General features: G+C 36.8%; 1 protein-coding gene and 1 long non-coding RNA gene across 2 annotated transcripts in view; both read left to right on the forward strand.

Annotated features, from left to right (window-relative positions):
• LOC109068823 (SH2 domain-containing adapter protein F-like) overlaps positions 1-7887 on the forward strand; it is a 108549-nt gene extending 100662 nt beyond the window's left edge. Inside the window, 4 exon segments of the mRNA XM_042743395.1 lie at positions 669-728; positions 731-797; positions 878-997; positions 5848-7887. Of these exon segments, the coding sequence (XP_042599329.1) occupies positions 669-728; positions 731-797; positions 878-997; positions 5848-6034 (434 nt within the window). The 3' untranslated portion in view covers positions 6035-7887.
• Positions 7888-14632: 6745 nt separating this feature from the next.
• Positions 14633-34860, forward strand: LOC122140367. The gene is made up of 3 exons (XR_006157014.1): positions 14633-14687; positions 20875-21011; positions 34825-34860. It is a non-coding gene; the product is annotated as an uncharacterized LOC122140367 (long non-coding RNA).
• The last annotated feature ends 25140 nt before the right edge of the window (positions 34861-60000 follow it).

A 60000-nucleotide genomic window follows, 5' to 3' on the forward strand; every position in this document is an offset into this window, starting at 1 on the left:
CTATTATAACTATAGTACTGTAAGTATATTTAACATGTAACAGTGTTACCTTATTTTTTGCATTTTATTTTTTATTAAATAATTTTAGTAAAATAAAATTAATATAAAAATTTATTTTGAATGATTTCATTTATTTAAAAATTTTTAAAATATATAAAAAACTGTTTAGAATAACATAATATAATAATAATGATAACTAATAATTTTGTGATAACTAGACATTGCTCAGCCTGATAAATGGCTACTTGTCAAAACAATGGACATAAAGCTTAAATCATTTCATTATGTGATAAAAAAAATAAAAAGAATCTTGCTAAATGATACGAGAGACTGAAGGTGCGTCCCAAATCGCATTCTTATGCACTACTCTGTGACGTTTTGTAGTATAAATAGTGCGAGTAGTGCGTTCCAAAAAGAAAAAGTCAACTTTAAATACACGGATGATGCACTTAAATAACCGAAAAAAGAAGAAGAAATGTTGCAGCTTTAATTACGTAGAGAAAGGGAAGGGGACGTCTTCACAAAATAACCTTGTATAATTCATACACTACATATTTGAGTGTGTAAGTACTGTAGGTAGTGTGTATAGGGCATCATTTGTCATCATTATATGCGTATGTGACTGTGCCACATCAGCAGTAGTGTACTTTGTGTTTCTGCTGTTACAGTGCAGTTTGACGGCGTGGAGAAGGATCTGAAGTGTCGTCCGCTGCAGCGGCACTCGAGCGGGAAATGAGCTCCAGCGAGCCGAGCGTGGGCGAGCGCATCGACCCGGCCGTGCCTCTGGAGAGCCAGTTGTGAGTCGCACACACGGCAGACGCTTGATGAAGGCTCTGCCGCTCTCCCTCGCTCACGCCTGTCGTTCTGTGCTCCACAGCTGGTATCACGGAGCCATCAGCCGCACGGACGCCGAGGCTCTGCTGCGCTTGTGTAAAGAGGCCAGTTACCTGGTGAGGAACAGCGAGACCTGTAAGAACGACTTCTCGCTCTCTCTCAAGTAAGAAGCTCACCGTCACACACACACAGAGTATTCTACAGCCACTTACAGCTAGGGCTGGGACAATCAACCGATGCATTCACTCAACTCACGATTCAGTTCGAGTCACGATTTGTGCTCAGTATGAAGGCTCAGAGAGGTTCAGCGTGAGGTCAGTCACTCCTGCTGAGGTGTGCTTTCTCTCACATGACCTCTGACCCCTTCGTCCCACACTAACCTTTTATCTTTTTACCTTAATGTGGGCTCATATGCGTCCTCACCATTTAGAGCGGTCTCCTCTCATCAGCTCAGACTGATGCAGGATGTGTGTGTGTGTGTGTGTGTGTGGTGTGTGTGTGTGTGTGTGTGTGTGTGTGTGTGTGTGTGTGTGTGTGTGTGTGTGTGTGTGTGTGAGTGAGAGAGAGAGATTCTGATATGAGACTTTCAGGAACTCACTCAAGCTAATAGTGTATTTGCACACGTGTGTGATTTGAGCTGTAAACTTGCCTTAATTGCCTTAAAACTGAATGCATTGAATAAATGAAAATAAATTAAATAAATACACTGATTATATAAATGAATACATTAAATGAATGAATGAATAAAGTGCATTGAATAAATGAATGCAATGAATAAATAAAATAAAAATAGTTAAATGAATAAATAAAATGAATACATTAAATAAATGAATAAATTAAATGAAAAAAAAATGTATAAAAATTCAAATGTATAAATGAAATCAATGCATTGGAATAAATTAATAAAAAAAAAAAAAAAAGAAATTTAGGAAATTAGTTGAGTGTAAATGGTGCACAACCCTGTTTTTCTTTACTGAGCTTAGATTAGAATGCACCTTTTTCATGCATAATGTGTTATTTGAGCTCTTAGGTTGTATGCAGTATGTGATCATTTCAGTGGTGGTCCCCCTAAACATGAGCACAGAAGTGAAGGGCAAGTTAAAATGATCTTCTGTGATGATCACCAGCTGTCATCTGCAGCACGTCTCTAATAGACGTTAAATCATGCTGTGGACTGAATTATTTATTGTGTGTCAGGTGAGGGGGTCACGAGTGTTGTGCTAAAGCAGAGCTGACAGCATGTAGAAAGCTTTGAGACTTCACACACAGTCCATCCGCAGAGACGTGTCTGAGTCTGCTGAAATATTAATGCTGCTATGAAACGTTCCTGTCCATAACACCACTCTTTCATTGCTGGTTCCTCTATGAATCAATAACATGTCACTAAGATAATGAGGTGATGCTCTAATTAACAAAAGCACACAGTGCATTTTAATTGATTAGTGCTTTTTGTGTTGAATGTAGAGCAGCCTGACACTCATTTGCCCTCCTTTTAACATTTATATTTTATACTTTAGTTTATTACAAATAAATAAAAAATCTTAATGTTATGTTTAAGTCTTATATATGATAAGTGGCATACTTTTTATACACAATATTGTCAATATGGCCGGTTTTGCTTGATTTTGTCAATCGTGTGTGTCACACTGGTGTTTCATTCCTGAATAATTAAGTGTGTTCAAACACACTGAGAAAGAAAGAAATAATAAAATGAATAAATAAGTGAATACATTAAATAATAAAATATAATGATAAAAAAATAAATAAGGAATAAATGAAAATAATATTTTAAATAATTAAATACAATTATTAAACAATTAAATAAACAAATGCATTAATGAATAAATGAAATTAATACTTAGAATAAATACAATTATGAAAACAAATAAATGAAATTAATGCATTGAATACAATAAATAAATACATTAAATAATGAATAAATGAAATTGATATTTTGAATAAATAAATAAAATTATGAAAAATAAATAAATGAAATTAATGCATTAAATACAATAATTAAATAATGAATAAATGAAATGAATACTCTGAATAAATACAATTATTAAAAAAATGAAATGAATGCATTGAATACAATAAATAATTTAATAAATGAATGAACAAATAAATACATATAGAAATTAATAAATAAATGATCTGAATAAGTGAGGCAGTAAGCCTAAGCACTCAGACAGTTGCTTAATCCAAAACTGCATACTAGTATACTACTTTCTTTACTAACATCTTTTTATGGCATAAATAGTAAGATTAATATTCTAGTACCTGATTCTGAAATCAGCAGGTCAGCTGATTGAACGAATCGGTTGAAACAGTGAATCAGTGACTCACTCCGTAAGACTACTGGTGGTTTTAGTTTCATATTTAAAGTATGTTTCATAGTTCTATATTTTCTGTTTAAAACATTCATCATAAATGTATTTATGCAATTGCAACTACAGTGAAAGAGCTCCATAAATTCATAAAATGCATAAAATAATGTGTTTTAATACATCCCACTTTAATAAATAAATGCCAATAAATTGTGTTAGTAATAATAATACTAATAATAAATGTCACTTCAGATGCAACTTCAGCAATGCAAAGATGGATTTTGTTGATATTGATTATTCTAATTGCATTAATTGAATAAATATATAAATTTCTAAGAATAAGAATAATTCTTTACTAAGGTTAGAAAATGTGTCCCTGGAAATCATTTTAAGGGGAAGATATCCCCCAGCCCAGTATCAGTGAGTGTAAGTGAAATGGATGAGTCCAGTCTCTTAAAGAGCTTAAAAGGCAAAGAGGCTTCAGCGCTGGCCTGCTTTATGGATGAAGGGAGTGAAATAAATCTGCTCTGAATGGAGGGAGAGTGAAGTTTATGAATTAGCAGCGTGTTAATGTGCATCCTCAGCAGGACCGCGAGCGCTGGGAGCAGACGGAGAACGGGTCTCTGCTCAAACACACTCTCTGGGCCTGTAATTTAAACACACATGATCAAACCCCGCTCTCTTATGCATTCACTGCTCTTCTCATCTACAATAAAAGCAGCAGCAGGTTATCAGCTTCCACAGAGTTACCGTCATAAAACATCAATCTCCTCAGGTTTAATTAACACCTGAGGCTTTCCCCGGCACGCTAATGAAGACTGTATTTTAAAGAAATGTTCTGGGTGAAGTGCAAGTAATGTTAGAAATATATGAATGTGTGTGTGTTATAAATGAATAATAAATAATACAATAAGTATGTAATAAATATATATATATATTTTTTTTTTTTCCTGTGGTTTGTTTTTTATTTTATTTATTTGATTTTATTATTTTTATTATTTTATACATTACATTATTATTATTATTATTTTAGATCTTATTTTATATAAACATTAATATCTGCTATTACAAAAGAGCTGCTCATTTCTGCTTTTAGAGATATACAGTATATTCACATGTACATGTACACTCTGTGAATCATATCAGTGAACACACATGACATTGTCATGAACCGCAGGGAACCTTTCAGATCTATGAAGTGAAATGAATCCTTGGATTAAAAGTGAAAATAATGATGAAGCATCTGTTGATGAGAGCACAAAGGCTTTGGTGTCTCTCTCTCTCTCTCTCTCTCTCTCTCTCTCGCTCGCTCGCTCGCTCGTTCGCTTGCTCGCTCTCTCTCTCTGTGTGTGTGTGTGTGTGTGTGTGTGTGTGTGAGAGAGAGTGTGTGTGTGTGTCTGGATTAGGAATAGCTGCAGTGTGTTTGTGTCGGTGCTGACGGCTCTCAGGGGTTCGTGCGGCTCAGAAGTTTTCTGGTCTCTCTAATGATGATGAAGAGTCGTTAATGGCAGGCAGCTAATCAGCCGGAGAGCAACGGGAGTCCTAAACTGAGATGGGTGGAGGAGTTGATTTATATTTAATGATAGCAAAGATGATGACTCTGAAGGATATTCTTACCAGAGAACTCATTTAGAGATTTATATATAGAGTTTATATTGATGTGTTTATATATATATATATATATATATATATATATATATATATCTATATATATATATATATTAATATATATATATATATATATATATATATATTTATTTATTTATTTATTTTTCTTATATACTGTATATAAAACAAATTTTCTGTTTTATTATTATTACTAAATTTTTTTGCATATTGCTTTCAATTTATTTTTATCTTTTATTTAGTTTCATTGATTTTTTTATTTATTTTTTTCAGTTACTGTTGTATTTTATTTTGTTTATTTTACTTTATTTTGTTTATTTTATTTTGTTTTATTTAACTTTTGATTTAACTTTTTTTTTGCTTTTTATTTATTTTTTATTATATTTCAATTGTATTTATGTATTATTATTATTATTTTATTTTTAATGTATTTTACTTTATATTTTATTTTATTTTTTATTTCATTGTCAGATGTTCTAGTGTCTGTATGCGCACAAAGCACAGTGCTAGAGAATTGCTGGTGGTTTGGATGGTGTCTTGTGTATTTTGGACTTGCGTTAAGCGGTCACTTGATAATCCAGATCAAAAGAGCTTCAAATGTCTATAATATCCTGGTCTCTACATTCGACTAACTTTATTTCTTAGGATTAGGCCTTTGTTTAAAGCCTCAACCATTAGTAAGAGTAATAATCAGCAGTACTAATAACAGCACAGTCTTTACCACCAAAGTAACACCTCAGAACATCAGCCTGAAGTGTGTGGCTTCCCTGCATCTTTGCTTTTTTTTTTTTTTTTTTTTTGTTAGGAGCAGTGGTGGAAGACGGTATTTATTTGGAAGTAATTATTTGTTTGTTAATTATAGCTGGTCTGTAGCCCTACATTTCACTGCCACGCGTGACGCGTTTGCCAATGAACTGCACCAGAGTGCTGCTGTCTGACAACTAATCACAGATTGTTTTCTTCCCCTCTTCCCATTAACCTCCCTCTCTCTGCTGCTCTACCTTTATTAAACGCTCCCCGCTCTCCATCTTCATCTACATGTTCTCTTCTCTCTCTGCAGGAGCAGTCAAGGTTTCATGCACATGAAGCTCTCCAGGACCAAAGACAATAAGTACGTCCTGGGTCAGAACAGCTGCCTGTTCGACAGCGTCCCCGAGATCATCCACTTCTACTCCAGCCGCAAACTACCAATCAAAGGGGCCGAGCACATGTCCTTGCTGTACCCCGTGGCCATCCGGACACTATAGAGGCAGAAACGCTGCAGAAGCAGGACGTTCATTCAGCGTTTACAAGACAACGACAAACTAAAGTGCTACTGAGATCCCGAAGGCAAACAGGGAGACTCCTGGACGCCTCATTCGTCTCGTCTCGAGGAACGCGGTTTCTCTGTCCTTCAAATGCCTTCTTCATGATTCCAGACCCGTTTTCTTTCCATAAGTGGATCTTTAGTCTTAGACCTGCACCCACACTTTATCTCCACTGTTACACACTGTACAGAAACCCGAAACGTCGCTCAAACTTTACTATTCGGATGTTTATAGCTGCGATTTCTGGACATGTGAATCATTAGACGTTCTCGGACATCAAAGCGCCACAGTAAATGGACAAAGACAATCGTACTGTAGCGGAACCTCATCATCTGGACTTTCTGTGATGGTATTGTCAATCAGCTGGGTTCGGTGAGATATTAGCTAATCATTAAACATGAACATTTTCAGATCGTACAGAAAAATAAACCCCAGAAGACTGAAATCGAGCGTTCGGCATTTTCCAGTTAAGACCCACAGATGTGAAGAGTGATCAATACGCAGACAGATTCATTAAGTCCCTTAAAATAGCAGTAATAGTGCAGAGCGAGAGGAGGAGAGATGGATGGTGCCATTTAAGTGCACTTGGAGAGGCGGCTATGCAGAACAGCGTGAAAAAGAACCTTTTAATTTAACGTTCAGAGAGAGTCACTTCAGACACCAGAGTTCAGGATGATCTTGACCAAGGAGAGTGAAATATTACTGTATTGTCTACCTCAGAAAATCAATTTCGTCCGTCCATCCGCCGGTCGATAAGGTACAGTGACGTTGCAGATATCGATCGTTTAACTCTTTCCGTCTCAAATTCCCAGCAAGTTTAGCCTTTTGGTTTGAGGATAGCTTCTTCTTCACCCGAACACAGTCAGACCTTCATTTCTGTGCTGTCGTGACTCTGTTTGGTTAATTAATGCCTTATACTGTAAATGCATGGATTAGAAAAAGAAAACAAATGGAGAACGCTGTTGTTCGATGAATGTTTAGTGGCTGTAATTTATTATAGAAAAAGAAAATAATGCTGTTGGCTGATTGTTTTTAGTCCAGCTAAGACAATGTTCTCAGCCTGTGTGTGTGTGTGTGTGTGTGTGTGTGTGTGTGTGTGTGTGTGTGTGTGTGTGTGTGTGTGTGTGTGTGTGTGTGTGAATAATCTGACCTTACCTTTCTTTGCGATTGTCCTTGTCTGAATACTCTGATTGGATGCTGCTTTCCATGGAAACCATTTAGAGCAGTTCAGCCAATCAGAGTTCAGATTTGTTCTGACCCTTCCTCTGACCTCTGGTTGTCCTTGTTTGCCTTCATCCAGTTTCTTTTTTGTTTTTCTCTCTCAGTGTGTTTGTTTAAAGCATGAAGTCCGACACACTTGTGGTACAGATATAAAGCCTGTGTGTTTGGTTTTCAACACTACAACCAAGTCTTTTATTTTGTTTTTATTTGTTATTTATCGTTGCCTCTCTGACATGCTTTTTATGATCTTTCAACCCTTAAAGGGACAGTTCCACCTCCAAAAAATGAAAATTGTCGTCATTTACTCACCTTAATCTCATTATTTTGCTGAATGTCTTCGGCTGTTCTTTTCCATACAGTAAGAGTTAATTGAGAAAGAGACTGGTCTATTTGGGAGGAAATATAAAATAAAAACAAATTGAATATGCTAAAAGATTTTAAGAGTACACTAACATACAGTACTGCTGAGTAGTTTGGGGACATAAACATTTTTTAATATTAATGTTAAAGTCTTTGATGCACACCAAGGCTGCATTTATTTGATTAAAAATACGAAAAAAAAAAAAAAAAAATCTGTAAAGTTGTGAAATATTTTCACAAATTAAAATTGCTATTTTCTGTGTGAATCTCTGTTAAAGTGTAATTTATTTCTGTGATGCGCAGCTGTATTTTCAGCATCTTTGCTCCAGTCTTCAGTGTCACATGATCTTCAGAAATCATTCTAATATGATGATTTGCTGCTCAAGAAACATTTCTGATTATTATCAATGTTGAAAACAGTCGTGCTGGTCTTCAGTTTTGGGAAACCGTGATACATTTAATTTTTCTGGATTCACAGATGAACAGAAAGTTCAAAAGAACAGCATTTATTTGAAACAGAAATCTACTGTTACATAATAAATATCTTTACTGTCACTTTTGATCAATATAATGCATCACAGATGACCTCAAAGCTAATAGACATGGACTAAACTCAAATCTCATTCATGCACATTTAAATATGCCATATCAAAATGGCACAATTGTGAGTTAATGACAACATCATTTCCTTTTTTTTTTTTTTGCCTAACTGTCCATTTAAAAGATTACAGAAGTTAATAAGGATGGATGTAAATCTGCAAGAAAATCCCAACTGTCATGCACTTTACACTCCAGCATTTATTCCCAGACTAATTCTCCATGACATTCACCTTGTTGTGTGTCCTTCATCCCTTTACACACCATCTCATTATGAATTGGCGTATGTATTTCCAGTTATTCTGTAGCTACTGAAGCAAACCTCTCAGTACCTGCGGATCCCAGGAGCGTCACATATGAGATGTGTTTGTGTTTCTGTCAGGAGAGAGAGAGCAGAAACACAGAGACCGTTCTAGATGTCATTCAGTAGAAACATGCTTTAATAAGAGAGCAGAGAGCACAGGTCAGCACACACTATAGAGGAGAAAAGAGAGAATCAGGAGACCGTTCTAGATGTCATTCAGTAAGAGGGATGAAGCTGCTCAGGAAGGAAACACCGTCTGAGACGACTACAGGACCCAGACGGTACAATAAAAAAAAAAAAAAAAAGATTCATTTAATTTAATTTACTTTTTTTTTTTTTTTTTTAAGGTAAGCAGTTGCAGTCATTTAATTTTAGCTACATTTAAATAATCAGATTTAGTTGACACTATATATATATATATATATATATATATATATATATATATATAATATATATATTCAGATTTAGTTGACATATATATATATATATATATATATATATTAGTGTTGCTGCAACCACTAACCTAAAACGACATTTTTTTTTTTTTTATCATGTTTCTCAGTGCTGATTTTAATGGGGTCCTATACAGGAATCAGTACAGTAAACTTTAAAAGTCTTTGGAGATCTAAGTCCTTACAAATGTATGATAATCCTTGCCTTATACAACAACATCTACCAAGTGCCATTCATTTTATGTCACAAGCAAAACAGTTTCCAAAAAAGATGGCTTTAGATTTGAAATGAGGTAAAACAGTAGATACGACAAAAATCTCAATCTCAGAAATCTTAAAAAGAAGACAAAAAGTATTAAGCTGCCTTCTGATTGTCAAAACATTAGTAAAAATTACTCTGGGGAATATAAAGCTTCTTATTTGTTGCCATCTGTCGTTCCATGAAGACGCTTTAATATCCATGAAACCTTTCCATCGCACTCGCAAAAAGGGATCTTAAGATGATTAAAATGTTCTTCAGACTACTCTAAGAAGAAAGAAAAAAAAAGGTTATTTTTAGGAACTGATCACTGAAAGTGGAAAATAAATGACCCTGTTTTGTGTTTCACTGAACGATGTACTGCACCTGTATAACTTCAGACATTCACCAAAATGATTTGAGAATTAATCTGTGAAAAGCTTGAAATCCATACCATTTTTAACCATGACTTAGGTGTTGAAATATGAAGTTTGGTTTTAGGACTTTTAAACAAAGACAGCTGGTCAATTAAACATTCAGATTTAAAGTAACATCTCTGTTCATTAAATGCCAAACAGATGAGATCAGGCATGTTAGTTGTTCAGAAAAGAATGAAACGTTGTGGAAGCGACAGATGAGTAAAATAAAAGAGTAAAACACCCGGGGAACCAGAGAAATGAAGACTGAATGATGAGGAATGAAGGAGAGCGAATCTCTGTTGGCTTTAGCTTTATTTCCACTCGTCTGTGTGGAGAAATGCATCTGCGTCCCATGCTGACAAGAAGACTCGTAAAGGAGTGTGTGTGTGTGGTGGTGGTGTGTGTGTGTGTGTGTGTGGTGTGTGTGTGTGTGTGTTGTGTGAAGATTTCATGTCTGAAATGGGTTTGTGTTTTGTTTTTTTTTTTTTTCTTCATGTATGCACTAACATTTTCTGTACAGTTCCTCGCTCGCCAAATGTATTATATACTGAATGTATTGGTGTTTGGGGACGTAGAGGCTTTGGAAGGATTGCTGACAAATAAATTATGGGTCTAACTTAGCCCAGCTGTGGCAGTTCTGTCCCAATTTGTGCTTATATCAAGCCTATATGTGTGTGTGTGTGGTGGTGTGTGTGTGGTGTGGTGTGTGTGTGTTGTGTCGTGTGTGTGTGTGTGTGTGTGTGTGTGTGTGTGTGTGTGAGTAGTGTGTGCATGTCTGTGCCTGTGTGAAGTGTGTGTGTGGGTGTGTGTGTGTGTGTGTGTTTCAGATATTATTGAAGAAAATAATGTGGGAAAATGGCAGAGTTACTTCTCGTGTGATGTGAATGACGGGTCATCGATGTTTGCAAAATCTTATCTAAACAGTGTGTGTGTGTTTGTGATGAAACACTTTTAATCACCGGATGGATTGTATTATTAAACACAGGAAGATTTCTCACTTTTCTAGTCGAGCCTGTGTGGGTAGAGCAGTGTGAAAACAACACCGGAACAAACCAGCAACGAGGAAAAAAAACAACTGAGTTTACTAGAAGACAAGCAACCCAAACTCTATCTATCTATATATATATCTGTTCTATCATATCTCAATATATCTATCTAGCTATCTATCTATCTATCTATCTATCTATCTATCTATCTATCTATCTATCATTCTATCCCCATACTCCCTTTATAATAGATAGTGCATCTGTTGTTTGTGTTGAACCTGTCAGGTCTTAATTATTACAGCCTCTCAAGTGCATACGAAAGAATGAGTGTCTCTGACTCGTGATGAATGCATAACAGATCCTGAAGTGTGTGAGTCCTCAAGACTCTTTCATTCAGACAATTAGAGAGGTCCACACAAGCATAACGATCACTCTACTGTAAAAAAAGAAGGTCATGAGTCTGGGTAAAGTGCTGACTGGCTGTATGGTGATGTCATGACAAACGGTCCTCCATAGCAACTCTCCTGAAGAAAACAATATATATGTTATGTTTATTTATTTACTGACCAGGAAGGGCGGGGCTGAATGTGGATTTAAAATTAATCTGAAACCCAACACAGAACTGCGTATCTGTTGACCTTTCCTGTTTACTGATGCATGTTTGTTATGGTGTCTTTATAAGCCATCGTAGAGCCGGTGAAAAACACACGGCATGAGGTGTGTGTGTTTGTTTGTGTCATGAGGGCAGCTGGGTTTAGACAGGTGGTCGTGTGTGGAAGGTGGCCCTCTGGTGTCACACACAGCACTATTCAAGTGAGGAGTGTAATTAGAGAAAACAGTTTTTTTGTCTCTCAGCTGATCCTTCACAAAACCCATGAAGCCACTGATCGGTGAGGTGAGGAGCAGCTGCTTCTGTTACAGTCGGAGTCCGGCTTGATGAGGATGAATTGTGTCAAATAAACCTACAGCGGCTTGATCTGACAAGGCTTGAACAGAGGCACACACATATTTAATAAAAAATAAAACAATCTTACCATAATATTGTAATACCAATAAAATATCCTTACTGTTATATTACTAATACATGAGGTCCTTACTGTGTCAATAATCATAATTATTATAATAATAATAGTTATAAACATTCATGCTTTTTGTTGTTTTAAAAAATGTTGAGAACTCAAAAGTGTGTTTTGTAGGAAAATGTAATTTATATTATAAGTATTGTATAATTATTATTATTTTTTTTACTGTAAGCTGGTAGGTCATGATATTTTTCACACTATGCTATGCAGCTCAACGCAGACTCTGGTCTCTTATATGATCTCGCAGCGCCATCTAGTGCTCATATACTTAGCTATTACCAGAGGGGCCATTCAAATACACCATGTGCCCTCAAATAGAGTTTATCCTGCACAAGATCAGCACATATACAATGCTATTCTATAATTAAATTTTATTTAGACAAAAAGTAAAAAAAAAAAAACGCGCTTGCAGAGCCACCTCCTCACCCTGGATGCCCATATCCTTCAACTACTGCATCTGTGTTTGCCATACACACACACACACGCACACACACACACACACACACACACACACGCACACATACATACACACACACAAAACACACACACACACACACACACACACACACACACACACACACACACACACACACACACACACACACACACACACACACACACACACACACACACACATTAAAGCATGCAGTACAAGAAGTGAAATAACACACACACACACACAAAGTTTGTTTGTGGTGTTCATTCACATTGTTTCTAGATTATTGTGTAGAGTAATCAGATGCATTTTAAATAATTGCTAAAAGCTTCATTGCCCCCCCCCCCCCCCCCCCCCCCCCCCCCCCCCCCCAAAAAAAAAAATCACAGTTTTTTGATCGTGAAAAACCAAACGAGCAGCTAACATTAATTGACTCATAATATCAGCAGCACATGTGAACGTGTGCATGAGTACTAGTCAGGTTAGTCACTGTCATACTAATTAGATTGTAAGAGCAGACTGATTGTTATAAAAGGAGGGAAGAAGTGCTGGTGCCCAGATGTGACGTCACACTGCTTCCCCTTATTCTCCGACAGAAAATAAAAGCTGACTTATATTATATTAATTATATAAATATATAAACTTATAAACAAACAAACAATAGAAACCGTCACAGAACTTGTAATGGTTTTACTGATTATAGTGGGAACTGTAATGGATCCTGTGGGTGTCTGCTGGTAATCTGTCTCCTTGTATTGGTGGCTTGTTAAAAACACTAAGTTCTAATGAAATATGACCCAAAACACACTACAAGAAACTTTTTTTTTTTTTTTTTATATAATGATTTTAATGGTTGATGGTTTGTAATGTTTAATGGTGTTTGTAGTGAAATTTCTATGATTTTTTTTTTTTTTTATATATAATGATTTTACATGATATATATATATATAATATATATAAATTAATATTAATATATTTATGCATTTAGCAGAAGCTTTTATCCAAGCGACTTCCAGTGCGTCAGGCTAAAATTTTTACCTATCATGTAATATATCATTATATTCCTAGTATTATATGAGAGAAGAAGACAGCCAGAAGATAGATAGATACCAATGTATATTGAAATACAAAAATGTAAAACAAAAAACTTTGTTGAGAATTAAAATAAAATCAAATACAAAAAAAAACAAGACCATAGTAATTTTACAAAATGATAGTTTAAAGCTTGAAATATACATGTGTTGTTATCATTTATTTAAATGTGTTTATTTTTTTTGTTTGTTTCGGTTCTTCAGAGGGAACTGCTAGTTTCATTTATTCAAAGTAAATAGCTGTTCTATTCACAACCAGTGGCGTAAGAGCTGATTTCCTATTTTAATATAAATTTATGTTGAAGGTTATATAGAATTGAAAACTGAAAGTTTCAGCCAGAGCAGTGTACACAGATCCCTGAATGCACATGCAGCTGTGGACTCTGGAAACCTTCCTTCATCGTGTAGGTCAAATAAAACTCAACTAACCCTTGTGCTTTTACAGTTTTACGGAAACCATGCAGATCTTCTACTAAGACAACTACTGTAGCTCTTTTACACAAGTCAGGTGTAGGTAAAGGGTTTCATGAACGGATAGTACATTATGGCGATCAATTAAAATCTCTCTCTCTCTCTCTCTCTCTCTCTCTCTGTTTTTCTCTATACAGCTATTGTTTTTCTTAAGCAGATCATGGTGATTCTGTTTTTGTTTAATTATTATATGTAACTTTAATGATGATGATGATAATAATAATCGTCATAGGATGTGTTTATTTTTTCTGTCTCATTGCAATTAAATCACTCTACAGGTAACCTAGTAAAAGGATGAAACAAGTAAACTGTTAACTATGAAATAGCAAACATAGTAAAACTATAATGTTTAAAAATAATAAAATAAAGTAACAAATGCAATTAAAAGTTGCCATTATTTACATAAGATTCCTTAACAACGACTTAACTGCGGAAAAGAAGTTCTTATAGCTGTTTATTAGTAGAAACCGAAAACACATGCAAACAGTTCTCAATGTCCCTTAAAAACGACCACAAAGACAGGTTTTGAGAAATTTGCCATTTGTGACATGTTAAATCCGCTAAAAGAAACTAAATTAAATTTCATAGTAAAACAAATGGGTATTCTGTGGGCTCTGAGTCCGGCGGCGTCGTGACGTTCATCAGACTGGAACTGAGCGCAAGGAATGCTGTAGGACGTGGTTTCTCTTTCCACCCGAGCGACCGCTTCTTCACTCAGATCTGAGAAGGAGAAGAGGTAGACGAAGAAGGAGCAAGAAAAAAAGAAGAAGAAGAAAGAGAAGAAGAAAAAGAAATAAAAAGAAGCAAGAAAGACGCAGGCTTTCCGAAGCACACCATGCGCCTACAACACACAGCACGTGTCTGAGGAAGGACGCCCGCGTGAGAACGGAGTCGGATCTTCTGCTTCGTGTTCCTATGACTTCAGCTGCTGGGATGGTAAGCCCAGTCAAATGCTATCTGACTAACGTGACACCATCAGCAGAGGATCCGTGTACGAGTTTGCACGCTGTTTAGGAGAAGCTGTGTGATTGCAAGATGAATCAGTGAAGTTCGAGTCTCTGCCGGACACACGAGCGCAATTAATAGTGGGATTAACTGGTTTCTGGGAGAAAACAGACTCATGCCTCTATTGAACCCAGGGTTTGAGTTTGGCCCCTTAAGGTCTCAAAGATCCTCTAGAATCCCCAGACAGATGCTACCCACACCTGCTGGACTCTGCTGGACTCTGAGGAATGGAGAGTCTGGAATGCACACTGAGGAGATTACCAGTGATGCAGCATATGCTGCTATGGATTCACTCACAAACTCTGAAACCTGTCTGCACTGTAAATAAACACATTTTAAACCTAAAAACACCGAGCTCACTTCCACCAGCTCAAGCTTTTCTTTTCTTTTCTTTCTTTTCTTTCCCTTCTTTCCTTCCTCCTCCTTCTTTTCTCCTTGCTGTTCCCCTCTCCCTCTGAAAAATATTCTATTCTTTAATATATAATGGTTATTTTGTTTTATAAATTATGTTATATGGTTATTTGTTTTAATTTCCAAATGGTTACATAGTTGTAAAATATTCCCTTTTTTCTTTCTTTTCTTTTTTAAAAGTTCATTTTTTGTTTATATGGAATTCCTATACCTTTGTAAACCTTCAGGGAAGCAGACCCATCTGTTTTCTCGGTATTCTACTCTTCTTCAATAAGAACTGGATCGTTATTTGTAAAACCCTTCTCTTGTCTGTGCCATTCCACTCAAATAGTTTATTTTTCCCAAAAATCTTTATGATTTATTTTTAATATACTAGTACTACTAACTACTACTAATAGTAGTAAGTAGTAGTAGTGGTAGTAGTAAATAATATCTATACGAATTATTATTGTTTATTATTATTTTTGTTGTTGTTGGATTGTGTGCTAGGTCTATATGTTATGTGTGTCTGATTGTTTGATTGCTGGCTGTGTGAGTGCAAGTTTTGACAAATTGACCAAAAAATGTGGCACATTCGATTCGATTCTAAAATTGTTATTCGATCTATTTATTCTAGTCTATTCTAGCTATTCTTTCTATTCTATTCTATTCTATTCTATTCTAACTCTACATTACTATACTCTATTATATTATTTGTTTTTTTTTTCATATTTTATATACTTAAGTTGAAAGCAAACAGATGATCCATCTAGTATAAGCTTCTCTGTAGTGTAGGCAGTCTTGTGGTACCGGCTTGCATTGAGTGCCGTGATTTTCCCCTCCTCAAGGTTTTTCAGACACCGCTGTGTTGTGTGTCTTACAGAGCTGCTGTTTAACAGTAATCACGTCGTAGTAGTAGGATATTAATACATTTTAGTACCTGCCGGCTAAACCAGTTGGGCCTGATTCAGTGAGGTGAGTAATAACACAGGTGTTTTGTTTTGAGGAAGAGAGGAGACCGGCGGGGGAAGATAAAGGTGCTTGTTTTTAAACTTGAGCCTCAGTGCTGAAACGTGTGAATAGCTGCTGCAGGAATTAATGGATTATAAACAGCAATTAAAGACTCAATGAGCCAAGGCCCCCGGGGAGAAGATTACTGTAGTTTTTCTGCAGAAAGTACTGTGGTGTATCAAGCCAAAGCAGCCCAGTGATTTATTTTGTTTGACTCCTAGTGTTTGAAATCATAGCTTATGCTTACATGCATATTCTGTTGGGTTTGACTCTCGTACTCAGCAGATTGAAGCTGAAATTGTGTGAAACCACAGAGACATTTTAGAGGAATTGTTCAGCCAAAAATACAAATTTGCTGAAAAATGCACTCATCCTCAGGTCATTCTGAGATCAGGATGAGTGTGTTGGTCGTTCATCAGGTTTCGTAGAAATTAGAATGTAGCAATGCATCAGTGTCTCATCAATAGGATGCTCGGCAGTGAAATGGGTGCCGGTCAGAATGAGAGTCCAAACAGCTGATAAAAAACATGAACAATAATCCACAAGTAATCCACAGCACTTCAGTCCATCAGTTAACAATCTGGAGAAGACAAAAGATGAAACCACATCCAGCATTAAGACGTTTTTAACTCAAATACAGAGTCTATAATCCATAATAACCACTTCCTCCAGTGAAAAAGTGTTCTTGGTGTGACTCAGGAGAGAGATTCTGCACGATCAAGCAGCGTTTAAACAGACTCTAACACAATATGTGTCGTGGATTTTGATGTGAGAGGACAAAACGGAGATGCCACTTTTTCACTGAGAAGTGTTATTATGGATTATAGACTCTATGTATTTGAGTTAAAAGCGTCTTAATGCTGGATGTGTTTCAATCTTTTGTCTTCTCCCAGATGGTTCACTGATGGAACTGGAGTGCTGTGGATTACTTGTGGATTATTGTGATGTTTTTATCATCTGTTTGGACGCTCATTCTGACCGGCACCCATTCACTGCAGCAGCATCCATTGCTGAGACACTGATGCAATGCCTACATTTCTCCAAACCATGATTGAAGAAACAACAATCATCCTGATCTCTGCATGAACATTTTTTATCTGTGGGTGAACTATCCCTTTAAAGTCTAGATGAAGTTTTTCGGCAGCACTGCGTTGAAAGTCACTTGACAAGTGATCGAGTCAACAAAAACAGTCTGAGGCTTTCAGAGAATCCGAACGGAAGGACTGAGTGACTATTAGATCTCGGATGCTTGAAGTTCATGCAGACAGTTCCTGTGATCTATAAAGTGTGCCGTTTAATCACGCTGTGCTTTTATGCATGTGGAAAGAATTACAAAGTTGTTCAAGCCTGACTAGTTGTTTTGAAACTTGTCTTAAAGGAAAGTTGATTTGGCTCTGAGTTTCTGAAGAGAGTAGCAGTGCTGTTGTCTGACCGCGGTGTTTTGTGCTGATCCTGTGCAGGGTTTGGCCTCAGAAAGCCGGTCTGATTATGACTAAAGCATAGTGCAGGGCCTGACGTCGTCTCATAGTACCTGAACGCTGAGCTGCTGGAAGAGTTTTAGTCAGAGCCTCACATGAGTCTGACCTGTTCACTGAGCAGCCACTCGCGGCTGCTTCCTGTTCTTTATGTGCTCTAGATATACATCTTTTGTAACATTGGAAATGTGTCTACTGGCACTTTTGACTCCAATTTAATGTATCCTTGATGAATAAAAGTATTAACTTACCTTCAAAAAACTTCTTAGTGACCCCAACCTTTTGAACTGTAATAAAGCAGGACAAGTTCACAGACGTCCCATTACAATAAGAAACATGTCGTCTCAGGAAAGAAAACAATACAAGACGTGGTCTTTCAGAGGCTTGACTTCACTTTTTCCAGAGAAAAGAAGGAAAGGAAGAGGAAGTGAGAAAAGGATGTAGAAATTGTGACCAGGCTTAACAGGATGCACACAAATGTAAAATTAGTAAAGTAACATCCTGGTCATCAACCAAGTGACCACATAAGCCCATGCATTACAGTAGAAAACTACGTGAATTCTATTGGCAGTTCAGTAAATGTGAAAATATTGGTCTACTTTTAGTCGGCTAAATGTAGCACGAAGCAGAACAGGACCGCAATTTATAGGATTTAACACGGCAATGATTTTTGCTGAACTGAATTCGCCTTTATTTTTATTCCAGGTGTGAACAGATCCAGGAGTCACTGTTGATATAATAACAACCAATAGCAATGTTTACCTAATTGTTAATATTAGCAACTAGAGATGTATTGCTGACTGGCAATTTTTAGTATGCACTTGAAGTTAAATGCATTTGTCACTAACTGAAAGTGAATTTAACTGTAGAATAGAGTTGAATAAATAACCAAAATAATAGAACAAAATCTTGTTTAAATCAATCATAGATTCTTGCCGCACATGTATTGGTGCATTAAATCCAGTGACAAATCACATAAGAAAACTTGTGTGAACTGTTCGGTAATGATGCTGGAAATTCAGCTTTGATCACAGAAAATCAATTACAGTTTAACAGATACTCACATAGAAACGATTTATTTTAAATTTTTAAATAATATTTCACAATATTAGTGGTTTTATTGTTTATTTGATCAATAAAAAAAAAAAAAAGATTGAACATAAAAAACCTTACAGATGTCAAACTTTAATAATAATAATAATAATAATAATAATAATAATAATAATAATAATAAATTGACCTCAGTGTGTACAGGCAGAAGTTTTTAACTCTGGTTCACTCAATGTCACTAAAGGTGTGCCACAGGGGTCAGTCCTTGGACCACTCAATAATATTGGTCATAATGTTCAAAATGTAAATTTTCATTATTACGCTGATGATACAGTTATATATAGTTTAGCAACCACACCCAGTCTGGCTCTCTCTCAATTACAGCTTGCATTTGATATTGTTCAGCATAACTTATTTGAATTGAAACTAGTTTTAGTTGATAAAACAAAATTCATGTTGTTTTCTAAATCAAAATTAATCCCCCATTAAATCTTCTGCCTGTTACTACGGCGTCCCAAGGTTCAGAAATTGAGTTTGTGTCTCAGTATAGGTAACTGGGGATTTAATTGATGACGCTCTCTCCTTCGGTCCTCATGTTCAGCAACTGGTGAAAAGATTGAAAGTGAAATTGGGTTTTTCCTTCAGAATCAAATCCTGTCTTTCCTTTGAGGCAAAAAAGAGGCTTGTTGCAGCCACTTTTTTATGTCTGTACGGACTACGGTGATGTTATATATACAGTATGCATGCATCTGGGGGGGGGGGGGGGGCACAGTGTTTACATTGCTTTAGACAATGTTTATCATGGTGCACTGAGATTTATAACAAACTTTAAAACCCTTACTCATCACTGTGTGTTGTATGCTCGGGTTGGCTGGTCTGCGTTGTCCATCCGAAGACAAAAACACTGGCATGTTTTTATTTATAAATCTATCCTGGGTTTACTTCCTTCCTATCTTTGTACATACATCTGTAAAAAGTATGCTTGTAGCTATAGCCTCCGGTCACAGGATATATTTTACTGTCTGTTCCAGTGGTGCGTACTGAATTAGGGAAAAAGACATTTAAATTTGCTGCTCCCTCTGCCTGAATTGTTTGCAAAGTACATTGAAAACTGATGGGGAAATGGTTTCGTTGGATCCACTTTCCTTAAAGTAAGTTTTAAATGATATTTGGGAGAATGAAACATCTGGTTGCAGATGTTTTAGCTAGTTATGTATTGATATTGAAATTTGCTGGATTTGCCTGGTGTGTGTGTATATGTGTATGTGTTGTTGGATGTTATTTGTTACACTCAAAACGTGCTGTGTCTGTCAGTCTTGGCCAGGACGCTCTTGTAAAAAGAGATTCTTATCTCAATGTGCTTCTATTAAATAAAGGTTATAATATAATAATAATAATAATAATCACCATCATCAATATAATTATTATTATTTTTTATCATCAGTGTAAAAATGTAAGATAAAATACAAACATAAATAAAATAAGAAATGTTGGAATGAAAAAATAAATTTGGAAATATATAATATGTAAATACATAAATATGGCAATATATACATTTTACTAAATAACTAAATATTATAAATAAATGAAATAATAAAGTTAAAATAATTTAAAACCAAAGTTTAAAAATAAATACAGAAAATGAATGATTAAAGGGAAAAGAAGGATACAAAAATAAATTTTTGGGGACTAAATTTAATTTAAAAAGCATTTGTTTTATTATTAAGTCAGATTTATGTTATTTTTTTAATGAACTTTACTCCTGTCATAGCACCTTTTGCCAGTAATGTTGAGAATGTATTAGTGTTGCACTAATATGAATTGAAATTGTACATTTAAACAAGTAGTGCGGCGTGAAATCAAGTTTGTATTCATACACTTTCATGAAGTTTGTGGCCTAAATCAGTATTTGATTCTTTAGAAGCTTGTTTTGAGATCACATATACAGTATTTGAACCACTTAGATTTGTCTGTGTGTTCACCCGCACTGGAAAGGTGAAGACCCGGCCATCAATCATGAAACACTGACCCTTTTAAGATGATGAATTTCGGAGCAGCCAAACCTGGTGTGTGTGTGTGTGTGTGTGTGTGTTTATATGGTTTAGATATAAGCTCTGTGTGTTTTCAGTCTTCCTCTCCATCAGTCACTCAGCTCCAGGTTAATCTGTCTCTCTCTCTGTTTTTCCCCGCAGTGCTGTGATTGAAGGATCTGCCCTGCTGTTACACACACTCACACACTCGTCGTGGGATCTCACACATACACACACACACACTCGTCTCAGCATGCTGGCTCTCCTGTTGTGTGCTCTGCTGGCTCTTCACGCTGACGGTGGGTGATCTCTGCTCCCTACATGCTACAAAGATCACAACCTGTTAACCTGAACCACACAACAAACAAACAAACAAAGATAGAAAAATTAATAAACAGGCCAGGGCTACAAAATCATGGGAAACTGCACACACACACACACACACACACACACACACACTCACACACACACACCACACACACACACACACACACACACACACACACACACACACAACACACACACCACACACACCACACACACACTCACATTCACACTCGCACTCTCTCACACACACACTAGAAATTATACTGTATAATTATATATTTTTTTAAGAACTTCAGTCTGTGTGCATTGTATTTATTTAATACAAGAGTTTGACAATTTGAGTTGAATTACTGAAATAAATGAACTTCTCCACGACATTCTAATTTATTAAGAAGCACCTGTATATACAATTTGTTTTGTGATATATATAATATATCTATTATATATATATATATATATATATATATATATATCTATATATATATATATAAATTATATTTTCATAATTTTTTAAAGTGTGGATTAAGTGTCCAGTTTAAAAACATGTAAAGTGTGTACAGTCTGTACTTAACTCTTTCCCTGCCAGCATTTTTAAAAAAAGTTGCCAGCCACTGCCAGCGATTTTTTTTATGATTTTTTATACTGGAGGCCATTATAATTTGATGGCCTCCAGTATAATTTGCTGTATGAATATTTGAATATGCAATAAACCAAAATAAAGATCAAAGCCTCTACTTTTAAACAAAAAACAAAATCTGTTTTATTCTAGCTAAAGCATTCTTTTTTTATTTATTTTATTTATTTATTTTTTATCAAACACTCGAAACATACAGGTGCTGGTCATATAATTAGAATATCATCAAAAAGTTGATTTTATTTCACTAATTCCATTCAAAGGGTGAAACTTGTATATTATATTCATTCATTACACACAGACTGATATATTTCAAATGTTTATTCTTTTTAATTTTGATGATTATAACTGACAACTAAGGAAAATCCCAAATTCAGTATCTCAGAAAATTAGAATTTAGAAATGTCCGCCCAATAGAGAGGATTTTTGGTAATCTTGGAAAAATGTTAGGTGTGAAATTGAAAAGTGTGAGCATGTACAGCACTCAATACTTAGTTGGGGCTCCTTTTGCCTGAATTACTGCATTTTTATGAAACCTGTAGGTAGGTTTCATAACAATGCATAGTTTTGAGCACAAAAGGTGAGAAAATCACATTATTATCAAAAACTACATAATTGTTCTGGATAATATTCAGTACGATTATCAAAGCATAAATCCAGTAAATCACTTCCATCAACACCTCCAAAGCTTGCACAGACATACACCACTTCCTGGATCATCATTTTACTCCGTAACATTATGCAGTTTTCATTTATATGCTGTCTATTGCTGATGATCGCATTATTTTTAATATGCATCTGTTTACATAAGAGATCGCTTGTTTCTCCGTCCTGTTCACGTGTGTTTTTGCTCGGGAGGTTTCGTACTCGTTCAGAAGATGTGTAATAGCGGGGGCCCCGAGTGTATAACAGTGAAAACACGGAAAGCAGTAGAAACTCATCTTGCGCTTGGAAGCGTTTTCTTCTAAAAGACGAGATACATCGTCAATGGCAGGGCGAGAGTGGACGAGAGTAATAACAGAACAACAACAACAAAAAAGCAGATTAAATAATAAGGAAAAGTGATCCTCATTGAGCTCAGAGTGACTTATTAAATTAGAAACTACTACAGTGGTGCAGTTTCATTAGATTACATGCATCTAAAATCATGACATGTTCTGAAATATCAAAGTTGGCACTGACAAAATGCAAGAATGTGTCTGTGAAATTTGGTTTTACAGACACTCAGCGTGAAAAACGATTTTATCCTTTCCCATTAAAAGTCGATCAGAGGCTTATATGGCGTATCCTTGGTTAAATTTGCATAATGCATAAAGGGATTCTTGCATGAATATTATAAGACAGAATCCAAAATGAGCTCTTTAATTGATTAATACCTGCTTCTCTGCAGGTAAAACTGTCTCTCCAGACTTTATACTAATGCAAAGACTATTTACAGCGGCGTAAAATGGTGGAGGTCAGAAATGTGCTGAGGAACATGAAAAAAACAAGTCTGTGGTTTTTACGGTTATTCCTTGAAGAGAAAAGAGTGAGGAAGCCAGAAGAAAGGTTTTCCCCTCTGACTCAGATGCTGTGGCTCAGTTTTGCTGTTTGGGCTTGTGTTGTGTTCGTCTGCGGATGAAAACCAGCGCTCGGGTGTGGCGTGTTGAACTTAAACCACAGTTATGACTGTTTCACAGCTCACAGTTTAATCCCTGTTATAGAAGGTGTGCTGGAACTGTGAGGGTTTTATTGCTGAGAGGGTCCTCAAAATACATGAGGAGTGTCTAAAAATACAATCTAAGAACACTTCTCAACTTTTACCTTTCAATCTGAAGAGCGTAACTCAATATACAAGACAAGAATTGGCTCCTAGGATGTATGAGCTCATATGCTTTCATATGATCATTCCCAGTTTCTCCATTTTTCTGTATTTTCGTCACATATATGGTACACTTGGTTACAGCTTAGGGCCTGCAATTGGACAGTTGCTAATGTGGTTTCCCAAAGCAGCGTGTCCTGAGGAGACATAGACAGAGTTTTGCTGCATTACGCTGATCTTTGGGGGAGAAATCTGTGAATTTTGACATAAAATGTGTTAAACTGAAGTTATAAACTTTTACTAGGAATGTGGGCTGAACTCCTTACAAGTTTGCATAATAAATGGTTTGACAGGATTCTTGAAGGAATTGTTTCACCAAAAAATGAATGAAAAATCTGCTCAGAATGTGCTCATCCTTAAGTCATCCAAGTTGTAGAGCAGTTTGTTTCTTGATCAGGTTTGTAGAACTGTAGCACTGCATCAGTGTCTCAGCAATGGATGCTCTGCAGTGAAAATGGGTGCCCGTCAGAATGAGAGTCCCAAAACAGCTGATGAAAAACATCACAATAATCCACAAGTAATCCACAGCACTCCAGTCCATCAGTGAACATCTGGAGAAGACAAAAAATGAAACACATCCAGCATTAAGATGTTTTTTAACTCAAATACATAGAGTCCCTATACTCCATAATAACACTTCTTCCATTGAAAAAGGGTTCTGGTGTGAATAAGGCGAGAAATCTGCACAGATCAAGCTCTGTTTTAAACAGCTCTAAACAAATATGTGTGTAGATTTTGATGTGAGAGAGGAAACAGAAGATGCATTTTTTGTGGTGTTGTTATGTTGTTGATGATTTTGGGTATTGTTGTGTTATTGATGCTGTTTTGGATGATGATGGTGTTAGTTGTGTATCAGTGTTGTGTGTTGCTGTTGTTGCTGATGATGATGCTGTGAGGATGTTGTTTTCCCTGAGGCTGTTGTCTACACAAGGACACACTGTACTGCACACGAGGCTGAATGAATACAGAGTCACGCTCAACCGTGTTTGACTTCTCTTTGATATTTTCAGGCTGAAGGCAAGATCATTGGCCCTTCACCCAGTTTAGCTCCACACCTGAAACCGAGATGATCATTCATGCTGTGCATCTCTAAAAGAGAAAGAGATGCTGCATAACCTCACACTTTCACATGCTCGGCCGATAATACCGGGTTTTCTCCATGAGCTCATATTATTCTTTTTTGTAGTCTGTGTAGTTTTTTTAAAACCTAAAACTTGAACTGTGTTCTTCGGCTGATGTCTCTTTCAGCGAATGTAAATCTAGTTGTTTCTCCACTTCATTTCTCATTTTGTATAACTGTCAGTCTCCAATCTCTTCATGCACACAGCCTGTAAACACACACTGGTGATTTTCTGCCTTCTGTAGCTCTGTCAGAGTAGTTAATTTTTCAATTAATAAAAAAATGATTATTAAAACAATTAATTGTCGATAAATTCACTGATTAATCAGTAGACTTTGATTATTCAGCTTTTGCAATTAAAATGCTGAGTTATACACGTTTTAACAAATAAATAAAGGCTTTCAGCTTTTGAAAATCATATTATGTAATTACAATTATTGTACAATTAATATATACAAATAAATATATTTGGCACAAAAAATGAGATGACAGACAGAGAAACTCTCTCCTATTCACCATTTAATTAGCTGCATGAAAAAGTAACTGACAAAAGCTGCCGAACAGATCATTTTGTAAGTCTCATATGGTGAGAAACAAAATAAAGGTAAACGATAAGACGCTTTATTTTTAGATAAACTATTTATTCACAAACCTAATCTCTTAAAATACCTTATAGGGTTATGATAATCAAAACAGTTATGAGCTAGAATAAGCTTTGATCTCTTTAGTGAAATATTTTATTTCCCACTAATAAAAGCAACAGTAAAGTGTTTCCCACGATAGTAAACAACATTGTGCAGCATTATTTGTAGGTCTCACTAAACCATTTGACTCTGTAGATCATAAACTTTTATTACAGAGGCTAAGTTGTATAGGTTTAAGTGAAATGGCTCCAAATTGGTTCAATAATTATTTATCAGAAAGAACTCAGTGTGCCTCAAAAAAATGACAAAAGGTGCTCCTCAGGGTTCTATTTTAGCAACAGTTTTATTTTCTATATATATTAATGACCTTGGTCGTGGATAACCTCAGCTTAGAATTCATTTATATGCTGATGACACAATTATTTACACTGTAGCACATTCGGTGAATCAAGCCATAGAGCTCTTGCAAGAATCTTTTCAGTTACTGCAACTGTCATTGTCCAACTTAAAATTGGTTTTAAACTAAAAAACAAAACAAAATACATGCTTTTCACTCGTTGTTGTACTGAAACAGATTACCCTATTTCAACTTCACAAGGAGAATCTACTGAAAGAGTAAGTTGTTATAGATACTTGGGTATATGGTTGGATGACAAATTTGGATTTTATGTACATATTGAAAAACTTAAAAAAAAAGGCTTATACTAAAATTCGGTTTTCTTTTTAGCTTAAAGAAATGTTTTGCTTTTGAAGTGATAAAGAGAATTATACAAAGTTGTTTCCTCAGTGTTAGATTATGGTGATGTGATTTTATATGCATGCAAGTTTACTTCACTAAAAAGTTGGACTATGTATGCCATGCTGCTTTACGTTTTGTGACGAGTGCTTCTTCTTCACGCACTTATCATTGTATATTGTATGAAATGGTGGGACGATCCTCTTTGTTTCAAAGAAGGAAAGTGCACATGCTGCTGTTTATCGCTAAGGCCTGTTAGGTAAAGCAAAAAATTACCAATTTATATCTGCAGTCTTTTATCCTTTTATACATTTAATTACAGCACTACATCTTCTGCTAAATTGCTTTTAAATGTTCCAAGAGTATATTCAGAGCTTGGCAAATCTGCCTTCTCTTTTTTTTTGCTCCCTCATTATGGAACGAGTTGCAGAGTGTTATTATGCTGGAAACACTCCCCACTGTAAATTAAAAAAAAAAAAAAAACCTTTTATGGTCTACTCTAAAGGAAACTATGCTATGAGTAAATGCTTGTTGTTTTTTTTATTTATTTTTTTGTCACATATTTATTATCATGTGAATGTGAAGTTTTTTGTTTGCAAAATTTGCATCTCAACGGGACTATCCTGGGTAAAATAAAGGATAAAAAAAAAAAAAAAAAAAAATATCATTAGCTAGCTCCACACCGGAGAGCTGATTTATAACAGAAAAATCAAGTTGTAATTCTAACTGAAAGTGACACTGACTCTGGTATTTCATGTTTAATACTATTAAAGCTGCTTGATTTAAGGCTATCTATTGCCTAAAGTACTATATGATAAACGTGACGTGACTGGACTTTACTGGAGTATTGAAATGCAGGGCTCGTGCAAACATCCACATCTCTGCAACCAGATGCTTTCTTAACTGCTGCTGTCTCACCACTATCAGTTTTTTGTTGTGTTTATTTTGTTATTCAGAGGAAAGCGCACAGCAGCTTCCGATTAGGCTGCAGTTGCTGTGAACCGCGGTGTCTTCTTCTCTTGAATTGCATCCAGGAGGGCTGAATTACAGTCTTGTGCTACAGCGCCAAATTGGTCAAACCGCGTTATTGCAGGCTCTTACATTAGGTCACGTGAGATCAAATGACTACTCGACAACAAGGTCAAACTGCATTATTGCAGTCTCTTACATTAGCTCGTTTGTGTTGTCTAATTGTATTATTGCTGTGTCTTACGTTTGATCTTCATCAGCTGAGAGAGAGCTGGATATTTATGAAATGATATTTACACCAGTGAATGTCATTATGATTTGACAATATCATCCTATCAGACCAATAAAGCCCTTTGAGCAGAACTTCATCTCTGAGAAAGAGAGGAGAACGGTGCGTTTGGAGATCATGTGACACGCTGAGATGTTATTATGTTTGGACAATATCAGAGCCATAAATCTCATTCACATAGAAATCAATCTCTCACATACAGAGAGGGAGATGATTCGATCGATGTGTGGTCCGGTGTTACCCATGATGCATTGTGATGCTAATGTCTCTGAGGTGATGCTCTAGCGCTCCGTCCGATATGTGGCCTTGCAAATGACGACTTCTGTAGGCAGCTGACAGTGAGAATTGAAAATCTAAAAGAGATTGTGAGTGTTCCGAGTTCATTTGGAGTTTGTTCTGTGTTTTAGAGTGTGAGCGGTGTCTTTAGAACTGTATTGGGTGCTGTGAGCATCACTGATGCCTTAGATTGCGTTCCTTGTTTTTGAGGAGAGGTGTGCAATTACCTTTTTTTCAGCCTGAGAGACAATAAAATTATTAGAAAAATCTGAGCACCTACAACAGCCTAGCACCCACCCTAGCAACCACATAGTACAGCCTAATAACCACCTGGAATACCCAAGCAAGTAAATAGCAACCACCCCAGAACACCCTTAAGGCAATTGATCGCCCTAGCAACCATCAGAACACCCCTAAAGACAATAGCAACCACCTAACAGCCACCACGAATACCATAGCAACCACCAGAACACCCTTAAGTCAATTGATCGCCTTAGCAGCCACCAGAACACCCTAAAGACAATCGAACACCCTAGCAACCACCTAACGACCACACAGAACACCCAGAATACCCTAAAGCACAAAAACACCCTAGCAAGCAAAAAACATCCGGAAGGCCACATAAAACAACTGAAATACCCTAGCAACCATTCAGAACTCCCTAAAGACAATTGATCGCCCTAGCAACCATCAAAACACACTAAAGACAATAGCAACCACCTAACAACCACCATGAATCCCATAGCAACCACCAGAACACCCTTAAGTCAATTGATCGCCTTAGCAGCCACAAGAACTCCCTAAAGACAATTGAACACCTGAGCGACCACCTAACAACCACACAGAATACCCCAGCAACTGCAGAGCAACCACCCTACAACACCCTCAAGACAATCGAACACCCTAGCAACCACCTAACGACCACACAGAACACCCAGAATACCCTAAAGCACCCAAAACACCCTAGCAAGCAAAAAACATCCGGAAGACCACATAAAACAACTGAAATACCCTAGCAACCACTCAGAACTCCCTAGAAACCACCAGAACATCCTTAAATGCATGTAAAATATAGAAGCCACCCAGAACAACTTATCGAATGCCTTGGTCACCCTAGCAACTACACTGAACACCCAGAAATCTCAAAGCAACCCCACAGAATACCCTAGCAACCATATAGTAACTCAAAAAAAAACAATCACCTAGAAACCACCCAAAACACCTTAGCAACCACCTAAATATCACACAGAAGACCTAGAAAGACCCTAAAATACCCTAACAACCACCTAACAACCATCCAGAACATCCTAGAAAGCATCTAACATATCCAAGCAACCACACAAAACCCCTGTTAAATGTCTTGATCACCCTAGCAACCATGTTGAACACCCAGCAACCTCATAGCAACCTCTCAGAATACATTAGCAACCATTAAGCCCAGTTTAACCACCTGAGCGCCTCTCATGACAGTCCTGCATCATGGTTTCAGTGACCTTTGTGTAATCACATCTCTCGTGTCTTCAGAGAGTCTGGTTTTGATTTGATTGTGTGAGGTTTCCTGCTGCTATGTTGTGCTTCTTTCACTGGAGGGCGATAGAGCCTCACTGCTGTGACTGAATACAGCCACTAATGAGCCGCACACTCTTCTGTTGTTGAGTGTTTGTGTGTGAGTGTGTGTGTGTGAGTGTGAGTGTGTTTGTGTGTGGGTGTGTGTCTGAGTTGTGTTTGTGTGTGTGTGTGTGTGTGTGTGTGCATGAGTTGTGTTTGTGTGTGTGTGTGTGTGCATGAGTTGTGTTTGTGTGTGTGTGTGTGTGTGTGTGTGTGTGTCTGAGTTGTGTATGTGCTTGTGTGCGTGAGTTGTGTGTATATGTGTGTGTGTGTGTGCATGAGTTGTGTTTGTGTGTGTGTGTGTGTGTGTGTGTGTGTAAAGCTGCCGCTGGACTGATGGAGGTCTGATAGCGTCTCTTATCGAGCTCTCTCAAATGAAGCTGCGTGTCTCTCTGCAGGTAGATATTTGAGCCTCTGTGTTTCTCCTCTGATATTGAGCGCTGTTATTCCAGGCCTTTGTCTGCTTGTAAGTGTGTGCATGTGCTCATTGGCCTTTGAGCTTCAGCAGGGGGCTGATATCGGTCTGAAGGGTTTGTTGTATAGCAGAAGAGCAGCAGGACTCTCGTTATTGAGCACCACGCATTGAACCTTCATGCTTTTACCGCCTGTGTTATGAAAGATGAGAGCAGATGATGGAGAGAGAGAGAGAGAGAAAGATGAGAAGATGGAGAAAGAGAAACAATACTCACACTTACAAAAAACTTTATCATTTTGGTTGTTGCTGAAATATATCATCTGTGTTAGCCTATTTGGAATAAAGATAATTGTGTCTGCTTACAGTTCAATTTTTGATCCTTTTTTCTTGCAATTCCAGGTTTACATCTACGATTAATTTTCCCCCTCTGAATTCTTAATTTACATCTTACAATTGTGCTGTTTAGCTTCTGACTACAGAATGAAAAATAAAAATGCTAATTACAACTTTCTATCTCATAATTCTGGACTTTTCATTTCAGAATTGTTTTATTACATATCACAAAATCACCCCCCCCCACACACACACACACCATTAAAAAATAAAAAAAATAATAAATAAGCCTGACTTTTTTATCTGGCAATTCAGACTTACTGTTATTGTTTGCATGCTTTGCATTTTGCAATTGCGTGTTTCAGTTTCACAATTTGGACTTTTTCTTCTCAATTTTATCACGTTTTATCTCACAGTTTTTTGTTTTCTTCCTTCCGCCATAATAATTTAGGACTTGTTTTTTTTTGCTTGCGTTTGCAAGTTTATTTCACGATTCTGACTTTTTTTCCTCTAAATTCTAAGTTTGCATGCTTCTTTTTATGTGAGCATAATTCTGAAAAAAAAAGAAGTCAAAATTGTGATATTAAACACAGAACTGTGAAAAAAAAAAAATGGAATTGTGAGATAAAAAGTAAAAAAAAAAAAGTTGATTTTGTGTCAAAAATGGGCTTCCGTAATCATCTCAACTTAATTTTTTTTATTGGTCATTGGGATTTTGTAGCTAGTCAACTGTGCTGTAAATTCATGTGACTCACAGGAAATGACATCATGGCAGCGCTGCTCAGCTGCGATGTTGAAGTCAAATATGAGAGATTTTCTCCAGACGGATGGAGATGAAGACAGTCAGGAAACTTCATTCACTGACTCAATGTGAAAGTGGAATATTATATTTGTAGAGTATCTTTAGATGTGTAGACTAGATCAGAAGTGTTTTTAAATGTGACATCCTCCAGGACTGAACAGCAGAGACCAGCGTTTATTTGAAACAGAATTCTTTTGTAACCTCGTAACGTCATCACTTCTGAACTATTAGTAGAAAAGTATTATTTTATCTTCGTTTGACCCGTGATGAAGCTGATGCTGATATCTGCAGAGAGATTGATGGTCCGTTTTATGTCACATGGATTCCTATCCAATTAGACATCATTATATGTAATTAAACAACAAATTAGTCCAAATGATCATTAATACCATGTAGCTGGATGACATCTGTTCAGATTAATTAGTGTAATATAGAAATGTAGGTATGTATAATGTGTTTAATTCATGCCAGCTAGAGATCCTCTGAAGGTTCCTGAAGGTCACCTGCTCAATCAACTACTTTTCTTCTCTGAAAATGCAAGAAATGCATTCCTCCAAAGAAGGAATAATGGAGGAGAGAAAGCCGATAGAGAGACAGAGGAGCTGTAAATAAACAGCGGCGGGTGGTGTTGCAGCATTTATAAGGGGCCGTAATGACTTTATTTTTGATTGCGGTGGCACAGGCTCCTTCTCTTTCTCTCCTCGCAGTGACTCTCTCCATTAAAGAGTTCATGACATGAGCAAAATCACATTTTGCCTTCATCTTTTGGCATTTCAGAGGTCTCTGTACCTTAAATGCATCCTGCAAGTTTCACAAAGCTTAAGAGCACCTCCTCGTTATAAACAAAGCATTTATTAAATCAAGCTCCAAAAATGGCTGTTTTGGATCCAATGAGACAAGGTGACATCACCTAGCACCATTCATTTTGCATAAACACGCCTCCAGATGAAATACAAATCAGCATAGGCCCCGCCCACCAGCAGTGTTTCAGTCACTTAAAAAAGTGTTGCGCTGCGTCAAAAGCAAATACTACCGCAGATGTGCATTCGCTTTCTGTCTGTCATCAGGACAAATGGAGTGAAGGTGCACGTCTTTGTACAGATATCAGAAGGAGCCCAGCGTAAGGAACAAGTGGATCCTTTATTTTAATGGCATTCCCATAGATCATGGAGAGTCACAAAGAATCATAGTGTTTTGAAGAGGAAGCCGAACTAGATCTGACTGCAGCTGCAAACTTTATTAACATTATAAGTAAACCTCAAAGAACATTTAAAATGATAAAAAAAATCCATGTCATGACCCCTTTAACACAAAGTGGCGGATGTAAATTCAGATTAGCCCTTATTCCACCGTCTCTCTGCTCAAACGCACACCTGCTGCTCGGCTGAAAGCGTCTTCCAGATCAATCAGGGCTGGTATTTAGACTCTGCTCGCTCTCTTACATAACTCCTAATCCTGGCATTCAGCGCAGACACGGCCAGATTCACATTTAAAGCGTCTGAATGAAGATCTGGAGCTCTTTTTCACTGCTCTTCAGTGCTTTAGTTTGCAGCTATTGAACCAGATATTTCTGCTGTTTCTGCCTGAGCACGTGTTTTAAAATTTTAATCTTTTTATTGTGTTATGAGATGCTGATATATGTAGCATTTATGGATGAGGCCTTTCATGTACATTATTAGCTAGTGTACACTGTAAAGGGAACCTAAAGTGTATTTCCATGTGGAAACGTCCAAATCAACTGCTTCATTCAGGACAAAATGACTGAATCAACCTTTGATTCATATTGTTACTGGTCAGATCAGATTTGTTTGACCGCCGATAAAGCTGATGCTGTTATCTAGAAAGAGACTGATTCTGAGTCTGTTTTATTTTTATATTATTTTGAAGTAGAAAAAATTATAAAGTAGTTTTCTTGTAAAACATAAAACTGCAGGATTTCTGTTGTAATACAGTAATTTTTACAGTGTAGTATGTTAGGTTTATAGCTGTTTCTTAATGGATTTACACTAAAATATTGTAAATAAGTGTTTTAAAATCTGCAGACCATCTGAGACTGGAATGATCTGATTTATAATGAGACTTTTTTTTATAATGAGACCACACACACACACACACACACACACACCACATGCACACACACATGGCCACACACACGCACACGCACACACACACACACACGCGCACACACACACACGCGCACACGCACACACACACACACACGCGCACACACACACTGCACACACACATGCACACACCACACGCTTTTTTTTATAATGAGACACACACATGCACACACACATGCACACACACACGCAACGCGCACGCAATAGAAAAAAAAAAACGCACACGCACACACAAACACACAGACACACACACATGCACACACACACACACACACACACGACACACACACACACACACACACACACACACACACACACACACTCACACACACACACACGCATACACACACACACACACACACACACACACACACACAAATGCATACACACACACATGCATACACACACACACACACACACACACACACACACACACACACACACACACACACACACACACACACACATGCATACACACACACACACACACACACAGACACACCACACACACACACACACAGACAGACAGGACAGACACACACACACGACATGACAGACACACACACACACACACACACAACAACACACACACCATGTCATACACACACAGACAGACAGACAGACAACACACAACACACACACACACACACACACACACACACCACACAGACACACACATTTACGCATGCATTCACACACACACACACACACACACACAGACAGACAGACAGCACACACACACACACACACACACACACACACACAGACACACACATTTACGCATGCATTCACACACACACACACACACACACACACACACACACACACTGTCCCCTGTGTGGCAGCAGATTGAGGTTGATTGGAGCTTCATTAATGATGGTGTGAGGACAGACGCGTTGCTGAAGTTTCCGTGACGTCAAGCGCTCCTGTCGCTAGCTCCTCCCGGCTGGGACGAGATGCTGTGAATGCTGCTAATACCAAAATAAAGCATGAGAACATCAGGTACCGAGCGTCATTCGAGGCTGCCGAGCGCCGCATTGCTTGAAACAGCAGGATTTGTTCATAGTTTCCTGCCAATGTTGAATCTGTTTGAGTCGCTGATGTTCTTATGCAAGCAGTGTTTTGTCAGTCTGCTTCACACTCAGAGCCTGTTGCGTATCCAGGACTTTGGTTTTCTGATGACAGAGAGGTCAGTGTGAAGTAAAGAAGGCCATTTTTATAAACTTTACTTTCTTTACTTTTATTTTTTTTTGCGCTCAGATGCACGAGTTATCAAACACAATTAACAATTAAAGAATCAATCATAGTTTCACATGCATAAATAATAAAAACATTGATTCCTGAATCCATCAACATTCAGAAAGGCTTTTATATCTCTTTCTCTCTGTCTCTCTCTCGTCTTCTTGTGTTTGAATGGATGCTGCTACTGTTGGTTTTAAGATGGAAGAGCTGACAGAATAATTAGGAAACTCAACCCCTCATCTCATATTGAAATGTTGATGTGTATTTATCACGTGCGGGGGGCTCCGTCTCTCCATCACGGTGAGTCTATATTAGTTTGTTTGTGTGTGCCTGTTTGAAGTCCTTGAAGGCTTGTCAGTCTTAAAGTGGACACTGTTTATTTATTCATTCATTTGTCCATGTAGTCTTATAATGTGTTTGTATCTACCAACACACACACACACACACACACACACACACACACACACAAACACAAACGTACATATATTGTTAGCAAGAACCAAGTGGTCAGAAATTTTTTTTTTTAAATGGTTGTGATTGCAAGAAATATTGTTTGTTTTTTTTTAGCAGGCTCAATTTGTCTATTAAAGCTCTTCCTTTTGCTCTTGAAAAGGAAGTTTTGAGTTCTGAACTGTACAATATGTTTTCATTATTCATCAAGCGCTTTTAGCTAACGAGTTCAATGAAAGTAATGATTCCTGATGTCCTGCGCGTCCTCTCTGTGTCTCTGCAGCTCTTGACGTCCCGTGTCCAGAATCCCCTGGCGGTGGCCTCTGTTTGGGACGGACGCCGTCCCCTCAACTGCTGCTCCTTCTCAGGCGTCTCCGAGTTTAAACCTGTCCTGAGCTGAGTGTGTTCATGGCAGCTCTCTCGGACACCAAGCGGTGCCCGTTCACGAGCTTCTGGCAGACGCCGCGATCAGCTGAGCGATCAGGAGGAGCGCTTTCTCCAAAACCCCGCAACCAGCCTGTTCCCAGACCAGCTTCCGGCCGGGAACGCCTTCGCTGCTGCTGAGGAGAGTGCGTGTGGCGATGAGGGCAAGCTACTTGTGTTTTCGTCATGGTTCAGGACCGTAAGGCAAGCGGTAGCCATGCTGATGCAGGTCGCAGCGTAACCAATCACCAAATCACACGGGAACACTTTCAGTTTTTCAGTTCAAGTTTTATTTGGTAGTGCTTTTTCAAGGATGCAAAGAATTGCAAAATCAGCTTTACAGAAACTGGTTAAGTTTCTACTTATATTTAGGAGTATTAGTTATTAGTGTTGAAAATGACAGAAAAGTAACATAATGGGAAAAAGCTCTACCTCCTTAGAGTGACTTTTCTATCCTCGGTACTAACAAATTCCATCGTTTTTGTGACCTTAGGGAGCGTGATGGACATGTAGCTTTTTAAAGATTTTAAAATGTTTTGAAAAAACTCTTCTGCCTCACCAAGGCTGCATTTATTACACCAAAAATAGTTAAACAATGTGATATATTATTACAGTTTAAAAACAGCTGTTTTCTATGTGAATATGTGTTAAAGTGTAATTTATTTCTGTGATGCGAGAGCTGTATTTTTCAGCATCATTACTCCAGTCTTCAGTGTCACATGATCCTCCGAAAATCATTCTAATATGATGATTTACATGATCCTCCGAGCATTTAAAATAGAAATCTTTTCTAACATCTAAAATAGAATGTCGTTCATGTTGCTTTTAATCAATTTAATGCATCCTTATTTAAATAAAAGCATTTATCAAATGTTATAGATTGTTGCTTTAAAGTTATTCTTTGTGAGCAGCATTTGTGGTCAAATAATAATTTTGAACTTTTTCACAGTTTTTTTTTTTTTTTTTTTTTAAGCAAATATCCCACTTTACAGTAACTTATGATTTGTGTTAAAAACATAAACTTGAATTATTCAGTAATAATGGTGATTAAACTGAAAATATTAAATGTAATAATCATCATCATATAAAGTGAAACTGTGTCTTCAGAGTACTTGGATTAAACCACTTGATTTATTATGTTTTGCTTGAACTTTTTGACATGTAATCAGCTTCAAATTATCTTCATTTGTGTTTGGAAGATGAACCAAACTCTTAGTTGAGTGGTTGATGATAAGCTTTTCGGTCCAAATTCACAGCTAAATCAGCACAGCACACAAATTTTAATAAATTGCTCCGGTCATGAATGACTCTCTCAAAATTAGCTTAATTTTACACACACACACACACACACACACACACACACACACACACACACACACACACATCACGACCAATAAAATAAATAAAATAATCCCACAAAAAAGAATAAATAAGTGCTAATTAATGTGCAGAAAAAAAATTTAAATCTAAAATGAGTTAACATCACTAATTGCCTGGTCGTTTTGCTGTGTGTGATTCTACTGTAAGTGCCTTATTGTTGCATTTTTTAATAAACTGAGAAAACAAGTGGTTCTGTGGTGATTGACAGATGCTTCATCAATAGAGTCTTAAGGAAATACTGAACCCGAGCGTGCCTTTAATCTAGAAAATCGACTGTCTACAGAATCTACTGCTTCTATAGAATACATAGCACTCTATGATACGCCTTCCAGATATTATCAACTGGAAATATCTTTGCTGGAAGTGTTGAAGCAAGGCTTCTGAACGGATACCAGATATCAAGCACTGTCATTATCGTACTGTAATACTTATACTTTACAGTAATGTGTGTAATTGTGCATATGAACATGACAGTTTGTGATTTGAGGTTTTGTTGCACATCTTTGAAGGATTGTCATAAAATGCACGATCATTTATAATGCATTCTCACAACGAGCCTGACAATATCCGATGGTCCGTATCGATTGGTTTAGATTTGCAGGGATTGATGGTGGCTCAGCTGTAGCTGCGATAGATGTTATTATTTTTATGGCTGAATTGCACTCAGACTCACCCAGGAGTACATCCATATTTATGATCTATAGATGCATTTTCCTATTCCTCCTCTCTCTGTCTCGCCTTTCTCTTTCATGCATTGATTAAGTGGATATTATGCTCCGCGCGCCACTCCTGTCTGCTTCTGTACGTCTAATGAAGATTAAAACAAAAACAATCGTGTCATTTTTTACTCTTTCTACCATTATAAATGCTTAATATTTATTAGCGTGAGTATTTTTGAGTTCACATTCAGAGGAAGAACTGCAGTGGTTTCTCGCTCTGGATGTTTCCCAATTAGCAGGCACGGAGATGTGTCATCTGTTAATCAAGTATAATCTCATATAGATGGTTTATGTGACACTTAAAGGACTGGCTCTCACCTAAAAATTACTCACCACCTGTGCATCAAGTACTCTCCTCGCTGCGGTCGCGTTATAAACCTGATTGTTTGTTTCTTTCCTTCTCACAGAAAGATGTTTTGGAAGGATGTTATTAGTGAAACGCTTTAGGTGACCAAAACAAAAAAAAAAAAAAAAAAAAAAACTTTCTCAAAAGTTTCAAATGAAGTGAAAGTCCATAAAGTGTGAAATGATGCATCAAATTTAATTTTTTCTAAACTTGCTAGTTAATTATATTGCAATGGACTAAAAACGCATTGACTTTGCTCATATCGGCTATAAATAACTTTTCCCAAAAAAATGGATTTATTATTAGTATTATTTATTTATTTTATTTATATTATTTTTTTTTTCTTTCCCCCAACAACCCCTACAATGTTAGCACTTGTCACCTCGTGTGGCCCAGTCATGTTTCTGAAAAAAATGAGAGGAAGATTGATTCTCGAGCTTTTAGTTAGAAATTTGACAACCTGTCTTTTATATACTTACAGTTTGAAATGTAGGCAGTAAATTATAAATGAATTCCACACGATAAATACGCCCTGGTTTTGAGTTGAGAGTCCAGACAGCAGCCATTAGGTATAAGATCTTCTTGCATCCAGTTCCGCTGACGCCCACAGCCGTCTGTTGCTTTTCCCTCCCGCTGTCCCGCGACTAACTTTGTGTTTGCTTATTGTGATTGTCCTAGGAATAAGGCTCTCGGGTCCCTGCGTGTGTGCGCTCCGAGGGATGCGGCGCTGAGTTCTTCATCACCCTCAACAAAAACACGTTCCGAGCGTCCTCCCGTTTCCCAGAAGCCTTCCGCCTGTGGTTCGTGTCCCTGCTGAGGACGCGTGCGTATATGAGCGTGTCCAGCCGTTATGCGCTTTCCGTCTGATTCTTGAGCCATACTGTGTTTCTATATGCTAAGCTCCTAGTCAATGTAATTAACAATTTAAGGGGAATCATGGTGCGAAGGCCTGTTCCCGCAGATGGAAGGCAGCGGTAGACATCGCTCTGCTGTCTGGCTAATTCGCCTCTCTTTCGCTCGGGCTTTTAAAAAAACAAAAAAAACCCTCAACCCGCTGCAAACAGTCATCTCCTATTCCGCTGCAACTCAAACCGCGCTCTGACACTGGAACACAAATGAGGGGAGTTGTGATTAAATCGTATCTCTGAAGGACATTGACTGTGTTTCATAAAAAAGTTTTGGCGATGGCATTTTATCAGAAGTAGTTTTGTCTTCTAAGCCTTCGAAGATTCAAGCTATTTATGTGGTTTCACGTACAGTTTTATATGCATACACAAGGCACCTTAGAATGTAGGTGTGAGGGCTGTGGCCGTCGTCTTTTGCCTACGAACAGTGAGTTCTCCCATGAGCACAGCTGATAGTATAATTTTGCGCATGTTTCATTCAGTCCATCTGGCTGCTTTGGTCTCAACCCAATGTGACAAATATATGTTAACTTAAACAAAAGTTCGAATAATTTTGTTTAAGTTAAAACAAAATGATATCAAAAGGTAGATCAACATTTCTCTATTTTAATTTTAAAAAATATTGATATAAAACATATTAGTATATGTAAATATGGAATAAAAATATAATGTAAATTTTATCTATAAGTTTTTTTTGAGTCATCCCCTTTGTGTTTCAAACTATAGTAGACTTGGGAGTTTTGTCTTTATATAACAGTTTTTTTTTGTCAAAAACACAGTAAGTATAACTGTACACTTTCTTAGACCATTTTGAATAGACTATTGTCCGTTTATTTACTTATGTGCGTGTGTTACAGGGAGCTTTGATTGTATATATGTTCAGTTGTAATTCTAATGTATTAAATAATGAGCTTAGCGGTTGGGGGGTGTCGTTAGTTTGTTTAGGTATGTTATTTGTCATTTATTATTAAATTTTTAGGGTAGCCATGGTGGGTTTAGATTACTATTAAGGTTTTTAATTTATTTGTGATGGCAGGGTAGTTTTACGTCTAGTTCAGTTTTAGTTGTTTGTTAATTACTGGTTGTCTAATTTTGAGTGCTTCCAATGTACATGTTTAGGTGAGTTTGGTATTTAACAGTAATGCACCCTGCTTCATACCCCCCGGTTTTTTGCAGGTTATTTATTTTTGCATACACTTAACTAGTCTTCCCTCTCATTCCCTCTCTCTCTCTCTCTCTCTCTCTCCTGCTCTCTCTCGCTCTCTCTTCGCTCGCTCTCTCTCTCGGCGGTCCATTCACAGCTCCGTTCCTGCAAGCCGCTGGTCACCTGGGGCCCAGAGTCGGCCCCTGAGCCGGGTATGTGGTGGCCCTCACTGCGTGTGCGTCACGGAGGTTATCCTGAGGCAGAGGTGCTGTTGGCAGGGCCGGGGGGCCCGGACGCAACCTGACCGACAACGTTACCATCTCACAGGTGTCCAAATAACGAGGAGGGTCTGTTCAGCGTGAGGAGCGTCCTGGCCGGTGATCCTGGAGCCAAGCAGCACGTTACAGCTGCAGACTGATGCACCCTTCTGCTGGGGAGGAAGGGCAGGCGTCGGGTCACCATCAGCGGTGAGGACAAACAGCACTCATGTTATTCATTCTGAGACCAGCGGTGTGAGATACAGTACCACTGACATACTGTCACCAGGTTCAGTACTGTGCTGAATCAGTGGGCTCCTTTTTGCGTTTTCCTTATCATTTTAGTAAAAACATTTTGGTGGGCATTTTTTTTTCAGTTTTAGTAGTTAAAACGATCTATTATCGTTTTTGTTAATTTTTGCTTATTTTTTGGTACATTTAGTAATTTTTTAGACATGTTTTTTTTCATTTATAGTTTTTTATTTCAGTTAATATTTTATTTTATATTTTAAGTAACGTTTTATGGTTAATTTCGCTTATTATTTTGTGACATCAAGTTAAACCTACACTATAAAGATAATTTTTTTTTGTAAGAATATGTATTATATATTTTTATTACATTTAATATTTATTTTAATTTCAAGTTACAATGTTTTTTTTTTTTTTTTTGTTAATATAATTATCCTGGACCCAATCCAAAGTTTATTAAATTGTTTTAAGATTTTTTATTTTTTTTTTTTTTTTGAAGACCTAAACATGGAAATTGCACCCGCACGAGACAACTTTTTCCTCTGTATAGGGCACACAGGCGTTATTTATTCAGCAGAATGGGTGTTTTCCATTGTGCAGAGGTCATTAACGTTCAACTCTTCCTCACCACGTCTGATCTACGCAGAGCTTTATAAATCCCCTGACTGCTGCTTACTTAAGTTCCTCTTTATGTAAAAGAGCAGCGTGAACATTCTGCTAAAATATCTTCTTTTGTGTTCTCATTTCAAAAGCACTTCTGGGAGCACTTTCCCAACCTAACAATCCTCAATGTTTTTCACACATCGGGAAGGCAATTAAAATCCTCCGCCCCGCGATGGCTTTCATTGGCTTTCTCGTCATCTATTTATCTCATCGCCGAACCCAAACAGGGAGAAAAATAGAAAGTTGTTTTCAATTATGGTCCAGTTATGCCATCGCCGTCCCACTGGTTAAAATGAGAAAGTGGATGATTATTTCACAGATTGCTTCTTTGAAGTGGGAACGGGCCTTTTGTGCTTAGACGAAGTCTAATGCTAGCATGTGTCTGTTCAGAGGATATTTAACCCTCTATGGTACGCATTATGTTCTAACCATGAAATATTTTTTTTAATAAGTTTTTATTCCATACATGAAATAGCTTCAATTTACAAATACAAAAAAAAATGTAAAAGAAATTTTTTGGGGGGTATTTAGGAAAACGTTGCCATATGGACACCAGTGTACCACAATGGAAAATGGCCAAAAAAGGTAGTTTTTCTATTAAACATATGATTTCTTTTCTATTAAATTGACATTTCTTTTAGATATTGAATAGATTTTTAAATACTTGGACCTGCATGCCAACCAAAAGTAAGGTAGTCCCTCATCATTTAAACACTTCAAAAATAGTACTTAAACTTATTCATCATAATCTTATTGCCAACGGACAAAAAAATTCGCTTTGTACCATATATGCATCAAATTCATCAACTTTTTTTATTGTTTTACATCCACAAGTGATTCCAACAACAAAAACAAATCTTTTTGAAAGTAGTTTAAATACAAGTACGTAAATGTAAATTGTAGCATGGAAACCTGCAGCTAGAACCAAATGGGGGTGTTTTTTTTTAAGAAAAAAAAAAAAAAAAAAAAACTGATAAACATAACATTCAGGTATACGATAGGGGCCTCCCTGAAGAAAGTGAAAAGTTAAAGTTGTGACATTTGCCCAGTATGTTAACCCATACTTGGAATTGGGTGCTCTGCTTTAACCCGATCCAAGTGCACACACACAGCAGTGGAGAATGTGACACAAAAACCATGAACAGCACACCCATAGCAGTGGTGGCAAGCTATATATTCGCGGCGCACCGGGGAGCAACTTGGGGTTCAGTGCCTTGCTCAAGGGCACTTCAAAGCCATGGGTACTGAGGGTGGAAAAGACGCTCATCTTCATTTCACTCTCCACCCCACGCGACAACTCCTACGCAGCACCGAGACCTCAACGCAGGTGCCTTTGGGTACTAGTTTTCCAACACTCTGACTTTTAGGGCCACAGCTGCCCCTCGTGTGGAGGAGGGTTTTCCCAGTCCAGCACTGTGCCGATGTCCTCATTCCAACTCAAGTCACTTTTCATGACATCCCATTAAACCGGTCAAAAGCATAGTTCCTTTCAGCTGTGATGCAAAGGTGCAAGTCCACATGTTGCTGCACTTCATAGCGGACGGATGGTCCCCCAGCAGCCAGGGTATTTGCACTTCCCCTTATTTCTCCATGAACAGGCCAAGTCCTGCAGCTCTTCCTATTGCCCTTCTCCCTACATAAAGCTGTATTCCCATTTTCTGAAATGAAGACATAATTTTGGTATTTATACGGAATACAACTATACTACACTAACAACTTCACATCATTAAATAACTGGGACTAGTTTGTATGGATGCTACTAGTCCTAATAAAAAATCCGCAATGGGGAAATACATTACTGGCAATTCCACTGTGGTACAGTGTTGCCATATGGCAAACACACCTATTTTTCCATGTAGCGTACAAGATTTGCCATATGGCAACCTTGAATAGTTTCTTAATTTACAGTAAAACTATGTTAGACAAAATTGGTTTATGAATGAATATCTAATTTACTTACTAAGATGTTGCAAAAAAATCCCCCTTGAGAAAAGTGTTTAGACAATTAGTTAATAGCAGCATTTCTGGAGCACTTCAACAGAGTGTCTTCGTGTCTGTGTGAGGGGTGACAGAGGGAAAGAGGAGTTTTGGGAGGACATTCAGTTGTCATGTGACTTAAAAAAGCAGCCCTCATTGGGCTATCCTTAAGGCCTACCCTTTTAAATTCCCATATGTGATATATCGTAGTTTATTCAGAATAACAAGGAAATGAGTATAAATTAATTGTTGCCATATGGCAACTCCGTACCATAGAGGGTTAATAAATAATGTACAATTCCAATGAGATTTCACAGTAGGTTCTGAGGGATGAAGGTCAGATTGTGCTCTCGTTCTGTGAGACTACAGCGGACACCTGTGCTGTGAATCTCAGCCTTCTGTGGATCCGCCTTTTACTTTACAATGTTAGTAACAAGCGTCAGAAATCCTGTGGCGAGCCGAGCGATCATCGCCGACCTTGTTTGATTGAGAATGCATTTGCATTTGGTTTACAGCATCAGCTGTATGCTCCAACAACTTTGGTAATTTATATTGAACTGAGTTCCGAGTTTGCTTGTTTTTTCTACCGTAAAAAAAAAAAAAAAAAAAAAAAAAAAAACAGTGGTCACCAGGATTCACGTTGGAACAAAACGACCGCAGATGTAGAAGCTGTCAGAATTTAGAGCAGACAACACTCGGATGGCTTTCTATCTGTAAACCTATTTATTGCACAAAAGTGGTTTTTTAAAGAAGCAGCTGCTTGTTTGAAAAAATGAAAAAAGGCTGTGTTGGTGACATTAGAGGACACATTCATTAAAATAAAAAGTAAACATGGAAATTATTTCTTTATTTAATAGTTATTGCCACGGTAAAACCTGTGATGCTGTCATCTCATGAAAAAAAAAAAAAACATTTTGCAAGTTACTGGAAATAAAAAAAAGTCCGTTTGTGTGTCTCAATAGGAGCTCAGAACTCTTTCGAATGAGACATTTAGACTTTTCTAAACCGAAGAGAGAAAAATCTGTTTAGTATGCAAAAGAGAGTTTTTCGGGAAAGAGGACTAGCGCCACCAACCTGTTAACATGTCACACGTCTCTCCATTCCCAATGAAAAAATTAAAAGTAATGCATACGAGCCCCATAATGAAGGAGAAAGACAGAGAAAGATAGGCAGTGAAACAGACATCTGTAAGGTCAGGAAGAGAAAATGAAGAGCATGTGATGCTGTCTGAGGTCGAGAACTCTCCATCTCAATGCTCAGTTAGCCAATGTACTTCATCAGTTTAGCTTGTTCTGTCCATTCACGTCAGCTGCTCGCCTTGAGACGCTGAGGCCTTGTGAGATGTTTATTCGGTTGTCAGAAGTATTCAAAAGAAGCGTTTTTTTTTTTTTTTTTGACCTAAACATGGAAATTGCACCCTCACAACTTTTTCTCTGTATATCACAAGGCGTTATTATTCAGCAGAATGGTGTTTTCCATTGTGCAGAGGTCATTAACGTTCACTCTTCCTCACACGATCTACGCAGGCTTTATAAATCCCGACTGCTGCGTTACTTAAAGTTCCTCTTTATGTAAAAGAGCAGCGTGAACATTCTGCTAAATATCTTCTTTTGTGTTCTCATTTCTGGGAGCACTTTCCTCTAACATCCTCAATGTTTTCACAATCGGAAGTCAATTAAAATCTCCGCCGCGATGGCTTCATGGACTTCTCTCATCTATTTTCTCATCGCCGAACCCAAACAGGGAGAAAATAATAAATTGTTCAATTATGGTCCAGTAGGCATCGCCGTCACTGTTAAATGAGAAAGTGGATGATTATTTCACAGATTGCTTCTTTGAAGTGGGAACGGGCCTTTTGTGCTTAGACGAAGTCTAATGCTAGCATGTGTCTGTTCCATGATATTTAACCTCTATGGTCACGCATTATGTTCTAACCATGAAATATTTTTTTAAATAGTTTTTTATTAGATACATGAAATAGCTAATTATACAAATCAAAAAAAAAATGTAAAAAAATTTTTGGGGGGGTATTTAGGAAAACTGGCATATGGCACCTTGTACCACAATGGAAATTGGCCACAAAAGTTAGTTTTTCTATTAAACTCTGATTACTGTTCATTTAAATTGACATTTCTTTTAGATATTGATAGATTTTTATACTTGGACTCATGCAAACCAAAAGTAAGGTAGTCCCTCATCCTTTAACCTTCAAAAATAGTACTTAAAAGTATTCATAATAAATGCTGCAAACGACAAAAAAGTTCCTTTTGTACCATATATTCTATAATCAGCAACTTTTTTATTGTTTTACATCCACAAGTGATTCCAACAACCAAAACAATCCTTTTTTGAAGTATTTATCAAGTAAGATTATGTTACATGGAACATGCACGAATACCAATGTATAACATTAAAACATAAAAATTCCAGGTATTCGATAGGGGGCTCCCTGAAGTAAATGAAAAGTTAAAGTTGTGACATTTGCCCAGTAGGTAACCCATACTTGGAATTGGTGCTCTGCTTTAACCCGATCCAAGTGCCCACACACAGCAGTGGAGAATGTGAACACACCATGAACCACACACCCAGAGCAGGGCAGGCTATATTCCAGCGCCCGTGGAGCAACTGGGGGTTCAGTGCCTTGCTCAAGGGCCCTTGAAAGCCATGGGTATTGAGGGTGGAAAAGACGCGGTTTTCCTTCACTCCCACCCCACCGACACTCCTACGCAGCACCGAGACCTCAAACCGTTACCTTTGGGTCTAGATTCCAAACACTCTGACTTTAGGCCACAGCTGCCCCTCAGTGTGGGTTTTTCCCAGTCCTCACTGTGCACATGTCCTCAGTCCAACTCAAGTCACTTTTCATGAATCCCATGAAACCGGTCAAAAGCATAGTTCCTTCAGCTGTGATGCAAGGTGCAAGTCAACATTTGCTGCACTTCATGCGGACGATCCCCGGCAGCAGTGTATTTGCCCTCCCTTTATTTCTCCATGACAGGCCAAGTCCTGCAGCTCTTCCTAGTGCCCTTTTCATAAAATAAAGCTGTATTCATTTTCTTGAATGAGACAGAATTTTGTTATTTATCCGTAATACATCTATACTACAATAAAAACTTCAAACATTAATAACTGTGATATTGGAATTGATGCTACTATCTAGAACAATCCCATGGGAATCTGACTGGCAATTCCACTGTGGTCAGTGTTGCCATATTGCAACACCTCTATTTTTCCAGTAGTGTTACGAGTTGCCATATGGCAACCTTGAATATTTTCTTAATTTACAGTAAACTAGTTAGACAAAATTGTTTTATGATGAAATATCTAATTTACTTACTAAGCTGTTGCAAAACAATCCCCTTGAGAAAAGAGTTTAGACAATTAGTAATAGAGCATTTCTGGAGCACTTCAACAGTGTCCGTTTCTGTGTGAGGGGTGACGATGGAAAATGAGTTTTGGAGACATTCAGTTTGTCTTTGACTTTAAAAACAGCCATCATTGGGCTACCTTAATGCCTAGCCCGTTTATTCCCATATGTGAGAATATCGTATTTATCAGATAACATGAAAGGATTATAAATTATTGTTGCCATATGGCAACTCCGTACCAATAGAGGTTTAATAAATAAGTCCAATTCCAATGAGATTTCACAGATAGGTTCTGAGTGATGAAGGTCAGATTGTGCTCGTCGTTCTGTGAGACTACAGAGCGGACACCTTTGGCTGTGAATCTCAGCCGTCTGTGATCCTCCTTTTACTTTACAATGTTAGTAACAGCGTCAGAAATCCTGTGCGAGCCGAGCGATCATCGCCGACCTTTTTGATTGAGATGCATTGCATTTGGTTTACAGCAGCAGCTGTATGCTCAAACAACTTTGGTAATTTATATTGAACTGAGTTCCGAGTTGCTTGTTTTCTACGTCAACAATGTGCAACCAGGATTCACGTTGAAACAAAACGCCCGCAATGTAACTGTCAGAATTTAGAGCAGAAAACACTCGGATGGCTTTCTATCTGTAAACCTATTTATTGCACAAAAGTGGTTTTTTAAAGAAGCAGCTGCTTGTTTGAAAAAATGAAAAAAGGCTGTGTTGGTGCATTAGAGGACACATTCATTAAAATAAAAAGTAAACATGAAATTATTTCTTTATTTAATAGTTATTGCACGGTAAAACTGTGCTGCTGTCATTCATGAAAAAAAAAAAAAACATTTGCAAATCTGGAAATAAAAAAAAGTCCGTTTGTGTGTCTCAATAGGAGCTCAGAACGTCTTTCTAAGTGAGACATTTAGGACTTTCTATAACCGAAGAGAAAAATCTGTTTAGTATTCAAAAAGAGAGTTTTCTGGAAGAGGACGAGACGCCAACAAAGCCTGTTAAAATGTCACACTTCTCCAAATTCCAATGAAAAATGCAGCAATGCAGACGAGCTTCCCCTATATGAATGGAGAGAAAGACAGAGAAAGAGAGGAGTGGAAACAGACATCTGTGAAGGTCGAGGAAGAGAAAATGAAGAGCATGGATGCGGCTCCGAGGTCAGAGAAATCCATCTCAATCTCAGTTAGCCACAGTGTACTTCATCAGTTAGCTTGTGTCTATCATTCACTTCAGCTACTTTCGCTTTGAGGCAGCTTGAGCCTTGTGGAGATGTTTATTAAGCTGCAGAAGTATTCAAAAAGAAGCTTTTTTGTACTCTGTGTAAGTAAAAGCTTATTACTGCCCGGTTTCATGCATTTAAACATCAAGCATTTGTGTAAGAAATCCGATGATCATGTTATCCTGCATTATCTGAGAATGTATTAATCTGACTGTCTGTTAGGAGTTCACACGGTCAGGATTCAATTTGACACAAATAACGCACCTGTAGAAGAGAAGCGGTCAAGATTTCGATCAGAAAAACCAATGCGGGCATTCTGTAATCTTTTATTGCAAAAAGTGGTTTTTTTTTTTTTTAAAGCACTGCTGTTGAAAGAAAGAAAACAGGCTGTTTGTGGACAATTAGATGACACATCATTAAAATAAAAAGCAAACATGAAATTATTGCTTTATTAATAGTTATTGCCGGAAAACTGTGCTGCTGTCATGAATAAAAAAAAAAACTCTTTGCAAGTACTAATAAAGGAAAGTCCTGGTTTACAATAGGAGCTAAGAACGTCTTTCTAAGTGAGCATTTAGGACTTTCTATAACCGAGAGGAAGAAAAATCGGTTTAGTATTCAAAAGAGGTTTTCTGGAAGTAGGGACGAGACGCCCAACAAGCATGTTAACAATGGTCACACTTCCTCTCCAAATTCCAATGAAAATTACAAAGTAATGCACGACGAGCCCCGATATGAATGAGAAAGACGAGAAAGAAGAGGAGTGGAAACCGACATCTGTGAAGGTCGAGGAGAGAAATGAGACGAGCATGGATTTGCGGTTGAGGTCGAGAAGAAACTTCATCTCAATCTCAGTTATCCACAGTGTGGACTCATCAGTTTAGCTTGGGTATGTCATTCACTTCAGCTGATCGCTTTGAGACGCTGAGGCTTGTGAGAGGATGTTTATCGCGCAGAAGTATCAAAAGAAGACGACTTTTGTTTCTGTGAAGTAAAAAAAACATTGCTGCCAGGTTTCATGCATGTAAACATCAAGCCTTTATGTAAGAACTGATTGACATGTTTTACCGCCTTATCTGAGGAATGTAGTAATCTGACTCTCTGTTAGGAGTTCACACGGTCAAGTGATAGTATTGGATAGGGGATCTAGAATTTAAATATGTCATGTTTGATATTTTAAGTTATAATATATATCGAGCTATATATACTATTCTTCCTATGGGTCTTACTAAAACAGTTTTTTGGTATATAATTTTTACATCATTTATATAAATATTGTCATTAAATTAATAAATAGCCTCTGATATAATCTAGATCTATATATATACTATATATAGAATTACTATAATAGAACTAGATAACATTTTATTAGTATTAATAAATTTTATTGAGATTTCCCATGCCATTTATATAAGATTATTAAATATTTATAGATAATATGTTTTTCATTGAAATTTAAGGAAATATAGAATAGTGTTATTTTAGCCTATATATATTTTAATTTATATTAATTATATATATATATATATATCTAATTAATATAAGAAACTATATAACATTTTATTTATGTATTAAAATTAATTTATTTAGATGTATTTTTTAGCCCCACTGAATGGATATGGACTGTGTTTTTAATCATAAGTAATTTAACATTCAGGGTTTATGATTATGACACACATGATAACTAGAAAGATGAAAAATGTGGGACCTCTGGTCAGTATTCAGCTGATGGACAGACGTGGCTCAAAGATCCTTCGCTGTTTATCTCGCATCATTTCCTCACAGAAAACTACCTGTACTTAACTTATGATGAGCGTCCGTCTGCACCGCAACGTACCGCGTAAGATCTGAGCTCTGACGAACTCACCGTTACGTAACGATGCTTCTCAGGCTCAATCTGCAGCAGCCGACCTTGAGTTTGGGGTAAGAAAGAGACGCTGCTGCGAACTCTGAGAGAAAACAAAGAACGCTCACAGACGGAGATGAGAATGTGGAGAGAGCACTGATGAGCGGACCTCTGCACCAGCGCAGGAGCTGATGAGTTACACACAGGAGATCAGTGTGTGTCTTGATGTGGGGGGACTCCTCGATTTCTTTCATGGAGTCAGGAGGAGAGCTGTGTGTAGGCACACACACAAGGACTGTGTCGTTCGGTTGTCAGGAGCTCTACGGCACAGCGTTCCGTTTCTAACTGTGATTATCTACTGTCAGTACAGTGGCCTCGCTTTAATACAGTCCTTCCACGTGTCAGCAGCTCAGAGAACACAGGCGTTGTGTGTCGTGTGTGTGTGTGTTTACACATAATCACGTCCATCTCTCTTTGGAGCCACGAGCATGCATTGGGTGGAAAGCTGTGAGGAAAGATCAGACTAGGAAGTGCTGGAAGTGAGTTGGGAGGGAGCGGGAGCACCAGCAGAACAAACTCGGATGCTTAGAAATGTAGCCATGGTGATTTTGTTTTGCAATAGGTGAATAAGAGTAGCAATGAGCGATGTTGCTGTGAGCGACTGTCTCAGCCACTGATGAACTGCTGCCTGATGTTCAGAAATGGATTATGGGAGGTTGCAGTGAAAATCCTATCTTTAACAAGATTCTAGCGCCGCTGTCCAGAAAGTCATTAGAATGAGTGTTGTGTGCAAATTTTGGAATTGCAACTGAAAAAAAATTGATTTGAGGACTTTCTTTGAAAACTATTTCAACTCTATATATTTTTTTTTCTTCAGAAAATTTCTAGGTAAATGGACCAATTAATTACAAAGAAAATGGCATCCAGCAACACCTTAATTAATTACAAACGGTGACAATTTTCAATTCCATTATATAATATTATAGTAAGGTAATTTATTTAAAATATTACGATATTTGATGATACTACTTTCAGATGTTCAGTAATTTTAATGGATTATATTTTAAAAAATTTTCTCTCAGACCCAGTGCTTCTAAATACTATGACCAATTTTATGTCTATTTCTTATCGTATTTATTTATTGAAATGATTTCTTTTATAAAATTGCTGAGTTCATTTCACACAATTAATTACAAAGAAATGGCCAATTGAAAAATAAATCAAAATTAAAGAGTGTTTTCTATGCATAAATGAACGTTTTGTTTGGTTGGAAAAAAAACAATGCATTAATTTTAACAAAAACCAATTAATAAGCAAACAACAATTTATGATACATACATTTGAAATCTAAAGCAATATTCCTCAAGAGGCAACAAACTTGATATTCACTGTAGAAAATTATGTTTTGGTGGAGGTAAATAAATACCAATAGATTACTGGAGAATGTTTTACCAATGAAAGTACTTTCAGTTTTTCTTCTTCAAGATTTGTGTGATTCAGTGTGTTAGTTAACTGTTTCTGTGTAGAATATTTGTAACTTATAATAAGCTGTTTTTATTTACTATTTCTGACCGTGAGAACATCCTGTTCTACAGCATTCTCAATTTCAAATGTATTTTTCTCCAATTTAATATAGTGACAGTTTTATCCTCATAACATTTACATGTACAAATGTTTTTTTTTTGTTCTCTCCGTATTGAGATGATTTCACATGCATTTGATTCAAAATAGTAGGATTATGTCATTCTTTTTTTTACAAGCATGCCTTCTGTCTTAATGTCATGCTTTATTCGCAAAAAACTATTAAAAGCAGGGCAGGTTTTTAGTAAAAACTATTTTTGTGATTTTTTTTTTTTTTAGGGGTTAGCATTTTAGTGTAGGATGGAGAGCATGTGTATTACTGCACATACATCCAGATGAACATTTGGACAGTGTGTGTATAAGTATTAGGCAAATTGATATTATGATCATATTGGTTTCCAAGCACATTTTACTAATTCCAAACCACAACACTCATAATAAGTACTATTAATTGTGTGTTTAATCATTTATAAGTGATATATAATTGTCCATGAAGGTTTGGAATTACCACTAAACCCATGTGCTCGGAAAAAAAAAATATGATCAGAATATCAATTTGGATAATACATTATGCACACACTGTAGTCTCTTAAAGAAGTGATCCAGGACCTCTGGACATGCAGAACCAGCTTTTACACGTTAAAACTGACATGGTAAATTTAGTTTAAATTTTGGCTGCCATTTTAGCACCACCTTGTGTTTTTTTGAGTTTTTTTTTTTTTATGTGTTGAGCATTGTTTTGCATTAATTTCATTTATGAATCGAGTGTGCTTCTGAAAACAGGTGTGCAGATGGTGAAAATACACATTGGGATGCGATTCGTTGGTGTGGTGAATTTCCCCCTCAGCGTTCCGCCTTTTCATAGAGTATCTCTTTAATTATTTTTTCTTTCCTATCAGATTCTCCTACCGCTGTGTTTCAAGTCTTCTTCCAGTATCAATCTAATTACTATTACTTCCTCACACACACACACACACACACACACCACACACACACCACACCACACCACACAACACACCCACACACTAAACCCATCGGCTCATATTTACGTTGTTATAGCTCGGCTGTAAACCCTTTCAATATTTCAGTCTAGTGTTAGTGAAAACTGGAAAGAGCGGCAGCACTTTGTTTCTCTCTTTATCTTTGCATTATCAGCGGGTCCTCCCATTTGATGCCCAGCAAACATTGCCTCACTAAATTGCACCTGACAGAGCCGGGCCGGGGGCCGAGCTGCACAGTAGCCTAAAGAGTCAAGTGAGCAGCACAGAAAGAAAACGACTCTGCGGAGAAGCGAAACAGAGGCGGCGCCGTATAGAGTGAGGAGAGAATGATAGCGGCAAGAATTTGAATACCCTTTATTAGTCCTTGTCTCGACTCTACTTCCGCATCGGTCTAATTTGAATGTAATAGCACATGCATTGGTAGGAGAAGACGCGAATCTAAATAGAGAGTGTTGTTCACATCCTGCGCCAGACGCAAACAGGCAACTTTTCACAGCGAACACTAGCTTGATTGGTCTGGTCCACGAGATCACACTGCCTAAACAGACCCAAACACACAGAGACACACAGGTCAGTTCATGCCACGCTGGATCTTCGGCTGTGTTAAAACCTGGGGGTTAGGGATGTACCGTATTATCAATATCATTGATATCCACAGAGTAGCATAACTGTTCTCGATATTATCCGTTGGTCACATGCCGTGTTATGAAAGTGATGTGTGGTGCTTTAACGGCAAGACAGTGTAGTTTTTTTAAAATATATTTAACACTTATTAAAATCTAACATAAAAGGTCTTGTTTACGTTGTGTTTTGGAGTCATTATGCTTTGGCCCCAGTATCTGTCAAACGATCTCAAACCGTAAAGCACAGTATGACTTATTCCTTTATCAGGTCTGTGTTTCAAAAGTGACGTTTGTGCACATCATCAGCTCGTTGATCCGGTGTTTTCAGTGTCTCAGAAACAGCTCCGTTCACAGTGAATGAATGCACATGTGAACTCGTTTATTGCACGTGGAACAAAACTTGAATTCACTATAGCATCTATAAATACAGCCTGCTTTCAATGTTAAATAGGCCCCACAGCCTAGACAGATTCTAAGTCCTTATAAAACAGTAACTTAAACACACACTCGCACACTCTTTCTGTTACTGTTGAGAGACTGACAACACCCCCTCAAGTCAGATTCACCAGTGAAATTGCTCTCAGACAGCACAAGCAATGAGTTTAGTTCCCTTCTTTATCCGAGAAGATCCTCAATACTCAGGAAGGAGATTAGGCACATCCCAAGGATAATGCAAGAGGGTCAGAAAAAAAGTTAACAAACTTCTACTCAAACCAAGCAGTTACTGTCTTTTTTTTTTTTTTTTTTTTTTTTAGTTTTCTGGAAGCAATTGATAGCAACAGACTTTTGGAAAGAAATTCCCATATCTTTTTTTTCAAAACGTGTGCTGAACTGTTTAGAAGCAGATCTCTTAGAAGTTGGTGAACGCACTCACTTCTTTCTGGGACTTTTCCAAACTCACTGGAAAAAATCTGCAGCTTGTTAAACCCCTTCTGAAAAAAGAGCAATCTCGATAAACACCATTTGAGTAACTACAAGGCCAATAATCAATTCTTTCACTTCTGTTTATAGGCAAGAGCATTGAAACACCCACCCGACGGTAGTCTTTAATCAAGCTGCCTGAACAAATCCCAGCACAGAGACAGCGATCATTAAGATCTAATGATATTTGCTTAACTTACTGATTCTGGCCAAATATCAGTGCTGGTATTGCTAGATTCTCACAGTGTTGCTGCGTTTGACACTGGTAGATTCATAACACTTTGTTCCTGTGGCTCAGTGGTAGAGCATTGATTGTTAGCAGCGCTTCTAAGGTTGTGGGGTCGATTCCCAGGGAACACGTGTTAGGTAAAAAATGTTAGCCTGAATGCACTGTAAGTCACTTTGGATAAAAGCGTCTGCTAAATGCATAAATGTAAACACACTTCTACAGAGACTGAAAACTGGGTCGGGCTTTCTGGGATGGTAATCAGAAGGTTCAGGTCATACTCAGAAGGGGAAGAGAGGTCTTTATGTGAGTCTCTCACAATGCACTGGGTCAGTTGGCCAATCAGAGCAGACTGTACTTGTCAGAAGGAGGACTTTGGTAGAAAAAACGACGGGTTTGAGAGAGACGGGGCATAGAGGAACCTACGAATAATGTACGTTATTTGAAATACAATTGGTGTTTTTGAACATTAAAGCATGCCAAAATATACTGTTTCACCAAATACAACGAGAAATAATGATCTTTAAAAAAGCATCATAGACCCCTTTAAATCCTGTTTGGGAGTCATCTGCCTCACTGATAATCAAATTTTCATATTAGTTTTAGCATTTTTAGGGAACACTAAACAGAGAGAATAGCTGATCTAAACACTCTGAAAGCTTCCTGTTCACTTCTTTACATCCTGTTCCTCCCTGCAACACACACACACACACACAAACACGCACACACACACACACACACACACACACACACACACACACACACACACACACACACACTAATGACTGCAGCCTCCGTAAACTGCTTTTGTTCTGGCCTGTGAAGAACTCTATATCATTGTCTGCTTGTGCGACACAACATTGTGTTTGTGCTTAATGTAGTTTCAATTAGATGCCTGGAAATGAAGTCGCTCTGGCTCTTCTACTTTACTCCGGAGGCCAGGAACTGATAGGAAAGTATAATTTAACACTTATACGGCCACCATGGTATCAAATTTATATAATATTTATTTTTTTTATTTATTAATATGTTGTTTTATGATTATTTTTTTTTTTTTATTATTATTTCTGTACTGTGTTATTCTTTGTGTAATGTGTGGAGAGTTGGAGAGAGGCATTGGTGAACTGATAGCTGAGTTAGGTGTATGTAGGTGAAGGATGATTATGTTATGTAGTTGAGTTGTTTTTAGTGTCTTTAGTGTGTCTGTCTATCATAAGTATGAAATACAGAAAGAAGGGACACTTTGAAGTTGACCCAAGTGTGTTTAAAATCTGGAGCTCAGAGGCTCTGCTTTAATCCCTTAAATGGTGATGTCTGTTCTTTAATCTGACTCCAGGCGGCTGTATTTAACACTGGTCAGGCACACACTCAACATTAAGCTGTCTGATGGCCTGCACATCAGTGCGGGTGATTTCTGACCCCTCCGGTCACGGGGAACGCCTCTAGCCCATCTAACCCCTCCTGACTGTTTTACCCTATCACACCACTTATGGTTTTTCTCGTATTAACAGTATATTTAATCTCCACACTCTCCATATGTGTCTTCTGCTAATTGTATAAACAGATTCTGACAGTGAATCGTTGATCAATGCTGTTTGAGTGAATTCACAGCTGACACTCGATTCTGACATTCACACATCACAGTTATGACACTTTATGCCGGTCAGCAAAGAGTCACAATGAGAGTTGGTTGCATATAACAGCATTACTGACAGTAAGTGGCTTCAATTACTCACTGGAAATAAAAGCATGCATACAGTATATAATAATAATTATATTAATACAAATATAGACTTTTTGATTTCTGTTTGTAATGTCTGCTCCAAATGCAATAGAAAACAATTGTTTTTAAACAGGTTCTTACATACACTGGGATAAGAAAAGCACTTTGACGCAAAAAAAAAAAAAAATAACTTTGACGCTTTGACGCAAAAAAAAAAAAAAATATATATATATAATATATAAAAAAAAAAAAAAAATATATATATATAATATATATCACAGGCTTAGCATGGCATTTTTAATCTTTTTTTTTTTTTGCACTTATTTATTTGTATTTATCATTTAAATATATTTCCATATTTATTTTACCTAGTTAAATAGGTGCTGTAAAATAGGTGCTAGTACTCCACCAGTACACTAGTACTCACATTAGTATTCTAGTACACTAGTATGCACGAGTACTCACACACGTACACTAGAATTCACACTAGTACTTACACAAATACACTTGGTCTCCCACTAGTTCACTAGTATTCTAGTACTAGCACTCTAGTACTCACATGAGTATACTAGTACTCTAGTACTCACACAAGTACACTAGAATTCACACTAGTACACTAGTACTCACACAAATACACTTGGTCTCCCACTAGTTCACCAGTATTGTTTACTAAGTACTAGCACCTCTAGTACTCACATGAGTATACTAGTACTCTAGTACTCACACAAGTACACTAGAATTCACACTAGTACACTAGTACTCACACAAATACACTTGGTCTCCCACTAGTTCACCAGTATTACTAGTACTAGCACTCTAGTACTCACATGAGTATACTAGTACTCTAGTACTCACACAAGTACACTAGAATTCACACTAGTCCTCTAGTACTCACACAAATACACTTGGTCTCCCACTAGTTCACTAGTATTACTAGTACAAGCACTCTAGTACTCACATGAGTATACTAGTACTCTAGTACTCACACAAGTACACTAGAATTCACACTAGTACACTAGTACTCACAGTTTTATCTTTCTTATTTTTAAACTTCCGGTTATTTTATTGCACTTATTTATTTGTATTTATCATTTAAATATATTCCCATATATATTTTACCTAGTTAAATAGGTGCTACTAGTACTCCACCAGTACACTAATACTCACATTAGTACAAGTATACTAGATACTAGAAGTATACTAGAACTCACACTAGTACTCTCAGAAGTATACTAGTACTCACACAATTCACGTTAATTCTCACACTAGTAGTCTAATACTCATACTAGTACTCCCACCTGTACTCTAGTACTCCCACCACTAATACTAGTAAATTCTGACAAAACTGCACACATATAAGAATATATTTTCCCAGAATATAAGTCTGAATAACTTCTGCTAAGTTTTCTTCTCAGTGGTAAATGGGTCTTGTGTTAAGGATGTTCAGATATTTTTACTGGAAAAATACAAGAAAAAAAAGTGTCTAAAATGAAGAGAGATGCTGGATTTCTTTCTAAAGTTTGATGTGCTAGTCCATACTTTTTACCTGTGAACCGGTAAAGACTTCCTGTCTGTGTTTTATAAATGTTTTTCAAGCTCATCTCATCTCATGGCCGAGCAGATTGTCTCTGTCTGTGTTGTGGTACGTATCCTGTAATGATTTGATGATCTATCTCTGTTTACTCGTGAGCTCGTGTGAGCAGGAAATGTGTTGCATCACTCTTTCACAGCGAGGCAGGCGCTGCAATCCCAGATCTGCTCGCTGTCGAGGGTGTTTTGTAAAGCCATTAAAGATTCACATCTGCTCCCTTCATGCTGCTGTAGTAAACACAAAGATAGAGAAAGAGAGAGATCGGCTGCAAAAATACTCTCTGTAAGGAGTAACAAGTGTAGAACAAATCAAATACATGCAAATAAATGATTCAGTAAGGCAAATATACTTTAAGAATATGCAGTATTAAATTGGGTGAAACTTTACAATTAAAAATCATTCGTTCGTTCGTTCATTTATTGATTTAATTTAATTTAATTTATTTATTTTTTTTGCCCTTTGTACTCGTCCTGTACATAGTGCCGGAATTTTACTTTAAATGCTGTAAATTTATGTAAATATACTGTAAAATGTAATTTATTTAAAATTTTTACACATCTATTTACGTTTTTAGCATTTTAATATTTATTTTAAAATTTAATATCCATTTATTAAGCATACTTTTCACTAATTTATTTATTTCTCTCATATATTTGATCAGTCAACCAATACATTAAACTTACTATCCCCTCATTATAAAAATACAGAAATGAAAACTAATTTTATACTGATTTAATACTAACTACTTTATATACTGATCTATTAGTATATTAATAAAAAAAATATAAACATTAAAATTAAGCTTTTCTTTCTTTTGCAGTTTTTCATGTTTCTTCTCAGGGAAATTTATCTTATTTTAAGAATGTTAAAAAAATAAAAAATAATAAAAAAAAGTCTAAAAAAGAGGTCCTGGATTCTTATTTTTTAATTTGGTGGGCTAGTTATTTATTTGTGATTCTCTTCACTTTTCATATAAATATTGCTTGAATTTTAATTCTGTCTTTTGCATTCTATAAAAAATAAATAAAATAAAATAAATAAATAAATTCAATGAAAGGCAATGCATAGACCATCAATGCATAGACTGAGAGGCTCTAGAGATGAGCTCAACACAACAGTCCTTATTATGGGTGACTTAGTGTTCAGTCTAAATCACACATCACTGTTTTTTTTAGCCAAAGTCCATAAATGCTGCAGCAGGGTGTGCCAGAAAGCCCAAGCATCTCAGAGTCCAGAAGCTTGTTTGTGAATGTGAAGCACGGCCGCAGTCGAGTGTCAGAATCTGTTCATTTGTCCTCCAACCATTGAAAATGTGCTGCTTGCAGAAGAGTGGAATGTAAATAAGTATATAAATAAATAAAGCCCTGTTTGTCTTGATCTGAGCTAGTTACAGATGGAGGTCTGGAGGGGAAGGTGCTGATGGCCATTAGGTTTAATTGATGGTTAGGGGAAAGAGAGAGAGAGAATGAATGGAAATCAAGGCCTTCAGCTTCACTGCTGTACAGAATAAAGCAGACTCATCTGCATTTCAGCTCTGCTCACAAATGACCAAACACAAGTCCAAGAGTCCTTGAAAAAATCAAGTGTTTTTCTTAAGATGATTTGTGTTAAAGCACTGCACTCCCACGCGCTTCTCTTTTACATATTTCAAGCTCGAAGGTTTTTGGGCTGAAACAGATCTCTTATTTCTGTGTATCGTGGCCGATGCGACCCGAGTGTTTGACCCGGAGCTGCTGTTCTTCTCATTGTTGCTGCTGTAATTATATTGTGCAGCAGTAATCGCTCAGCTGCCTTCAGAACGCTAGTGAAACCACGGATTTGTACAGTGATGATAAACTGATTGTGTGTCATATTCTCTCTGTAAATAAATAAAATATACTGACTTATGAATTTTAATGATAAATGGCTAAAAATGATACGGTAAAACCTGTTGAAACTGTTAATTTCCATACTTTATACGCTGAAAAACTGTATTAAATGTAATGGGATGTTGCATGCAAGTTTACAGTAAAATGCTGTTTAATCTGCAGTTTTTGGAATTGAAAAAGAACATCTTATTATTAGAACATTATTAGGAGTTGTCTTATTTACAGTAAAAAAAAAAAAAAACACAAACTGACATTCTTAGAATTATGTGACACTTCACATTTAATGCTTTTCATTGAAATATTGGTTTCTTAGGTTTTTTTCTGTCTCTCTCTTTCATATCACTTAAGTACAGTAGGGTTTATTGTGTTACATGAATGTTTATTGCTGTCTTTTTAATAAATACTGTAAATTATAAGATTACTTTTTTTTTTTTTTTACAGTTTTGAGAACTTATAATTAACAAATTAAAAGTCTTGTACAGTAGCATTTGTACAGTATTTTTCAGTGTTCCCTACCAATAGTATATTTTAGTATTTACTCAACTTAATTTTTTACTTAACAGTTTCTTATACATATGTATTACATATAAAAATGACGTGATACAGTATAAATGTAGTATTATAGATCCAAATTATTATTAACCTACTTGCTATTTATAACTCTAACATTTGCCTTAACATGTACTGATAACCATTATAATAAGATGAAACATGCAAAAAAAACATTATAAATAATTATAATAATAATAATAATAATAATAATAATAATAATAATAATAAATTAATTAATTAATTAATTAATAAAATAAATGAGCTAAACAACAGACAATGTAAATTAAAACTTAACAAATGTATATGGAAGAAATAAAGTCTAAAGAATCTAGTTTTAATGATGAGTCATTTCAGACAAAGCAGATGTTGAATCAAATATAAAAAGATACTTTTTTATTGGCATTATGAATACTAATGTATTGCCATCTAATATGTGAGTGAATCTCATTTGGACCATATTTATAATAATAATAATAATAATAATAATAATAATAATAATAATAATAATAATAATAATAATAATAATAATATTTTGCATAGAAAATGAAGCCTGAAGATTTTCTTGCCTGTGAAATTAGTTTAGTGTCAATTAAGCAGTTAATTTTCCTCAGCAGTTCTCATTACTATAATGCAAAAAACAATAATGATATTTGAACTGTAAATTATTTACACATAATGGTTGTATTTGCTGTAATGCACATAATTTATGTTGATTTTAATTAAAAACAGTTTGTGCAGGATGATTTTCATTACTGTATTACAGTAATGAGAAACTAATGAGAAGCATCAAGAAAAATCATCTGTTAGAATAAGTAAAATTACAAATGAGCTCAGAAGTAAAACATCTGGATGTGTTAGAGTAATGAGGA

This window comes from Cyprinus carpio, chromosome B18 (assembly GCF_018340385.1).
Source record: "Cyprinus carpio isolate SPL01 chromosome B18, ASM1834038v1, whole genome shotgun sequence".
NCBI lineage: Eukaryota > Metazoa > Chordata > Actinopteri > Cypriniformes > Cyprinidae > Cyprinus > Cyprinus carpio.